This window comes from Tasmannia lanceolata, unplaced genomic scaffold (genome assembly GCF_043159265.1).
Source record: "Tasmannia lanceolata isolate RefF3 unplaced genomic scaffold, GAP_Taslan_0.1 ptg000001l, whole genome shotgun sequence".
Lineage (NCBI taxonomy): Eukaryota > Viridiplantae > Streptophyta > Magnoliopsida > Canellales > Winteraceae > Tasmannia > Tasmannia lanceolata.
This window is the reverse complement of record NW_027518678.1, coordinates 4,966,740-5,038,828: the sequence shown is the minus strand read 5'-3', so window position 1 is coordinate 5,038,828 and position 72,089 is coordinate 4,966,740.

Genomic DNA, 72,089 nt, shown 5'->3' with positions numbered 1-72,089 from the left:
TTAAAACGAAAGAAACAGAGATGAAAAACTCCAAGTATTTTGAGAGTTATGATGGAAATAGTTAGACTCGCGCTTTGGTTTAGCAATTTACTGACATAGTTCCGATTGATTGACCATAACTCACTCAATTTTACTCGTAATTCATTGAAATTACTTCCATTTCGAAGGAATCGAAGTTTAGTTTAAAACGAAAGAAACAGAGATGAAAAACTCCAAGTATTTTTTAGAGTTATGAAGGAAATAGTTAGACTCGCGCTTTGGTTTAGCAATTTACTGACCTACCTCCGATTGATTGACCATAACTCACTCAATTTTACTCGTAATTTATTGAAATTAGTTTCATTTCGAAGAAATCGAAGTGTCGTTTAAAACGAAAGAAACGGAGATGAAAAACTCCAAGTATTTTGAGAGTTATGATGGAAGTGGTTAGACTCGCGCTTTGGTTTAGCAATTTACTGACCTACCTTCGATTGATTGACAATAACTCAGTCAATTCGACTCGTAATTCATTGAAATTAGTTCCATTTCGAAGGAATCGAAGTGTAGTTTAAAACGAAAGAAGCGAAGATGAAAAACTTCAAATATTTTGAGAGTTATGATGGAAATAGTTAGACTCGCGCTGTGGTTTAGCAATATACTGACCTAACTCCGATTGATTGACCATAACTCATTCAATTCAACTCGTAATTCATTGAAATTAGCTCCATTTCGAAGGTATCGAAGTGTAGTTTAAAACGAACGAAACGGAGATGAAAAACTACAAGTATTTTGAGAGTTATGATGGAAGTGGTTAGACTCGCGCTTTGGTTTAGCAATTTACTGACCTACCAGCGATTGATTGACCATAACTCAGTTAATTCGACTCGTAATTCGTTGAAATTAGTTCCATTTCGAAGGAATCGAAGTGTAGTTTAAAACGAAAGAAACAGAGATGAAAAACTCCAAGTATTTTGAGAGTTATGATGGAAATAGTTAGACTCGCGCTTTGGTTTAGCAATTTACTGACCTACTTCCGATTGATTGACCATAACTCACCCAATTTAACTCGTAATTTATTGAAATTAGTTTCATTTCGAAGAAATCGAAGTGTCGTTTAAAACGAAAGAAACGGAGATGAAAAACTCCAAGTATTTTGAGAGTTATGATGGAAATAGTTAGACTCGCGCTTTGGTTTAGTAAAAAAGTGTGACATACCTCCGATTGATTGACCATAACTCACTCAATTTAACTCGTAATTCATTGAAATTAGTTTCATTTCAAAGGAATCGAAGTGTAGTTTCAAACGAAAGAAGCGGAGATGAAAAACTCCAAGTATTTTGAGAGTTATGATGGAAATAGTTAGACTGGCGCTTTGGTTTAGCAATTTACTGACCTACCTCCGATTGATTGACCATAACTCACTCAATTTTACTCGTAATTCATTAAAATTAGTTCCATGTCGAAGAAATCGAAGTTTAGTTTAAAACGAAAGAAACAGAGATGAAAAACTCTAAGTATTTTGAGAGTTATGATGGAAATAGTTAGAATCGCGCTTTGGTTTAGCAATTTACTGACATACCTCCGATTGATTGACAATAACTCACTCAATTTTTCTCGTAATTCATTGAAATTAGTTTCATTTCGAAGGAATCGAAGTAAAGTTTAAAACGAAAGAAACAGAGATGAAAAATTCCAAGTATTTTGAGAGTTATGATGGAAATAGTTAGACTCGCGCTTTGGTTTAGCAATTTACTGACATAGTTCCGATTGATTGACCATAACTCACTCAATTTTACTCGTAATTCATTGAAATTACTTCCATTTCGAAGGAATCGAAGTTTAGTTTAAAACGAAAGAAACAGAGATGAAAAACTCCAAGTATTTTTTAGAGTTATGAAGGAAATAGTTAGACTCGCGCTTTGGTTTAGCAATTTACTGACCTACCTCCGATTGATTGACCATAACTCACTCAATTTTACTCGTAATTTATTGAAATTAGTTTCATTTCGAAGAAATCGAAGTGTCGTTTAAAACGAAAGAAACGGAGATGAAAAACTCCAAGTATTTTGAGAGTTATGATGGAAGTGGTTAGACTCGCGCTTTGGTTTAGCAATTTACTGACCTACCTTCGATTGATTGACAATAACTCAGTCAATTCGACTCGTAATTCATTGAAATTAGTTCCATTTCGAAGGAATCGAAGTGTAGTTTAAAACGAAAGAAGCGAAGATGAAAAACTTCAAATATTTTGAGAGTTATGATGGAAATAGTTAGACTCGCGCTGTGGTTTAGCAATATACTGACCTAACTCCGATTGATTGACCATAACTCATTCAATTCAACTCGTAATTCATTGAAATTAGCTCCATTTCGAAGGTATCGAAGTGTAGTTTAAAACGAACGAAACGGAGATGAAAAACTACAAGTATTTTGAGAGTTATGATGGAAGTGGTTAGACTCGCGCTTTGGTTTAGCAATTTACTGACCTACCAGCGATTGATTGACCATAACTCAGTTAATTCGACTCGTAATTCGTTGAAATTAGTTCCATTTCGAAGGAATCGAAGTGTAGTTTAAAACGAAAGAAACAGAGATGAAAAACTCCAAGTATTTTGAGAGTTATGATGGAAATAGTTAGACTCGCGCTTTGGTTTAGCAATTTACTGACCTACTTCCGATTGATTGACCATAACTCACCCAATTTAACTCGTAATTTATTGAAATTAGTTTCATTTCGAAGAAATCGAAGTGTCGTTTAAAACGAAAGAAACGGAGATGAAAAACTCCAAGTATTTTGAGAGTTATGATGGAAATAGTTAGACTCGCGCTTTGGTTTAGTAAAAAAGTGTGACATACCTCCGATTGATTGACCATAACTCACTCAATTTAACTCGTAATTCATTGAAATTAGTTTCATTTCAAAGGAATCGAAGTGTAGTTTCAAACGAAAGAAGCGGAGATGAAAAACTCCAAGTATTTTGAGAGTTATGATGGAAATAGTTAGACTGGCGCTTTGGTTTAGCAATTTACTGACCTACCTCCGATTGATTGACCATAACTCACTCAATTTTACTCGTAATTCATTAAAATTAGTTCCATGTCGAAGAAATCGAAGTTTAGTTTAAAACGAAAGAAACAGAGATGAAAAACTCTAAGTATTTTGAGAGTTATGATGGAAATAGTTAGAATCGCGCTTTGGTTTAGCAATTTACTGACATACCTCCGATTGATTGACAATAACTCACTCAATTTTTCTCGTAATTCATTGAAATTAGTTTCATTTCGAAGGAATCGAAGTAAAGTTTAAAACGAAAGAAACAGAGATGAAAAATTCCAAGTATTTTGAGAGTTATGATGGAAATAGTTAGACTCGCGCTTTGGTTTAGCAATTTACTGACATACTTACGATTGATTGACCATAACTCACGAAATTTAACTTGTAATTCATTGAAATTAGTTTCATTTCTAAGGAATCGAAGTGTAGTTTAAAACGAAAGAAACGGAGATGAAAATTTACAAGTATTTTGAGAGTTATGATGAAAATAGTTAGACTCGCGCTTTGGTTTAGCAATTTACTGACATACTTCCGATTGATTGACCATAACTCACTCAATTTAACTCGTAATTCATTGAAATTAGTTCCATTTCGAAGGAATCGAAGTGTCGTTTAAAACGAAAGAAACGGAGATGAAAAACTCCAAGTATTTTGAGAGTTATGATAGAAATAGTTAGACTCGCGCTTTGGTTTAGCAATTTAGTGACATACCTCCGATTGATTGAACATAACTCACTCAATTTAACTCGTAATTCATTGAAATTAGTTTCATTTCAAAGGAATCGAAGTGTAGTTTCAAACGAAAGAAGCGGAGATGAAAAACTCCAAGTATTTTGAGAGTTATGATGGAAATAGTTAGACTCGCGCTTTGGTTTAGCAATTTACTGACCTACCTCCGATTGATTGACCATAACTCACTAAATTTTACTCGTAATTCATTGAAATTAGTTCAATTTCGAAGGAATCAAAGTGTAGTTTAAAACGAAAGAAATGGAGATGAAAAACTCCAAGTATTTTGAGAGTTATAATGGAAATAGTTAGACTCGCGCTTTGGTTTAGCAATTTACTGACCTACTTCCGATTGATTGACCATAACTCACTCAATTTTACTCATAATTCATTGAAATTACTTCCATTTCGAAGGAATCGAAGTTTAGTTTAAAACGAAAGAAACAGAGATGAAAAACTCCAAGTATTTTTTAGAGTTATGATGGAAATAGTTAGACTCGCGCTTTGGTTTAGCAATTTACTGACATACCTCCGATTGATTGACCATAACTTACTCAATTTAACTCGTAATTCATTGAAATTAGTTTAATTTCGAAGGAATCAAAGTGTAGTTTAAAACGAAAGAAACGGAGATGAAAAACTCCAAGTATTTTGAGAGTTATGATGGAAATAGTTAGACTCGCGCTTTGGTTTAGCAATTTACTGACCTACGTCTGATTGATTGACCATAACTCACTCAATTTTACTCGTAATTCATTGAAATTAGTTCTATTTCGAAGGAATCGAAGTGTAGTTTAAAGTGAAAGAAACGGAGATGAAAACCACCAAGTATTTTGAGAGTTATGATGGAAATAGTTAGACTCGCGCTTTGGCTTAGCAATTTACTGACATACTTACGATTGATTGACCATAACCCACGAAATTTAACTCGTAATTCATTGAAATTAGTTCCATTTCGAAGAAATCGAAGTATAGTTTAAAACGAAAGAAACGGAGATGAAAAACTCCAAGTATTTTGAGAGTTATGATGGAAGTGGTTAGACTCGCGCTTTGGTTTAGCAATTTACTGACCTACCTTCGATTAATTGACAATTACTCAGTCAATTCGACTCGTAATTCATTGAAATTAGTTCCATTTCGAAGGAATCGAAGTGTAGTTTAAAACGAAAGAAACGGAGATGAAAAACTCCAAGTATTTTGAGAGTTATGATGGAAATAGTTAGACTCGCGCTTTGGTTTAGCAATTTACTGACATACTTACGATTGATTGACCATAACCCACGAAATTTAACTCGTAATTCATTGAAATTAGTTCCATTTCGAAGAAATCGAAGTGTCGTTTAAAACGAAAGAAACGGAGATGAAAAACTCCAAGTATTTTGAGAGTTATGATGGAAGTGGTTAGACTCGCGCTTTGGTTTAGCAATTTACTGACCTACCTTCGATTGATTGACAATAACTCAGTCAATTCGACTCGTAATTCATTGAAATTAGTTCCATTTCGAAGGAATCGAAGTGTAGTTTAAAACGAAAGAAGCGAAGATGAAAAACTTCAAATATTTTGAGAGTTATGATGGAAATAGTTAGACTCGCGCTGTGGTTTAGCAATTTACTGACCTAACTCCGATTGATTGACCATAACTCACTCAATTCAACTCGTAATTCATTGAAATTAGCTCCATTTCGAAGGTATCGAAGTATAGTTTAAAACGAACGAAACGGAGATGAAAAACTACAAGTATTTTGAGAGTTATGATGGAAGTGGTTAGACTCGCGCTTTGGTTTAGCAATTTACTGACCTACCAGCGATTGATTGACCATAACTCAGTTAATTCGACTCGTAATTCATTGAAATTAGTTCCATTTCGAAGGAATCGAAGTGTAGTTTAAAACGAAAGAAACGGAGATGAAAAACTCCAAGTATTTTGAGAGTTATGATGGAAATAGTTAGACTCGCGCTTTGGTTTAGCAATTTACTGACCTACCTCCGATTGATTGACCATAACTCACTAAATTTTACTCGTAATTCATTGAAATTAGTTTAATTTTGAAGGAATCGAAGTGTAGTTTAAAACGAAAGAAACAGAGATGAAAAACTCCAAGTATTTTGAGAGTTATGATGGAAATAGTTAGACTCGCGCTTTGGTTTAGCAATTTACTGACATAGTTCCGATTGATTGACCATAACTCACTCAATTTTACTCGTAATTCATTGAAATTACTTCCATTTCGAAGGAATCGAAGTTTAGTTTAAAACGAAAGAAACAGAGATGAAAAACTCCAAGTATTTTTTAGAGTTATGAAGGAAATAGTTAGACTCGCGCTTTGGTTTAGCAATTTACTGACCTACCTCCGATTGATTGACCATAACTCACTCAATTTTACTCGTAATTTATTGAAATTAGTTTCATTTCGAAGAAATCGAAGTGTCGTTTAAAACGAAAGAAACGGAGATGAAAAACTCCAAGTATTTTGAGAGTTATGATGGAAGTGGTTAGACTCGCGCTTTGGTTTAGCAATTTACTGACCTACCTTCGATTGATTGACAATAACTCAGTCAATTCGACTCGTAATTCATTGAAATTAGTTCCATTTCGAAGGAATCGAAGTGTAGTTTAAAACGAAAGAAGCGAAGATGAAAAACTTCAAATATTTTGAGAGTTATGATGGAAATAGTTAGACTCGCGCTGTGGTTTAGCAATATACTGACCTAACTCCGATTGATTGACCATAACTCATTCAATTCAACTCGTAATTCATTGAAATTAGCTCCATTTCGAAGGTATCGAAGTGTAGTTTAAAACGAACGAAACGGAGATGAAAAACTACAAGTATTTTGAGAGTTATGATGGAAGTGGTTAGACTCGCGCTTTGGTTTAGCAATTTACTGACCTACCAGCGATTGATTGACCATAACTCAGTTAATTCGACTCGTAATTCGTTGAAATTAGTTCCATTTCGAAGGAATCGAAGTGTAGTTTAAAACGAAAGAAACAGAGATGAAAAACTCCAAGTATTTTGAGAGTTATGATGGAAATAGTTAGACTCGCGCTTTGGTTTAGCAATTTACTGACCTACTTCCGATTGATTGACCATAACTCACCCAATTTAACTCGTAATTTATTGAAATTAGTTTCATTTCGAAGAAATCGAAGTGTCGTTTAAAACGAAAGAAACGGAGATGAAAAACTCCAAGTATTTTGAGAGTTATGATGGAAATAGTTAGACTCGCGCTTTGGTTTAGTAAAAAAGTGTGACATACCTCCGATTGATTGACCATAACTCACTCAATTTAACTCGTAATTCATTGAAATTAGTTTCATTTCAAAGGAATCGAAGTGTAGTTTCAAACGAAAGAAGCGGAGATGAAAAACTCCAAGTATTTTGAGAGTTATGATGGAAATAGTTAGACTGGCGCTTTGGTTTAGCAATTTACTGACCTACCTCCGATTGATTGACCATAACTCACTCAATTTTACTCGTAATTCATTAAAATTAGTTCCATGTCGAAGAAATCGAAGTTTAGTTTAAAACGAAAGAAACAGAGATGAAAAACTCTAAGTATTTTGAGAGTTATGATGGAAATAGTTAGAATCGCGCTTTGGTTTAGCAATTTACTGACATACCTCCGATTGATTGACAATAACTCACTCAATTTTTCTCGTAATTCATTGAAATTAGTTTCATTTCGAAGGAATCGAAGTAAAGTTTAAAACGAAAGAAACAGAGATGAAAAATTCCAAGTATTTTGAGAGTTATGATGGAAATAGTTAGACTCGCGCTTTGGTTTAGCAATTTACTGACATACTTACGATTGATTGACCATAACTCACGAAATTTAACTTGTAATTCATTGAAATTAGTTTCATTTCTAAGGAATCGAAGTGTAGTTTAAAACGAAAGAAACGGAGATGAAAATTTACAAGTATTTTGAGAGTTATGATGAAAATAGTTAGACTCGCGCTTTGGTTTAGCAATTTACTGACATACTTCCGATTGATTGACCATAACTCACTCAATTTAACTCGTAATTCATTGAAATTAGTTCCATTTCGAAGGAATCGAAGTGTCGTTTAAAACGAAAGAAACGGAGATGAAAAACTCCAAGTATTTTGAGAGTTATGATAGAAATAGTTAGACTCGCGCTTTGGTTTAGCAATTTAGTGACATACCTCCGATTGATTGAACATAACTCACTCAATTTAACTCGTAATTCATTGAAATTAGTTTCATTTCAAAGGAATCGAAGTGTAGTTTCAAACGAAAGAAGCGGAGATGAAAAACTCCAAGTATTTTGAGAGTTATGATGGAAATAGTTAGACTCGCGCTTTGGTTTAGCAATTTACTGACCTACCTCCGATTGATTGACCATAACTCACTAAATTTTACTCGTAATTCATTGAAATTAGTTCAATTTCGAAGGAATCAAAGTGTAGTTTAAAACGAAAGAAATGGAGATGAAAAACTCCAAGTATTTTGAGAGTTATAATGGAAATAGTTAGACTCGCGCTTTGGTTTAGCAATTTACTGACCTACTTCCGATTGATTGACCATAACTCACTCAATTTTACTCATAATTCATTGAAATTACTTCCATTTCGAAGGAATCGAAGTTTAGTTTAAAACGAAAGAAACAGAGATGAAAAACTCCAAGTATTTTTTAGAGTTATGATGGAAATAGTTAGACTCGCGCTTTGGTTTAGCAATTTACTGACATACCTCCGATTGATTGACCATAACTTACTCAATTTAACTCGTAATTCATTGAAATTAGTTTAATTTCGAAGGAATCAAAGTGTAGTTTAAAACGAAAGAAACGGAGATGAAAAACTCCAAGTATTTTGAGAGTTATGATGGAAATAGTTAGACTCGCGCTTTGGTTTAGCAATTTACTGACCTACGTCTGATTGATTGACCATAACTCACTCAATTTTACTCGTAATTCATTGAAATTAGTTCTATTTCGAAGGAATCGAAGTGTAGTTTAAAGTGAAAGAAACGGAGATGAAAACCACCAAGTATTTTGAGAGTTATGATGGAAATAGTTAGACTCGCGCTTTGGCTTAGCAATTTACTGACATACTTACGATTGATTGACCATAACCCACGAAATTTAACTCGTAATTCATTGAAATTAGTTCCATTTCGAAGAAATCGAAGTATAGTTTAAAACGAAAGAAACGGAGATGAAAAACTCCAAGTATTTTGAGAGTTATGATGGAAGTGGTTAGACTCGCGCTTTGGTTTAGCAATTTACTGACCTACCTTCGATTAATTGACAATTACTCAGTCAATTCGACTCGTAATTCATTGAAATTAGTTCCATTTCGAAGGAATCGAAGTGTAGTTTAAAACGAAAGAAACGGAGATGAAAAACTCCAAGTATTTTGAGAGTTATGATGGAAATAGTTAGACTCGCGCTTTGGTTTAGCAATTTACTGACATACTTACGATTGATTGACCATAACCCACGAAATTTAACTCGTAATTCATTGAAATTAGTTCCATTTCGAAGAAATCGAAGTGTCGTTTAAAACGAAAGAAACGGAGATGAAAAACTCCAAGTATTTTGAGAGTTATGATGGAAGTGGTTAGACTCGCGCTTTGGTTTAGCAATTTACTGACCTACCTTCGATTGATTGACAATAACTCAGTCAATTCGACTCGTAATTCATTGAAATTAGTTCCATTTCGAAGGAATCGAAGTGTAGTTTAAAACGAAAGAAGCGAAGATGAAAAACTTCAAATATTTTGAGAGTTATGATGGAAATAGTTAGACTCGCGCTGTGGTTTAGCAATATACTGACCTAACTCCAATTGATTGACCATAACTCATTCAATTCAACTCGTAATTCATTGAAATTAGCTCCATTTCGAAGGTATCGAAGTGTAGTTTAAAACGAACGAAACGGAGATGAAAAACTACAAGTATTTTGAGAGTTATGATGGAAGTGGTTAGACTCGCGCTTTGGTTTAGCAATTTACTGACCTACCAGCGATTGATTGACCATAACTCAGTTAATTCGACTCGTAATTCATTGAAATTAGTTACATTTCGAAGGAATCGAAGTGTAGTTTAAAACGAAAGAAACAGAGATGAAAAACTCCAAGTATTTTGAGAGTTATGATGGAAATAGTTAGACTCGCGCTTTGGTTTAGCAATTTACTGACCTACCTCCGATTGATTGACCATAACTCACTAAATTTTACTCGTAATTCATTGAAATTAGTTAAATTTTGAAGGAATCGAAGTGTAGTTTAAAACGAAAGAAACAGAGATGAAAAACTCCAAGTATTTTGAGAGTTATGATGGAAATAGTTAGACTCGCGCTTTGGTTTAGCAATTTACTGACATACTTCCGATTGATTGACCATAACTCACTCAATTTAACTCGTAATTCATTGAAATTAGTTCCATTTCGAAGGAATCGAAGTGTTATTTAAAACGAAAGAAACGGAGATGAATATTTCCAAGTATTTTGATAGTTATGATGAAAATTGTTAGACTCGCGCTTTGGTTTAGCAATTTACTGACCTACCTCCGATTGATTGACCATAACTCACCCAATTTAACTCGTAATTTATTGAAATTAGTTTCATTTCGAAGAAATCGAAGTGTCGTTTAAAACGAAAGAAACGGAGATGAAAAACTCCAAGTATTTTGAGAGTTATGATGGAAATAGTTAGACTCGCGCTTTGGTTTAGTAAAAAAGTGTAACATACCTCCGATTGATTGACCATAACTCACTCAATTTAACTCGTAATTCATTGAAATTAGTTTCATTTCAAAGGAATCGAAGTGTAGTTTCAAACGAAAGAAGCGGAGATGAAAAACTCCAAGTATTTTGAGAGTTATGATGGAAATAGTTAGACTCGCGCTTTGGTTTAGCAATTTACTGACCTACCTCCGATTGATTGACCATAACTCACTCAATTTTACTCGTAATTCATTGAAATTAGTTCAATTTCGAAGGAATCAAAGTCTAGTTTAAAACGAAAGAAACGGAGATGAAAAACTCCAAGTATTTTGAGAGTTATGATGAAAATAGTTAGACTCGCGCTTTGGTTTAGCAATTTACTGACCTACTTCCGATTGATTGACCATAGCTCACTCAATTTTACTCGTAATTCATTGAAATTACTTCCATTTCGAAGGAATCGAAGTTTAGTTTAAAACGAAAGAAACAGAGATGAAAAACTCCAAGTATTTTTTAGAGTTATGAAGGAAATAGTTAGACTCGCGCTTTGGTTTAGCAATTTACTGACATACCTCCGATTGATTGACCATAACTTACTCAATTTAACTCGTAATTCATTGAAATTAGTTTAATTTCGAAGGAATCCAAGTGTAGTTTAAAACGAAAGAAACGGAGATGAAAAACTCCAAGTATTTTGAGAGTTATGATGGAAATAGTTAGACTCGCGCTTTGGTTTAGCAATTTACTGACCTACGTCCGATTGATTGACCATAACTCACTCAATTTTACTCGTAATTCATTGAAATTTATTTGTATTTCGAAGGAATCGAAGTGTAGTTTAAAGTGAAAGAAACGGAGATGAAAAACACCAAGTATTTTGAGAGTTATGATGGAAATAGTTAGACTCGCGCTTTGGCTTAGCAATTTACTGACATACTTACGATAGATTGACCATAACCCACGAAATTTAACTCGTAATTCATTGAAATTAGTTCCATTTCGAAGAAATCGAAGTATAGTTTAAAACGAAAGAAACGGAGATGAAAAACTCCAAGTATTTTGAGAGTTATGATAGAAGTAGTTAGACTCGCGCTTTGGTTTAGCAATTTACTGACCTACCTTCGATTAATTGACAATAACTCAGTCAATTCGACTCGTAATTCATTGAAATTAGTTCAATTTCGAAGGAATCGAAGTGTAGTTTAAAACGAAAGAAACGGAGATGAAAAACTCCAAGTATTTTGAGAGTTATGATGGAAATAGTTAGACTCGCGCTTTGATTTAGCAATTTACTGACATACTTACGATTGATTGACCATAACCCACGAAATTTAACTCGTAATTCATTGAAATTAGTTCCATTTCGAAGAAATCGAAGTGTAGTTTAAAACGAAAGAAACGGAGATGAAAAACTCCAAGTATTTTGAGAGTTATGATGGAAGTGGTTAGACTCGCGCTTTGGTTTAGCAATTTACTGACCTACCTTCGATTGATTGACAATAACTCAGTCAATTCGACTCGTAATTCATTGAAATTAGTTCCATTTCGAAGGAATCGAAGTGTAGTTTAAAACGAAAGAAGCGAAGATGAAAAACTTCAAATATTTTGAGAGTTATGATGGAAATAGTTAGACTCGCGCTGTGGTTTAGCAATTTACTGACCTAACTCCGATTGATTGACCATAACTCACTCAATTCAACTCGTAATTCATTGAAATTAGCTCCATTTCGAAGGTATCGAAGTATAGTTTAAAACGAACGAAACGGAGATGAAAAACTACAAGTATTTTGAGAGTTATGATGGAAGTGGTTAGACTCGCGCTTTGGTTTAGCAATTTACTGACCTACCAGCGATTGATTGACCATAACTCAGTTAATTCGACTCGTAATTCATTGAAATTAGTTCCATTTCGAAGGAATCGAAGTGTAGTTTAAAACGAAAGAAACGGAGATGAAAAACTCCAAGTATTTTGAGAGTTATGATGGAAATAGTTAGACTCGCGCTTTGGTTTAGCAATTTACTGACCTACCTCCGATTGATTGACCATAACTCACTAAATTTTACTCGTAATTCATTGAAATTAGTTTAATTTTGAAGGAATCGAAGTGTAGTTTAAAACGAAAGAAACAGAGATGAAAAACTCCAAGTATTTTGAGAGTTATGATGGAAATAGTTAGACTCGCGCTTTGGTTTAGCAATTTACTGACATAGTTCCGATTGATTGACCATAACTCACTCAATTTAACTCGTAATTCATTGAAATTAGTTCCATTTCGAAGGAATCGAAGTGTTGTTTAAAACGAAAGAAACGGAGATGAAAATTTCCAAGTATTTTGATAGTTATGATGAAAATTGTTAGACTCGCGCTTTGGTTTAGCAATTTACTGACCTACTTCCGATTGATTGACCATAACTCACCAAATTTAACTCGTAATTTATTGAAATTAGTTTCATTTCGAAGAAATCGAAGTGTCGTTTAAAACGAAAGAAACGGAGATGAAAAACTCCAAGTATTTTGAGAGTTATGATGGAAGTGGTTAGACTCGCGCTTTGGTTTAGCAATTTACTGACCTACCTTCGATTGATTGACAATAACTCAGTCAATTCGACTCGTAATTCATTGAAATTAGTTCCATTTCGAAGGAATCGAAGTATAGTTTAAAACGAAAGAAGCGAAGATGAAAAACTTCAAATATTTTGAGAGTTATGATGGAAATAGTTAGACTCGCGCTGTGGTTTAGCAATATACTGACCTAACTCCGATTGATTGACCATAACTCATTCAATTCAACTCGTAATTCATTGAAATTAGCTCCATTTCGAAGGTATCGAAGTGTAGTTTAAAACGAACGAAACGGAGATGAAAAACTACAAGTATTTTGAGAGTTATGATGGAAGTGGTTAGACTCGCGCTTTGGTTTAGCAATTTACTGACCTACCAGCGATTGATTGACCATAACTCAGTTAATTCGACTCGTAATTCATTGAAATTAGTTCCATTTCGAAGGAATCGAAGTGTAGTTTAAAACGAAAGAAACAGAGATGAAAAACTCCAAGTATTTTGAGAGTTATGATGGAAATAGTTAGACTCGCGCTTTGGTTTAGCAATTTACTGACCTACCTCCGATTGATTGACCATAACTCACTAAATTTTACTCGTAATTCATTGAAATTAGTTAAATTTTGAAGGAATCGAAGTGTAGTTTAAAACGAAAGAAACAGAGATGAAAAACTCCAAGTATTTTGAGAGTTATGATGGAAATAGTTAGACTCGCGCTTTGGTTTAGCAATTTACTGACATACTTCCGATTGATTGACCATAACTCACTCAATTTAACTCGTAATTCATTGAAATTAGTTCCATTTCGAAGGAATCGAAGTGTTGTTTAAAACGAAAGAAACGGAGATGAATATTTCCAAGTATTTTGATAGTTATGATGAAAATTGTTAGACTCGCGCTTTGGTTTAGCAATTTACTGACCTACCTCCGATTGATTGACCATAACTCACCCAATTTAACTCGTAATTTATTGAAATTAGTTTCATTTCGAAGAAATCGAAGTGTCGTTTAAAACGAAAGAAACGGAGATGAAAAACTCCAAGTATTTTGAGAGTTATGATGGAAATAGTTAGACTCGCGCTTTGGTTTAGTAAAAAAGTGTGACATACCTCCGATTGATTGACCATAACTCACTCAATTTAACTCGTAATTCATTGAAATTAGTTTCATTTCAAAGGAATCGAAGTGTAGTTTCAAACGAAAGAAGCGGAGATGAAAAACTCCAAGTATTTTGAGAGTTATGATGAAAATAGTTAGACTCGCGCTTTGGTTTAGCAATTTACTGACCTACCTCCGATTGATTGACCATAACTCACTCAATTTTACTCGTAATTCATTGAAATTAGTTCAATTTCGAAGGAATCAAAGTGTAGTTTAAAACGAAAGAAACGGAGATGAAAAACTCCAAGTATTTTGAGAGTTATGATGGAAATAGTTAGACTCGCGCTTTGGTTTAGCAATTTACTGACCTACTTCCGATTGATTGACCATAACTCACTCAATTTTACTCGTAATTCATTGAAATTACTTCCATTTCGAAGGAATCGAAGTTTAGTTTAAAACGAAAGAAACAGAGATGAAAAACTCCAAGTATTTTTTAGAGTTATGATGGAAATAGTTAGACTCGCGCTTTGGTTTAGCAATTTACTGACATACCTCCGATTGATTGACCATAACTTACTCAATTTAACTCGTAATTCATTGAAATTAGTTTAATTTCGAAGGAATCCAAGTGTAGTTTAAAACGAAAGAAACGGAGATGAAAAACTCCAAGTATTTTGAGAGTTATGATGGAAATAGTTAGACTCGCGCTTTGGTTTAGCAATTTACTGACCTACGTCCGATTGATTGACCATAACTCACTCAATTTTACTCGTAATTCATTGAAATTAGTTCTATTTCGAAGGAATCGAAGTGTAGTTTAAAGTGAAAGAAACGGAGATGAAAAACACCAAGTATTTTGAGAGTTATGATGGAAATAGTTAGACTCGCGCTTTGGCTTAGCAATTTACTGACATACTTACGATTGATTGACCATAACCCACGAAATTTAACTCGTAATTCATTGAAATTAGTTCCATTTCGAAGAAATCGAAGTATAGTTTAAAACGAAAGAAACGGAGATGAAAAACTCCAAGTATTTTGAGAGTTATGATAGAAGTGGTTAGACTCGCGCTTTGGTTTAGCAATTTACTGACCTACCTTCGATTAATTGACAATAACTCAGTCAATTCGACTCGTAATTCATTGAAATTAGTTCAATTTCGAAGGAATCGAAGTGTAGTTTAAAACGAAAGAAACGGAGATGAAAAACTCCAAGTATTTTGAGAGTTATGATGGAAATAGTTAGACTCGCGCTTTGGTTTAGCAATTTACTGACATACTTACGATTGATTGACCATAACCCACGAAATTTAACTCGTAATTCATTGAAATTAGTTCCATTTCGAAGAAATCGAAGTGTAGTTTAAAACGAAAGAAACGGAGATGAAAAACTCCAAGTATTTTGAGAGTTATGATGGAAGTGGTTAGACTCGCGCTTTGGTTTAGCAATTTACTGACCTACCTTCGATTGATTGACAATAACTCAGTCAATTCGACTCGTAATTCATTGAAATTAGTTCCATTTCGAAGGAATCGAAGTGTAGTTTAAAACGAAAGAAGCGAAGATGAAAAACTTCAAATATTTTGAGAGTTATGATGGAAATAGTTAGACTCGCGCTGTGGTTTAGCAATTTACTGACCTAACTCCGATTGATTGACCATAACTAACTCAATTCAACTCGTAATTCATTGAAATTAGCTCCATTTCGAAGGTATCGAAGTGTAGTTTAAAACGAACGAAACGGAGATGAAAAACTACAAGTATTTTGAGAGTTATGATGGAAGTGGTTAGACTCGCGCTTTGGTTTAGCAATTTACTGACCTACCAGCGATTGATTGACCATAACTCAGTTAATTCGACTCGTAATTCATTGAAATTAGTTCCATTTCGAAGGAATCGAAGTGTAGTTTAAAACGAAAGAAACGGAGATGAAAAACTCCAAGTATTTTGAGAGTTATGATGGAAATAGTTAGACTCGCGCTTTGGTTTAGCAATTTACTGACCTACCTCCGATTGATTGACCATAACTCACTAAATTTTACTCGTAATTCATTGAAATTAGTTCAATTTTGAAGGAATCGAAGTGTAGTTTAAAACGAAAGAAACAGAGATGAAAAACTCCAAGTATTTTGAGAGTTATGATGGAAATAGTTAGACTCGCGCTTTGGTTTAGCAATTTACTGACATAGTTCCGATTGATTGACCATAACTCACTCAATTTAACTCGTAATTCATTGAAATTAGTTCCATTTCAAAGGAATCGAAGTGTTGTTTAAAACGAAAGAAACGGAGATGAAAATTTCCAAGTATTTTGATAGTTATGATGAAAATTGTTAGACTCGCGCTTTGGTTTAGCAATTTACTGACCTACTTCCGATTGATTGACCATAACTCACCCAATTTAACTCGTAATTTATTGAAATTAGTTTCATTTCGAAGAAATCGAAGTGTCGTTTAAAACGAAAGAAACGGAGATGAAAAACTCCAAGTATTTTGAGAGTTATGATGGAAATAGTTAGACTCGCGCTTTGGTTTAGTAAAAAAGTGTGACATACCTCCGATTGATTGACCATAACTCACTCAATTTAACTCGTAATTCATTGAAATTAGTTTCATTTCAAAGGAATCGAAGTGTAGTTTCAAACGAAAGAAGCGGAGATGAAAAACTCCAAGTATTTTGAGAGTTATGATGGAAATAGTTAGACTTGCGCTTTGGTTTAGCAATTTACTGACATACCTCCGATTGATTGACCATAACTCACTCAATTTTACTCGTAATTCATTAAAATTAGTTCCATGTCGAAGAAATCGAAGTTTAGTTTAAAACGAAAGAAACAGAGATGAAAAACTACAAGTATTTTGAGAGTTATGATGGAAATAGTTAGAATCGCGCTTTGGTTTAGCAATTTACTGACATACCTCCGATTGATTGACAATAACTCACTCAATTTTTCTCGTAATTCATTGAAATTAGTTTCATTTCGAAGGAATCGAAGTAAAGTTTAAAACGAAAGAAACAGAGATGAAAAATTCCAAGTATTTTGAGAGTTATGATGGAAATAGTTAGACTCGCGCTTTGGTTTAGCAATTTACTGACATACTTACGATTGATTGACCATAACTCACGAAATTTAACTTGTAATTCATTGAAATTAGTTTCATTTCTAAGGAATCGAAGTGTAGTTTAAAACGAAAGAAACGGAGATGAAAATTTACAAGTATTTTGAGAGTTATGATGAAAATAGTTAGACTCGCGCTTTGGTTTAGCAATTTACTGACATACTTCCGATTGATTGACCATAACTCACTCAATTTAACTCGTAATTCATTGAAATTAGTTCCATTTCGAAGGAATCGAAGTGTTGTTTAAAACGAAAGAAACGGAGATGAATATTTCCAAGTATTTTGATAGTTATGATGAAAATTGTTAGACTCGCGCTTTGGTTTAGCAATTTACTGACCTACCTCCGATTGATTGACCATAACTCACCCAATTTAACTCGTAATTTATTGAAATTAGTTTCATTTCGAAGGAATCGAAGTGTCGTTTAAAACGAAAGAAACGGAGATGAAAAACTCCAAGTATTTTGAGAGTTATGATAGAAATAGTTAGACTCGCGCTTTGGTTTAGCAATTTAGTGACATACCTCCGATTGATTGACCATAACTCACTCAATTTAACTCGTAATTCATTGAAATTAGTTTCATTTCAAAGGAATCGAAGTGTAGTTTCAAACGAAAGAAGCGGAGATGAAAAACTCCAAGTATTTTGAGAGTTATGATGGAAATAGTTAGACTCGCGCTTTGGTTTAGCAATTTACTGACCTACCTCCGATTGATTGACCATAACTCACTAAATTTTACTCGTAATTCATTGAAATTAGTTCAATTTCGAAGGAATCAAAGTGTAGTTTAAAACGAAAGAAATGGAGATGAAAAACTCCAAGTATTTTGAGAGTTATGATGGAAATAGTTAGACTCGCGCTTTGGTTTAGCAATTTACTGACCTACTTCCGATTGATTGACCATAACTCACTCAATTTTACTCGTAATTCATTGAAATTACTTCAATTTCGAAGGAATCGAAGTTTAGTTTAAAACGAAAGAAACAGAGATGAAAAACTCCAAGTATTTTTTAGAGTTATGATGGAAATAGTTAGACTCGCGCTTTGGTTTAGCAATTTACTGACATACCTCCGATTGATTGACCATAACTTACTCAATTTAACTCGTAATTCATTGAAATTAGTTTAATTTCGAAGGAATCAAAGTGTAGTTTAAAACGAAAGAAACGGAGATGAAAAACTCCAAGTATTTTGAGAGTTATGATGGAAATAGTTAGACTCGCGCTTTGGTTTAGCAATTTACTGACCTACGTCCGATTGATTGACCATAACTCACTCAATTTTACTCGTAATTCATTGAAATTAGTTCTATTTCGAAGGAATCGAAGTGTAGTTTAAAGTGAAAGAAACGGAGATGAAAAACACCAAGTATTTTGAGAGTTATGATGGAAATAGTTAGACTCGCGCTTTGGCTTAGCAATTTACTGACATACTTACGATTGATTAACCATAACCCACGAAATTTAACTCGTAATTCATTGAAATTAGTTCCATTTCGAAGAAATCGAAGTATAGTTTAAAACAAAAGAAACGGAGATGAAAAACTCCAAGTATTTTGAGAGTTATGATGGAAGTGGTTAGACTCGCGCTTTGGTTTAGCAATTTACTGACCTACCTTCGATTGATTGACAATAACTCAGTCAATTCGACTCGTAATTCATTGAAATTAGTTCCATTTCGAAGGAATCGAAGTGTAGTTTAAAACGAAAGAAACAAAGATGAAAAACTTCAAGTATTTTGAGAGTTATGATGGAAATAGTTAGACTCGCGCTGTGGTTTAGCAATTTACTGACCTAACTCCGATTGATTGACCATAACTCACTCAATTCAACTCGTAATTAATTGAAATTAGCTCCATTACGAAGGAATCGAAGTGTAGTTTAAAACGAACGAAACGTAGATGAAAAACAACAAGTATTTTGAAAGTTATGATAGAAGTGGTTAGACTCGCGCTTTGGTTTAGTAATTTACTGACCTACCTTCGATTGATTGACAATAACTCAGTCAATTCGACTCGTAATTCATTGAAATTAGTTCAATTTCGAAGGAATCGAAGTGTAGTTTAAAACGAAAGAAACGAAGATGAAAAACTTCAAATATTTTGAGAGTTATGATGGAAATAGTTAGACTCGCGCTGTGGTTTAGCAATTTACTGACCTAACTCCGATTGATTGACCATAACTCACTCAATTCAACTCGTAATTCATTGAAATTAGCTCCATTTCGAAGGAATCGAAGTGTAGTTTAAAACGAACGAAACGGAGATGAAAAACTACAAGTATTTTGAGAGTTATGATGGAAGTGGTTAGACTCGCGCTTTGGTTTAGCAATTTACTGACCTACCTTCGATTGATTGACCATAACTCAGTTAATTCGACTCTTAATTCATTGAAATTAGTTCCATTTCGAAGGAATCGAAGTGTAGTTTAAAACGAAAGAAACGGAGATGAAAAACTCCAAGTATTTTGAGAGTTATGATGGAAATAGTTAGACTCGCGCTTTGGTTTAGCAATTTACTGACCTACCTCCGATTGATTGACCATAACTCACTAAATTTTACTCGTAATTCATTGAAATTAGTTCAATTTTGAAGGAATCGAAGTGTAGTTTAAAACGAAAGAAACGGAGATGAAAAACTCCAAGTATTTTGAGAGTTATGATGGAAATAGTTAGACTCGCGCTTTGGTTTAGCAATTTACTGACATACTTCCGATTGATTGACCATAACGCACTCAATTTAACTCGTAATTCATTAAAATTAGTTTCATTTCGAAGGAATCGAAGTGTCGTTTAAAACGAAAGAAACGGAGATGAAAAACTCCAAGTATTTTGAGAGTTATGATGGAAATAGTTAGACTCGCGCTTTGGTTTAGCAATTTAGTGACATACCTCCGATTGATTGACCATAACTCACTCAATTTAACTCGTAATTCATTGAAATAAGTTTCATTTCAAAGGAATCGAAGTGTAGTTTCAAACGAAAGAAGCGGAGATGAAAAACTTCAAGTATTTTGAGAGTTATGATGGAAATAGTTAGACTCGCGCTTTGGTTTAGCAATTTACTGACCTACCTCCGATTGATTGACCATAACTCATTCAATTTTACTCGTAATTCATTAAAATTAGTTCCATTTCGAAGAAATCAAAGTTTAGTTTAAAACGAAAGAAACAGAGATGAAAAACTCCAAGTATTTTGAGAGTTATGATGGAAATAGTTAGACTCGCGCTTTGGTTTAGCAATTTACTGACATACCTCCGATTGATTGACCATAACTCACTCAATTTTTCTCGTAATTCATTGAAATTAGTTTCATTTCGAAGGAATCGAAGTAAAGTTTAAAACGAAAGAAACGGAGATGAAAAACTCCAAGTATTTTGAGAGTTATGATAGAAATAGTTAGACTCGCGCTTTGGTTTAGCAATTTATTGACATACCTCTGATTGATTGACCATAACTCACTCAATTTAACTCGTAATTCATTGAAATTAGTTTCATTTCAAAATAATCGAAGTGTAGTTTCAAACGAAACAAGCGGAGATGAAAAACTCCAAGTATTTTGAGAGTTATGATGGAAATTGTTAGACTCGCGCTTTGGTTTAGCAATTTACTGACCTACCTCCGATTGATTGACCATAACTCACTCAATTTTACTCGTAATTCATTAAAATTAGTTCCATTTCGAAGAAATCGAAGTTTAGTTTAAAACGAAAGAAACAGAGATGAAAAACTCCAAGTATTTTGAGAGTTATGATGGAGATAGTTAGACTCGCGCTTTGGTTTAGCAATTTACTGACATACCTCCGATTGATTGACCATAACTCACTCAATTTTTCCCGTAATTCATTGAAATTAGTTTCATTTCGAAGGAATCGAAGTAAAGTTTAAAACGAAAGAAACGGAGATGAAAAATTCCAAGTATTTTCAGAGATATGATGGAAATAGTTAGACTCGCGCTTTGGTTTAGCAATTTACTGACATACTTACGATTGATTGACCATAACTCACGAAATTTAACTCGTAATTCATTGAAATTAGTTTCATTTCGAAGGAATCGAAGTGTAGTTTAAAACGAAAGAAACGGAGATGAAAATTTACAAGTATTTTGAGAGTTATGATGAAAATAGTTAGACTCGCGCTTTGGTTTAGAAATTTACTGACATACCTCCGATTGATTGCCCATAACTCACTCAATTCAACCCCTAATTCATTGAAATTAGTTTCATTTCGAAGGAATCGAAGTGTAGTTCAAAACGAAAGTAACGGAGATGATAAACTCCAAGTATTTTGAGAGTTATGATGGAAATAGTTAGACTCGCGCTTTGGTTTAGCAATTTACTGACATACCTCCGATTGATTGACCATAACTCACTCATTTTAACTCGTAATTCATTGAAATTAGTTTCATTTCAAAGGAATCGAAGTGTAGTATCAAACGAAAGAAGCGGAGATGAAAAACTCCAAGTATTTTGAGAGTTATGATGGAAGTGGTTAGACTCGCGCTTTGGTTTAGCAATTTACTGACCTACCTCCGATTGATTGACCATTACTCACTCAATTTAACTCGTAATTGATTGAAATTAGTTCAATTGCGAAGGAATCGAAGTGTAGTTTAAAACGAAAGAAACGGAGATGAAAATTTCCAAGTATTTTGATAGTTATGATGAAAATTGTTAGACTCGCGCTTTGGTTTAGCAATTTACTGACATACTTCCGATTGATTGACAATAACTCACTCAATTTAACTCGTAATTCATTGAAATTAGTTCCATTTCGAAGGAATCGAAGTGTAGTTTAAAATGAAAGAAACGGAGATGAAAAACACCAAGTATTTTTAGAGTTATGATGGAAATAGTTAGACTCGCGCTTTGGTTTAGCAATTTACTGACATACTTACGATTGATTGACCATAACCCACGAAATTCAACTCGTAATTCATTGAAATTAGTTCTATTTCGAAGAAATCGAAGTATAGTTTAAAACGAAAGAAACGGAGATGAAAAACTCCAAGTATTTTGAGAGTTATGATGGAAGTGGTTAGACTCGCGCTTTGGTTTAGCAATTTACTGACCTACCTTCGATTGATTGACAATAACTCAGTCAATTCGACTCGTAATTCATTGAAATTAGTTCCATTTCGAAGGAATCGAAGTGTAGTTTAAAACGAAAGAAACGGAGATGAAAAACTCCAAGTATTTTGAGAGTTATGATGGAAATAGTTAGACTCGCGCTTTGGTTTAGCAATTTACTGACATACTTACGATTGATTGACCAAAACCCACGAAATTTAACTCGTAATTCATTGAAATTAGTTCCATTTCGAAGAAATCGAAGTGTAGTTTAAAACGAAAGAAACGGAGATGAAAAACTCCAAGTATTTTGAGAGTTATGATGGAAGTGGTTAGACTCGCGCTTTGGTTTAGCAATTTACTGACCTACCTTCGATTGATTGACAATAACTCAGTCAATTCGACTCGTAATTCATTGAAATTAGTTCCATTTCGAAGGAATCGAAGTGTAGTTTAAAACGAAAGAAGCGAAGATGAAAAACTTCAAATATTTTGAGAGTTATGATGGAAATAGTTAGACTCGCGCTGTAGTTTAGCAATTTACTGACCTAACTCCGATTGATTGACCATAACTCACTCAATTCAACTCGTAATTAATTGAAATTAGCTCAATTACGAAGGAATCGAAGTGTAGTTTAAAACGAACGAAACATAGATGAAAAACTACAAGTATTTTGAGAGTTATGATAGAAGTGGTTAGACTCGCGCTTTGGTTTAGCAATTTACTGACCTACCTTCGATTGATTGACAATAACTCAGTCAATTCGACTCGTAATTCATTGAAATTAGTTCAATTTCGAAGGAATCGAAGTGTAGTTTAAAACGAAAGAAACGAAGATGAAAAACTTCAAATATTTTGAGAGTTATGATGGAAATAGTTAGACTCGCGCTGTGGTTTAGCAATTTACTGATCTAACTCCGATTTATTGACCATAACTCACTCAATTAAACTCGTAATTCATTGAAATTAGCTCCATTTCGAAGGTATCGAAGTGTAGTTTAAAACGAACGAAACGGAGATGAAAAACTACATGTATTTTGAGAGTTATGATGGAAGTGGTTAAACTCGCGCTTTGGTTTAGCAATTTACTGACCTACCTTCGATTGATTGACCATAACTCAGTTAATTCGACTCTTAATTCATTGAAATTAGTTCCATTTCGAAAGAATCGAAGTGTAGTTTAAAACGAAAGAAACGGAGATGAAAAACTCCAAGTATTTTGAGAGTTATGATGGAAATAGTTAGACTCGCGCTTTGGTTTAGCAATTTACTGACCTACCTCCGATTGATTGACCATAACTCACTAAATTTTACTCTTAATTCATTGAAATTAGTTCAATTTTGAAGGAATCGAAGTGTAGTTTAAAACGAAAGAAAGAGAGATGAAAAACTCCGAGTATTTTGAGAGTTATGATGGAAATAATTAGACTCGCGCTTTGGTTTAGCAATTTACTGACATACTTCCGATTGATTGACCATAACTCACTCAATTTAACTCGTAATTCATTGAAATTAGTTCCATTTCGAAGGAATCGAAGTGTTGTTTAAAACGAAAGAAACGGAGATGAAAATTTCCAAGTATTTTGATAGTTATGATGAAAATTGTTAGACTCGCGCTTTGGTTTAGCAATTTACTGACCTACTTCCGATTGATTGACCATAACTCACCCAATTTAACTCGTAATTTATTGAAATTAGTTTCATTTCGAAGGAATCGAAGTGTCGTTTAAAACGAAAGAAAAACGGAGATGAAAAACTCCAAGTATTTTGAGAGTTATGATGGAAATAGTTAGACTCGCGCTTTGGTTTAGCAATTTACTGACATACCTCCGATTGATTGACCATAACTCACTCAATTCAACTCGTAATTCATTGAAATTAGTTTCATTTCGAAGGAATCGAAGTGTAGTTCAATACGAAAGTAACGGAGATGATAAACTCTAAGTATTTTGAGAGTTATGATGGAAATAGTTAGCTCGCGCTTTGGTTTAGCAATTTACTGACATACCTCCGATTGATTGACCATAACTCACTCAATTTTTCTCGTAATTCATTGAAATTAGTTCAATTTCGAAAGAATCGAAGTGTAGTTTAAAACGAAAGAAACGGAGATGAAAATTTCCAAGTATTTTGATAGTTATGATGAAAATTGTTAGACTCGCGCTTTGGTTTAGCAATTTACTGACATACTTCCGATTGATTGACCATAACTCACTCAATTTAACTCGTAATTCATTGAAATTAGTTTCATTTCGAAGGAATCGAAGTGTCGTTTAAAACGAAAGAAAAACGGAGATGAAAAACTCCAAGTATTTTGAGAGTTATGATGGAAATAGTTAGACTCGCGCTTTGGTTTAGCAATTTAGTGACATACCTCCGATTGATTGACCATAACACACTCAATTTAACTCGTAATTCATTGAAATAAGTTTCATTTCAAAGGAATCGAAGTGTAGTTTCAAACGAAAGAAGCGGAGATGAAAAACTTCAAGTATTTTGAGAGTTATGATGGAAATAGTTAGACTCGCGCTTTGGTTTAGCAATTTACTGACCTACCTCCGATTGATTGACCATAACTCACTCAATTTTACTCGTAATTCATTAAAATTAGTTCCATTTCGAAGAAATCAAAGTTTAGTTTAAAACGAAAGAAACAGAGATGAAAAACTCCAAGTATTTTGTGAGTTATGATGGAAATAGTTAGACTCGCGCTTTGGTTTAGCAATATATTGACATACCTCCGATTGATTGACCATAACTCACTCAATTTTTCTCGTAATTCATTGAAATTAGTTTCATTTCGAAGGAATCGAAGTAAAGTTTAAAACGAAAGAAACAGAGATGAAAAATTCCAAGTATTTTGAGAGTTATGATGGAAATAGTTAGACTCTCGCTTTGGTTTAGCAATTTACTGACATACTTACGATTGATTGACCATAACTCACGAAATTTAACTTGTAATTCATTGAAATTAGTTTCATTTCGAAGGAATCGAAGTGTAGTTTAAAACGAAAGAAACGGAGATGAAAATTTACAAGTATTTTGAGAGTTATGATGAAAATAGTTAGACTCGCGCTTTGGTTTAGCAATTTACTGACATACTTCCGATTGATTGACCATAACTCACTCAATTTAACTCGTAATTCATTGAAATTAGTTCCATTTCGAAGGAATCGAAGTGTTGTTTAAAACGAAAGAAACGGAGATGAAAATTTCCAAGTATTTTGATAGTTATGATGAAAATTATTAGACTCGCGCTTTGGTTTAGCAATTTACTGACCTACCTCCGATTGATTGACCATAACTCACCCAATTTAACTCGTAATTTATTGAAATTAGTTTCATTTCGAAGGAATCGAAGTGTCGTTTAAAACGAAAGAAACGGAGATGAAAAACTCCAAGTATTTTGAGAGTTATGATAGAAATAGTTAGACTCGCGCTTTGGTTTAGCAATTTAGTGACATACCTCCGATTGATTGACCATAACTCACTCAATTTAACTCGTAATTCATTGAAATTAGTTTCATTTCAAAGGAATCGAAGTGTAGTTTCAAACGAAACAAGCGGAGATGAAAAACTCCAAGTATTTTGAGAGTTATGATGGAAATTGTTAGACTCGCGCTTTGGTTTAGCAATTTACTGACCTACCTCCGATTGATTGACCATAACTCACTCAATTTTACTCGTAATTCATTAAAATTAGTTCCATTTCGAAGAAATCGAAGTTTAGTTTAAAACGAAAGAAACAGAGATGAAAAACTCCAAGTATTTTGAGAGTTATGATGGAGATAGTTAGACTCGCGCTTTGGTTTAGCAATTTACTGACATACCTCCGATTGATTGACCATAACTCACTCAATTTTTCTCGTAATTCATTGAAATTAGTTTCATTTCGAAGGAATCGAAGTAAAGTTTAAAACGAAAGAAATTCTAGCGCTAGATCTGTTGAAAATCCAGAATCTGGCCCCAAAGCCCCAAAAAGACTCTTGGGTTTGGTGGAAAAGGCCAGAAAAAGGCTTCTTGAAGTTAAACATTGACGGGGCTGCCAAAGGAAATCCGGGTGAGGCTGGAGGGGGTGGGGTTCTTAGGGATGAGAAGGCTTCAGTGATTTTCGCATTCTCCTCCTACTATGGTTCAACTTCGAACATGGTTGCCGAAGCAAGAGCTTTACTAGATGGGCTCCGTTTATGTTTGGCTTTCAAGGTACGTAACCTCATCATCGAATCTGATAGCAAGGTTCTTGTGGATTTTACCCGCAAGAAAGACTCGTGCCCGTGGTCGATCACCTACTTTTGGAAGGAAATCCTTGCTCATATTGATTATATGCGTCCGGATGTCCTTCATCAGTTCAGAGAAGGCAATTCAGTTGCCGATGCGTTGGCGAACGCTGCTTGTGCTTCCAAAGATTTTTCCTTATTTGGTTTTGGTCAGAAATGCCTTGCAAAGCTCGAGGAGCCGCTCGCTGCGATGCTTTGGGTCTTCCCAATATTCGGGCCGCAAAGCTATAAGGTGGAGTGTGGGTAGGATCTGCTCTTGTTAGATCTAAGTAATTAGGGTCTGTCCCCTTCTCTCTGTTGAGGCATGGTTTATGTCCCCCTTTTTCTTATTCAATATATTAAGAAGGTGCTTTCTATAAAAAAAAAAGTAAAGTTTAAAACGAAAGAAACGGAGATGAAAAATTCCAAGTATTTTGAGAGATATGATGGAAATAGTTAGACTCGCGCTTTGGTTTAGCAATTTACTGACATACTTACGATTGATTGACCATAACTCACGAAATTTAACTCGTAATTCATTGAAATTAGTTTCATTTCGAAGGAATCGAAGTGTAGTTTAAAACGAAAGAAACGGAGATGAAAATTTACAAGTATTTTGAGAGTTATGATGAAAATAGTTAGACTCGCGCTTTGGTTTAGCAATTTACTGACATACCTCCGATTGATTGCCCATAACTCACTCAATTCAAATCGTAATTCATTGAAATTAGTTTCATTTCGAAGGAATCGAAGTGTAGTTCAAAACGAAAGTAACGGAGATAATAAACTCCAAGTATTTTGAGAGTTATGATGGAAATAGTTAGACTCGCGCTTTGGTTTAGCAATTTACTGACATACCTCCGATTGATTAACCATAACTCACTCAATTTAACTCGTAATTCATTGAAATTAGTTTCATTTCAAAGGAATCGAAGTGTAGTATCAAACGAAAGAAGCGGAGATGAAAAACTCCAAGTATTTTGAGAGTTATGATGGAAGTGGTTAGACTCGCGCTTTGGTTTAGCAATTTACTGACCTACCTCCGATTGATTGACCATTACTCACTCAATTTAACTCGTAATTCATTGAAATTAGTTCAATTTCGAAGGAATCGAAGTGTAGTTTAAAACGAAAGAAACGGAGATGAAAATTTCCAAGTATTTTGATAGTTATGATGAAAATTGTTAGACTCGCGCTTTGGTTTAGCAATTTACTGACATACTTCCAATTGATTGACCATAACTCACTCAATTTAACTCGTAATTCATTGAAATTAGTTCCATTTCGAAGGAATCGAAGTGTAGTATAAAATGAAAGAAACGGAGATGAAAAACACCAAGTATTTTGAGAGTTATGATGGAAATAGTTAGACTCGCGCTTTGGTTTAGCAATTTACTGACATACTTACGATTGATTGACCATAACCCACGAAATTTAACTCGTAATTCATTGGAATTAGTTCCATTTCGAAGAAATCGAAGTATAGTTTAAAACGAAAGAAACGGAGATGAAAAACTCCAAGTATTTTGAGAGTTATGATGGAAGTGGTTAGACTCGCGCTTTGGTTTAGCAATTTACTGACCTACCTTCGATTGATTGACAATAACTCAGTCAATTCGACTCGTAATTCATTGAAATTAGTTCCATTTCGAAGGAATCGAAGTGTAGTTTAAAACGAAAGAAACGGAGATGAAAAACTCCAAGTATTTTGAGAGTTATGATGGAAATAGTTAGACTCGCGCTTTGGTTTAGCAATTTACTGACATACTTACGATTGATTGACCATAACCCACGAAATTTAACTCGTAATTCATTGAAATTAGTTCCATTTCGAAGAAATCGAAGTGTAGTTTAAAACAAAAGAAACGGAGATGAAAAACTCCAAGTATTTTGAGAGTTATGATGGAAGTGGTTAGACTCGCGCTTTGGTTTAGCAATTTACTGACCTACCTTCGATTGATTGACAATAACTCAGTCAATTCGACTCGTAATTCATTGAAATTAGTTCCATTTCGAAGGAATCGAAGTGTAGTTTAAAACGAAAGAAACAAAGATGAAAAACTTCAAGTATTTTGAGAGTTATGATGGAAATAGTTAGACTCGCGCTGTGGTTTAGCAATTTACTGACCTAACTCCGATTGATTGACCATAACTCACTCAATTCAACTCGTAATTAATTGAAATTAGCTCCATTACGAAGGAATCGAAGTGTAGTTTAAAACGAACGAAACGTAGATGAAAAACTACAAGTATTTTGAGAGTTATGATAGAAGTGGTTAGACTCGCGCTTTGGTTTAATAATTTACTGACCTACCTTCGATTTATTGACAATAACTCAGTCAATTCGACTCGTAATTCATTGAAATTAGTTCAATTTCGAAGGAATCGAAGTGTAGTTTAAAACGAAAGAAACGAAGATGAAAAACTTCAAATATTTTGAGAGTTATGATGGAAATAGTTAGACTCGCACTGTGGTTTAGCAATTTACTGACCTAACTCCGATTGATTGACCATAACTCACTCAATTCAACTCGTAATTCATTGAAATTAGCTCCATTTCGAAGGAATCGAAGTGTAGTTTAAAACGAACGAAACGGAGATGAAAAACTACAAGTATTTTGAGAGTTATGATGGAAGTGGTTAGACTCGCGCTTTTGTTTAGCAATTTACTGACCTACCTTCGATTGATTGACCATAACTCAGTTAATTCGACTCTTAATTCATTGAAATTAGTTCCATTTCGAAGGAATCGAAGTGTAGTTTAAAATGAAAGAAACGGAGATGAAAAACTCCAAGTATTTTGAGAGTTATGATGGAAATAGTTAGACTCGCGCTTTGGTTTAGCAATTTACGGACCTACCTCCGATTGATTGACCATAACTCACTAAATTTTACTCGTAATTCATTGAAATTACTTCAATTTTGAAGGAATCGAAGTATAGTTTAAAACGAAAGAAACAGAGATAAAAAACTCCAAGTATTTTGAGAGTTATGATGGAAATAGTTAGACTCGCGCTTTGGTTTAGCAATTTACTGACATACTTCCGATTGATTGACCATAACTCACTCAATTTAACTCGTAATTCATTGAAATTAGTTACATTTCGAAGGAATCGAAGTGTTGTTTAAAACGAAAGAAACGGAGATGAAAATTTCTAAGTATTTTGATAGTTATGATGAAAATTGTTAGACTCGCGCTTTGGTTTAGCAATTTACTGACCTACTTCCAATTGATTGACCTTAACTCACCAAATTTAACTCGTAATTTATTGAAATTAGTTTCATTTCGAAGGAATCGAAGTGTCGTTTAAAACGAAAGAAACGGAGATGAAAAACTCCAAGTATTTTGAGAGTTATGATGGAAATAGTTAGACTCGCGCTTTGGTTTAGCAATTTAGTGACATACCTCCGATTGATTGACCATAACTCACTCAATTTAACTCGTAATTCATTGAAATAAGTTTCATTTCAAAGGAATCGAAGTGTAGTTTGAAACGAAAGAAGCGGAGATGAAAAACTTCAAGTATTTTGAGAGTTATGATGGAAATAGTTAGACTCGCGCTTTGGTTTAGCAATTTACTGACCTACCTTCGATTGATTGACCATAACTCACTCAATTTTACTCGTAATTCATTAAAATTAGTTCAATTTCGAAGGAATCGAAGTGTAGTTTAAAACGAAAGAAACGGAGATGAAAATTTCCAAGTATTTTGATAGTTATGATGAAAATTGTTAGACTCGCGCTTTGGTTTAGCAATTAACTGACATACTTCCGATTGATTGAACATAACTCACTCAATTTAACTCGTAATTCATTGAAATTAGTTCCATTTCGAAGGAATCGAAGTGTAGTTTTAAATGAAAGAAACGGAGATGAAAAACACCAAGTATTTTGAGAGTTATGATGGAAATAGTTAGACTCGCGCTTTGGTTTAGCAATTTACTGACATACTTACGATTGATTGACCATAACCCACGAAATTTAACTCGTAATTCATTGAAATTAGTTCCATTTCGAAGAAATCGAAGTATAGTTTAAAACGAAAGAAACGGAGATGAAAAACTCCAAGTATTTTGAGAGTTATGATGGAAGTGGTTAGACTCGCGCTTTGGTTTAGCAATTTACTGACCTACCTTCGATTGATTGACAATAACTCAGTCAATTCGACTCGTAATTCATTGAAATTAGTTCCATTTCGAAGGAATCGAAGTGTAGTTTAAAACGAAAGAAACGGAGATGAAAAACTCCAAGTATTTTGAGAGTTATGATGGAAATAGTTAGACTCGCGCTTTGGTTTAGCAATTTACTGACATACTTACGATTGATTGACCATAACCCACGAAATTTAACTCGTAATTCATTGAAATTAGTTCCATTTCGAAGAAATCGAAGTGTAGTTTAAAACAAAAGAAACGGAGATGAAAAACTCCAAGTATTTTGAGAGTTATGATGGAAGTGGTTAGACTCGCGCTTTGGTTTAGCAATTTACTGACCTACCTTCGATTGATTGACAATAACTCAGTCAATTCGACTCGTAATTCATTGAAATTAGTTCCATTTCGAAGGAATCGAAGTGTAGTTTAAAACGAAAGAAACAAAGATGAAAAACTTCAAGTATTTTGAGAGTTATGATGGAAATAGTTAGACTCGCGCTGTGGTTTAGCAATTTACTGACCTAACTCCGATTGATTGACCATAACTCACTCAATTCAACTCGTAATTAATTGAAATTAGCTCCATTACGAAGGAATCGAAGTGTAGTTTAAAACGAACGAAACGTAGATGAAAAACTACAAGTATTTTGAGAGTTATGATAGAAGTGGTTAGACTCGCGCTTTGGTTTAATAATTTACTGACCTACCTTCGATTTATTGACAATAACTCAGTCAATTCGACTCGTAATTCATTGAAATTAGTTCAATTTCGAAGGAATCGAAGTGTAGTTTAAAACGAAAGAAACGAAGATGAAAAACTTCAAATATTTTGAGAGTTATGATGGAAATAGTTAGACTCGCACTGTGGTTTAGCAATTTACTGACCTAACTCCGATTGATTGACCATAACTCACTCAATTCAACTCGTAATTCATTGAAATTAGCTCCATTTCGAAGGAATCGAAGTGTAGTTTAAAACGAACGAAACGGAGATGAAAAACTACAAGTATTTTGAGAGTTATGATGGAAGTGGTTAGACTCGCGCTTTTGTTTAGCAATTTACTGACCTACCTTCGATTGATTGACCATAACTCAGTTAATTCGACTCTTAATTCATTGAAATTAGTTCCATTTCGAAGGAATCGAAGTGTAGTTTAAAATGAAAGAAACGGAGATGAAAAACTCCAAGTATTTTGAGAGTTATGATGGAAATAGTTAGACTCGCGCTTTGGTTTAGCAATTTACGGACCTACCTCCGATTGATTGACCATAACTCACTAAATTTTACTCGTAATTCATTGAAATTACTTCAATTTTGAAGGAATCGAAGTGTAGTTTAAAACGAAAGAAACAGAGATAAAAAACTCCAAGTATTTTGAGAGTTATGATGGAAATAGTTAGACTCGCGCTTTGGTTTAGCAATTTACTGACATACTTCCGATTGATTGACCATAACTCACTCAATTTAACTCGTAATTCATTGAAATTAGTTACATTTCGAAGGAATCGAAGTGTTGTTTAAAACGAAAGAAACGGAGATGAAAATTTCTAAGTATTTTGATAGTTATGATGAAAATTGTTAGACTCGCGCTTTGGTTTAGCAATTTACTGACCTACTTCCAATTGATTGACCTTAACTCACCAAATTTAACTCGTAATTTATTGAAATTAGTTTCATTTCGAAGGAATCGAAGTGTCGTTTAAAACGAAAGAAACGGAGATGAAAAACTCCAAGTATTTTGAGAGTTATGATGGAAATAGTTAGACTCGCGCTTTGGTTTAGCAATTTAGTGACATACCTCCGATTGATTGACCATAACTCACTCAATTTAACTCGTAATTCATTGAAATAAGTTTCATTTCAAAGGAATCGAAGTGTAGTTTGAAACGAAAGAAGCGGAGATGAAAAACTTCAAGTATTTTGAGAGTTATGATGGAAATAGTTAGACTCGCGCTTTGGTTTAGCAATTTACTGACCTACCTTCGATTGATTGACCATAACTCACTCAATTTTACTCGTAATTCATTAAAATTAGTTCAATTTCGAAGGAATCGAAGTGTAGTTTAAAACGAAAGAAACGGAGATGAAAAATTCCAAGTATTTTGAGAGATATGATGGAAATAGTTAGACTCGCGCTTTGGTTTAGCAATTTACTGACATACTTACGATTGATTGACCATAACTCACGAAATTTAACTCGTAATTCATTGAAATTAGTTTCATTTCGAAGGAATCGAAGTGTAGTTTAAAACGAAAGAAACGGAGATGAAAATTTACAAGTATTTTGAGAGTTATGATGAAAATAGTTAGACTCGCGCTTTGGTTTAGCAATTTACTGACATACCTCCGATTGATTGCCCATAACTCACTCAATTCAAATCGTAATTCATTGAAATTAGTTTCATTTCGAAGGAATCGAAGTGTAGTTCAAAACGAAAGTAACGGAGATAATAAACTCCAAGTATTTTGAGAGTTATGATGGAAATAGTTAGACTCGCGCTTTGGTTTAGCAATTTACTGACATACCTCCGATTGATTAACCATAACTCACTCAATTTAACTCGTAATTCATTGAAATTAGTTTCATTTCAAAGGAATCGAAGTGTAGTATCAAACGAAAGAAGCGGAGATGAAAAACTCCAAGTATTTTGAGAGTTATGATGGAAGTGGTTAGACTCGCGCTTTGGTTTAGCAATTTACTGACCTACCTCCGATTGATTGACCATTACTCACTCAATTTAACTCGTAATTCATTGAAATTAGTTCAATTTCGAAGGAATCGAAGTGTAGTTTAAAACGAAAGAAACGGAGATGAAAATTTCCAAGTATTTTGATAGTTATGATGAAAATTGTTAGACTCGCGCTTTGGTTTAGCAATTTACTGACATACTTCCAATTGATTGACCATAACTCACTCAATTTAACTCGTAATTCATTGAAATTAGTTCCATTTCGAAGGAATCGAAGTGTAGTATAAAATGAAAGAAACGGAGATGAAAAACACCAAGTATTTTGAGAGTTATGATGGAAATAGTTAGACTCGCGCTTTGGTTTAGCAATTTACTGACATACTTACGATTGATTGACCATAACCCACGAAATTTAACTCGTAATTCATTGGAATTAGTTCCATTTCGAAGAAATCGAAGTATAGTTTAAAACGAAAGAAACGGAGATGAAAAACTCCAAGTATTTTGAGAGTTATGATGGAAGTGGTTAGACTCGCGCTTTGGTTTAGCAATTTACTGACCTACCTTCGATTGATTGACAATAACTCAGTCAATTCGACTCGTAATTCATTGAAATTAGTTCCATTTCGAAGGAATCGAAGTGTAGTTTAAAACGAAAGAAACGGAGATGAAAAACTCCAAGTATTTTGAGAGTTATGATGGAAATAGTTAGACTCGCGCTTTGGTTTAGCAATTTACTGACATACTTACGATTGATTGACCATAACCCACGAAATTTAACTCGTAATTCATTGAAATTAGTTCCATTTCGAAGAAATCGAAGTGTAGTATAAAACAAAAGAAACGGAGATGAAAAACTCCAAGTATTTTGAGAGTTATGATGGAAGTGGTTAGACTCGCGCTTTGGTTTAGCAATTTACTGACCTACCTTCGATTGATTGACAATAACTCAGTCAATTCGACTCGTAATTCATTGAAATTAGTTCCATTTCGAAGGAATCGAAGTGTAGTTTAAAACGAAAGAAACAAAGATGAAAAACTTCAAGTATTTTGAGAGTTATGATGGAAATAGTTAGACTCGCGCTGTGGTTTAGCAATTTACTGACCTAACTCCGATTGATTGACCATAACTCACTCAATTCAACTCGTAATTAATTGAAATTAGCTCCATTACGAAGGAATCGAAGTGTAGTTTAAAACGAACGAAACGTAGATGAAAAACTACAAGTATTTTGAGAGTTATGATAGAAGTGGTTAGACTCGCGCTTTGGTTTAATAATTTACTGACCTACCTTCGATTTATTGACAATAACTCAGTCAATTCGACTCGTAATTCATTGAAATTAGTTCAATTTCGAAGGAATCGAAGTGTAGTTTAAAACGAAAGAAACGAAGATGAAAAACTTCAAATATTTTGAGAGTTATGATGGAAATAGTTAGACTCGCACTGTGGTTTAGCAATTTACTGACCTAACTCCGATTGATTGACCATAACTCACTCAATTCAACTCGTAATTCATTGAAATTAGCTCCATTTCGAAGGAATCGAAGTGTAGTTTAAAACGAACGAAACGGAGATGAAAAACTACAAGTATTTTGAGAGTTATGATGGAAGTGGTTAGACTCGCGCTTTTGTTTAGCAATTTACTGACCTACCTTCGATTGATTGACCATAACTCAGTTAATTCGACTCTTAATTCATTGAAATTAGTTCCATTTCGAAGGAATCGAAGTGTAGTTTAAAATGAAAGAAACGGAGATGAAAAACTCCAAGTATTTTGAGAGTTATGATGGAAATAGTTAGACTCGCGCTTTGGTTTAGCAATTTACGGACCTACCTCCGATTGATTGACCATAACTCACTAAATTTTACTCGTAATTCATTGAAATTACTTCAATTTTGAAGGAATCGAAGTATAGTTTAAAACGAAAGAAACAGAGATAAAAAACTCCAAGTATTTTGAGAGTTATGATGGAAATAGTTAGACTCGCGCTTTGGTTTAGCAATTTACTGACATACTTCCGATTGATTGACCATAACTCACTCAATTTAACTCGTAATTCATTGAAATTAGTTACATTTCGAAGGAATCGAAGTGTTGTTTAAAACGAAAGAAACGGAGATGAAAATTTCTAAGTATTTTGATAGTTATGATGAAAATTGTTAGACTCGCGCTTTGGTTTAGCAATTTACTGACCTACTTCCAATTGATTGACCTTAACTCACCAAATTTAACTCGTAATTTATTGAAATTAGTTTCATTTCGAAGGAATCGAAGTGTCGTTTAAAACGAAAGAAACGGAGATGAAAAACTCCAAGTATTTTGAGAGTTATGATGGAAATAGTTAGACTCGCGCTTTGGTTTAGCAATTTAGTGACATACCTCCGATTGATTGACCATAACTCACTCAATTTAACTCGTAATTCATTGAAATAAGTTTCATTTCAAAGGAATCGAAGTGTAGTTTGAAACGAAAGAAGCGGAGATGAAAAACTTCAAGTATTTTGAGAGTTATGATGGAAATAGTTAGACTCGCGCTTTGGTTTAGCAATTTACTGACCTACCTTCGATTGATTGACCATAACTCACTCAATTTTACTCGTAATTCATTAAAATTAGTTCAATTTCGAAGGAATCGAAGTGTAGTTTAAAACGAAAGAAACGGAGATGAAAATTTCCAAGTATTTTGATAGTTATGATGAAAATTGTTAGACTCGCGCTTTGGTTTAGCAATTAACTGACATACTTCCGATTGATTGAACATAACTCACTCAATTTAACTCGTAATTCATTGAAATTAGTTCCATTTCGAAGGAATCGAAGTGTAGTTTTAAATGAAAGAAACGGAGATGAAAAACACCAAGTATTTTGAGAGTTATGATGGAAATAGTTAGACTCGCGCTTTGGTTTAGCAATTTACTGACATACTTACGATTGATTGACCATAACCCACGAAATTTAACTCGTAATTCATTGAAATTAGTTCCATTTCGAAGAAATCGAAGTATAGTTTAAAACGAAAGAAACGGAGATGAAAAACTCCAAGTATTTTGAGAGTTATGATGGAAGTGGTTAGACTCGCGCTTTGGTTTAGCAATTTACTGACCTACCTTCGATTGATTGACAATAACTCAGTCAATTCGACTCGTAATTCATTGAAATTAGTTCCATTTCGAAGGAATCGAAGTGTAGTTTAAAACGAAAGAAACAAAGATGAAAAACTTCAAGTATTTTGAGAGTTATGATGGAAATAGTTAGACTCGCGCTGTGGTTTAGCAATTTACTGACCTAACTCCGATTGATTGACCATAACTCACTCAATTCAACTCGTAATTAATTGAAATTAACTCCATTACGAAGGAATCGAAGTGTAGTTTAAAACGAACGAAACGTAGATGAAAAACTACAAGTATTTTGAGAGTTATGATAGAAGTGGTTAGACTCGCGCTTTGGTTTAGTAATTTACTGACCTACCTTCGATTTATTGACAATAACTCAGTCAATTCGACTCGTAATTCATTGAAATTAGTTCAATTTTGAAGGAATCGAAGTGTAGTTTAAAACGAAAGAAACGAAGATGAAAAACTTCAAATATTTTGAGAGTTATGATGGAAATAGTTAGACTCGCACTGTGGTTTAGCAATTTACTGACCTAACTCCGATTGATTGACCATAACTCACTCAATTCAACTCGTAATTCATTGAAATTAGCTCCATTTCGAAGGAATCGAAGTGTAGTTTAAAACGAACGAAACGGAGATGAAAAACTACAAGTATTTTGAGAGTTATGATGGAAGTGGTTAGACTCGCGCTTTTGTTTAGCAATTTACTGACCTACCTTCGATTGATTGACCATAACTCAGTTAATTCGACTCTTAATTCATTGAAATTAGTTCCATTTCGAAGGAATCGAAGTGTAGTTTAAAATGAAAGAAACGGAGATGAAAAACTCCAAGTATTTTGAGAGTTATGATGGAAATAGTTAGACTCGCGCTTTGGTTTAGCAATTTACGGACCTACCTCCGATTGATTGACCATAACTCACTAAATTTTACTCGTAATTCATTGAAATTACTTCAATTTTGAAGGAATCGAAGTGTAGTTTAAAACGAAAGAAACAGAGATAAAAAACTCCAAGTATTTTGAGAGTTAGGATGGAAATAGTTAGACTCGCGCTTTGGTTTAGCAATTTACTGACATACTTCCGATTGATTGACCATAACTCACTCAATTTAACTCGTAATTCATTGAAATTAGTTACATTTCGAAGGAATCGAAGTGTTGTTTAAAACGAAAGAAACGGAGATGAAAATTTCTAAGTATTTTGATAGTTATGATGAAAATTGTTAGACTCGCGCTTTGGTTTAGCAATTTACTGACCTACTTCCAATTGATTGACCTTAACTCACCAAATTTAACTCGTAATTTATTGAAATTAGTTTCATTTCGAAGGAATCGAAGTGTCGTTTAAAACGAAAGAAACGGAGATGAAAAACTCCAAGTATTTTGAGAGTTATGATGGAAATAGTTAGACTCGCGCTTTGGTTTAGCAATTTAGTGACATACCTCCGATTGATTGACCATAACTCACTCAATTTAACTCGTAATTCATTGAAATAAGTTTCATTTCAAAGGAATCGAAGTGTAGTTTGAAACGAAAGAAGCGGAGATGAAAAACTTCAAGTATTTTGAGAGTTATGATGGAAATAGTTAGACTCGCGCTTTGGTTTAGCAATTTACTGACCTACCTTCGATTGATTGACCATAACTCACTCAATTTTACTCGTAATTCATTAAAATTAGTTCAATTTCGAAGGAATCGAAGTGTAGTTTAAAACGAAAGAAACGGAGATGAAAATTTCCAAGTATTTTGATAGTTATGATGAAAATTGTTAGACTCGCGCTTTGGTTTAGCAATTAACTGACATACTTCCGATTGATTGAACATAACTCACTCAATTTAACTCGTAATTCATTGAAATTAGTTCCATTTCGAAGGAATCGAAGTGTAGTTTTAAATGAAAGAAACGGAGATGAAAAACACCAAGTATTTTGAGAGTTATGATGGAAATAGTTAGACTCGCGCTTTGGTTTAGCAATTTACTGACATACTTACGATTGATTGACCATAACCCACGAAATTTAACTCGTAATTCATTGAAATTAGTTCCATTTCGAAGAAATCGAAGTATAGTTTAAAACGAAAGAAACGGAGATGAAAAACTCCAAGTATTTTGAGAGTTATGATGGAAGTGGTTAGACTCGCGCTTTGGTTTAGCAATTTACTGACCTACCTTCGATTGATTGACAATAACTCAGTCAATTCGACTCGTAATTCATTGAAATTAGTTCCATTTCGAAGGAATCGAAGTGTAGTTTAAAATGAAAGAAACGGAGATGAAAAACTCTAAGTATTTTGAGAGTTATGATGGAAATAGTTAGACTCGCGCTTTGGTTTAGCAATTTACTGACCTACCTCCGATTGATTGATCATAACTCACTAAATTTTACTCGTAATTCATTGAAATTACTTCAATTTTGAAGGAATCGAAGTGTAGTTTAAAACGAAAGAAACAGAGATAAAAACTCCAAGTATTTTGAGAGTTATGATGGAAATAGTTAGACTCGCGCTTTGGTTTAGCAATTTACTGACATACTTCCGATTGATTGACCATAACTCACTCAATTTAACTCGTAATTCATTGAAATTAGTTACATTTCGAAGGAATCGAAGTAGTGTTTAAAACGAAAGAAACGGAGATGAAAATTTCTAAGTATTTTGATAGTTATGATGAAAATTGTTAGACTCGCGCTTTGGTTTAGCAATTTACTGACCTACTTCCGATTGATTGACCTTAACTCACCCAATTTAACTCGTAATTTATTGAAATTAGTTTCATTTCGAAGGAATCGAAGTGTCGTTTAAAACGAAAGAAACGGAGATGAAAAACTCCAAGTATTTTGAGAGTTATGATGGAAATAGTTAGACTCGCGCTTTGGTTTAGCAATTTAGTGACATACCTCCAATTGATTGACCATAACTCACTCAATTTAACTCGTAATTCATTGAAATAAGTTTCATTTCAAAGGAATCGAAGTGTAGTTTCAAACGAAAGAAGCGGAGATGAAAACCTTCAAGTATTTTGAGAGTTATGATGGAAATAGTTAGACTCGCGCTTTGGTTTAGCAATTTACTGACCTACCTCCGATTGATTGACCATAACTCACTCAATTTTACTCGTAATTCATTAAAATTAGTTCAATTTCGAAGGAATCGAAGTGTAGTTTAAAACGAAAGAAACGGAGATGAAAATTTCCAAGTATTTTGATAGTTATGATGAAAATTGTTAGACTCGCGCTTTGGTTTAGCAATTTACTGACATACTTCCGATTGATTGACCATAACTCACTCAATTTAACTCGTAATTCATTGAAATTAGTTCCATTTCGAAGGAATCGAAGTGTAGTTTTAAATGAAAGAAACGGAGATGAAAAACACCAAGTATTTTGAGAGTTATGATGGAAATAGTTAGACTCGCGCTTTGGTTTAGCAATTTACTGACCTACCTCCGATTGATTGACCATAACTCACTCAATTTAACTCGTAATTCATTGAAATTAGTTCCATTTCGAAGGAATCGAAGTGTAGTTTTAAATGAAAGAAACGGAGATGAAAAACACCAAGTATTTTGAGAGTTATGATGGAAATAGTTAGACTCGCGCTTTGGTTTAGCAATTTACTGACATACTTACGATTGATTGACCATAACCCACGAAATTTAACTCGTAATTCATTGAAATTAGTTCCATTTCGAAGAAATCGAAGTATAGTTTAAAACGAAAGAAACGGAGATGAAAAACTCCAAGTATTTTGAGAGTTATGATGGAAGTGGTTAGACTCGCGCTTTGGTTTAGCAATTTACTGACCTACCTTCGATTCATTGACAATAACTCAGTCAATTCGACTCGTAATTCATTGAAATTAGTTCCATTTCGAAGGAATCGAAGTATAGTTTAAAACGAAAGAAACGGAGATGAAAAACTCCAAGTATTTTGAGAGTTATGATGGAAATAGTTAGACTCGCGCTTTGGTTTAGCAATTTACTGACATACTTACGATTGATTGACCATAACCCACGAAATTTAACTCGTAATTCATTGAAATTAGATCCATTTCGAAGGAATCGAAGTGTAGTTTAAAACGAAAGAAACGGAGATGAAAAACTCCAAGTATTTTGAGAGTTATGATGGAAATAGTTAGACTCGCGCTTTGGTTTAGCAATTTACTGACATACTTCCGATAGATTGACCATAACTCACTCAATTTAACTCGTAATTCATTGAAATTAGTTTCATTTCGAAGGAATCGAAGTGTAGTTTAAAACGAAAGAAACGGAGATGAAAATTTACAAGTATTTTGAGAGTTATGATGGAAATAGTTAGACTCGCGCTTTGGTTTAGCAATTTACTGACCTACCTCCGATTGATTGACCATAACTCACTCAATTTAACTCGTAATTCATTGAAATTAGTTCCATTTCGAAGGAATCGAAGTGTAGTTTTAAATGAAAGAAACGGAGATGAAAAACACCAAGTATTTTGAGAGTTATGATGGAAATAGTTAGACTCGCGCTTTGGTTTAGCAATTTACTGACATACTTACGATTGATTGACCATAACCCACGAAATTTAACTCGTAATTCATTGAAATTAGTTCCATTTCGAAGAAATCGAAGTATAGTTTAAAACGAAAGAAACGGAGATGAAAAACTCCAAGTATTTTGAGAGTTATGATGGAAGTGGTTAGACTCGCGCTTTGGTTTAGCAATTTACTGACCTACCTTCGATTCATTGACAATAACTCAGTCAATTCGACTCGTAATTCATTGAAATTAGTTCCATTTCGAAGGAATCGAAGTATAGTTTAAAACGAAAGAAACGGAGATGAAAAACTCCAAGTATTTTGAGAGTTATGATGGAAATAGTTAGACTCGCGCTTTGGTTTAGCAATTTACTGACATACTTACGATTGATTGACCATAACCCACGAAATTTAACTCGTAATTCATTGAAATTAGTTCCATTTCGAAGAAATCGAAGTGTAGTTTAAAACAAAAGAAACGGAGATGAAAAACTCCAAGTATTTTGAGAGTTATGATGGAAATAGTTAGACTCGCGCTTTGGTTTAGCAATTTACTGACATACTTACGATTGATTGACAATAACTCAGTCAATTCGACTCGTAATTCATTGAAATTAGTTCCATTTCGAAGGAATCGAAGTGTAGTTTAAAACGAAAGAAACGGAGATGAAAAACTCCAAGTATTTTGAGAGTTATGATGGAAATAGTTAGACTCGCGCTTTGGTTTAGCAATTTATTGACCTACCTTCGATTGATTGACAATAACTCAGTCAATTCGACTCGTAATTCATTGAAATTAGTTCCATTTCGAAGGAATCGAAGTTTAGTTTAAAACGAAAGAAACGGAGATGAAAAACTCCAAGTATTTTGAGAGTTATGATGGAAATAGTTAGACTCGCGCTTTGGTTTAGCAATTTACTGACATACTTACGATTGATTGACCATAACCCACGAAATTTAACTCGTAATTCATTGGAATTAGTTCCATTTCGAAGAAATCGAAGTATAGTTTAAAACGAAAGAAACGGAGATGAAAAACTCCAAGTATTTTGAGAGTTATGATGGAAGTGGTTAGACTCGCGCTTTGGTTTAGCAATTTACTGACCTACCTTCGATTGATTTACAATAACTCAGTCAATTCGACTCGTAATTCATTGAAATTAGTTCCATTTCGAAGGAATCGAAGTGTAGTTTAAAACGAAAGAAACGGAGATGAAAAACTCCAAGTATTTTGAGAGTTATGATGGAAATAGTTAGACTCGCGCTTTGGTTTAGCAATTTACTGACATACTTACGATTGATTGACCATAACCCACGAAATTTAACTCGTAATTCATTGAAATTAGTTCCATTTCGAAGAAATCGAAGTGTAGTTTAAAACAAAAGAAACGGAGATGAAAAACTCCAAGTATTTTGAGAGTTATGATGGAAGTGGTTAGACTCGCGCTTTGGTTTAGCAATTTACTGACCTACCTTCGATTGATTGACAATAACTCAGTCAATTCGACTCGTAATTCATTGAAATTAGTTCCATTTCGAAGGAATCGAAGTGTAGTTTAAAACGAAAGAAACAAAGATGAAAAACTTCAAGTATTTTGAGAGTTATGATGGAAATAGTTAGACTTGCGCTGTGGTTTAGCAATTTACTGACCTAACTCCGATTGATTGACCATAACTCACTCAATTCAACTCGTAATTAATTGAAATTAGCTCCATTACGAAGGAATCGAAGTGTAGTTTAAAACGAACGAAACGTAGATGAAAAACTACAAGTATTTTGAGAGTTATGATAGAAGTGGTTAGACTCGCGCTTTGGTTTAGTAATTTACTGACCTACCTTCGATTCATTGACAATAACTCAGTCAATTCGACTCGTAATTCATTGAAATTAGTTCAATTTCGAAGGAATCGAAGTGTAGTTTAAAACGAAAGAAACGAAGATGAAAAACTTCAAATATTTTGAGAGTTATGATGGAAATAGTTAGACTCGCGCTGTGGTTTAGCAATTTACTGACCTAACTCCGATTGATTGACCATAACTCACTAAATTCAACTCGTAATTCATTGAAATTAGCTCCATTTCGAAGGAATCGAAGTGTAGTTTAAAACGAACGAAACGGAGATGAAAAACTACAAGTATTTTGAGAGTTATGATGGAAGTGGTTAGACTCGCGCTTTTGTTTAGCAATTTACTGACCTACCTTCGATTGATTGACCATAACTCAGTTAATTCGACTCTTAATTCATTGAAATTAGTTCCATTTCGAAGGAATCGAAGTGTAGTTTAAAATGAAAGAAACGGAGATGAAAAACTCCAAGTATTTTGATAGTTATGATGAAAATTGTTAGACTCGCGCTTTGGTTTAGCAATTTACTGACATACTTCCGATTGATTGACCATAACTCACTCAATTTAACTCGTAATTCATTGAAATTAGTTTCATTTCGAAGGAATCGAAGTGTCGTTTAAAACGAAAGAAAAACGGAGATGAAAAACTCCAAGTATTTTGAGAGTTATGATGGAAATAGTTAGACTCGCGCTTTGGTTTAGCAATTTACTGACATACTTACGATTGATTGACAATAACTCAGTCAATTCGACTCGTAATTCATTGAAATTAGTTCAATTTCGAAGGAATCGAAGTGTAGTTTAAAACGAAAGAAACGAAGATGAAAAACTTCAAATATTTTGAGAGTTATGATGGAAATAGTTAGACTCGCGCTGTGGTTTAGCAATTTACTGACCTAACTCCGATTGATTGACCATAACTCACTCAATTCGACTCGTAATTCATTGAAATTAGTTCCATTTCGAAGGAATCGAAGTGTAGTTTAAAACGAAAGAAACGGAGATGAAAAACTCCAAGTATTTTGAGAGTTATGATGGAAATAGTTAGACTCGCGCTTTGGTTTAGCAATTTACTGACATACTTACGATTGATTGACAATAACTCAGTCAATTCGACTCGTAATTCATTGAAATTAGTTCCATTTCGAAGGAATCGAAGTGTAGTTTAAAACGAAAGAAACGGAGATGAAAAACTCCAAGTATTTTGAGAGTTATAATGGAAATAGTTAGACTCGCGCTTTGGTTTAGCAATTTATTGACCTACCTTCGATTGATTGACAATAACTCAGTCAATTCGACTCGTAATTCATTGAAATTAGTTCCATTTCGAAGGAATCGAAGTGTAGTTTAAAACGAAAGAAACGGAGATGAAAAACTCCAAGTATTTTGAGAGTTATGATGGAAATAGTTAGACTCGCGCTTTGGTTTAGCAATTTACTGACATACTTACGATTGATTGACCATAACCCACGAAATTTAACTCGTAATTCATTGGAATTAGTTCCATTTCGAAGAAATCGAAGTATAGTTTAAAACGAAAGAAACGGAGATGAAAAACTCCAAGTATTTTGAGAGTTATGATGGAAGTGGTTAGACTCGCGCTTTGGTTTAGCAATTTACTGACCTACCTTCGATTGATTGACAATAACTCAGTCAATTCGACTCGTAATTCATTGAAATTAGTTCCATTTCGAAGGAATCGAAGTGTAGTTTAAAACGAAAGAAACGGAGATGAAAAACTCCAAGTATTTTGAGAGTTATGATGGAAATAGTTAGACTCGCGCTTTGGTTTAGCAATTTACTGACATACTTACGATTGATTGACAATAACTCAGTCAATTCGACTCGTAATTCATTGAAATTAGTTCAATTTCGAAGGAATCGAAGTGTAGTTTAAAACGAAAGAAACGAAGATGAAAAACTTCAAATATTTTGAGAGTTATGATGGAAATAGTTAGACTCGCGCTGTGGTTTAGCAATTTACTGACCTAACTCCGATTGATTGACCATAACTCACTCAATTCGACTCGTAATTCATTGAAATTAGTTCCATTTCGAAGGAATCGAAGTGTAGTTTAAAACGAAAGAAACGGAGATGAAAAACTCCAAGTATTTTGAGAGTTATGATGGAAATATTTAGACTCGCGCTTTGGTTTAGCAATTTACTGACATACTTACGATTGATTGACAATAACTCAGTCAATTCGACTCGTAATTCATTGAAATTAGTTCCATTTCGAAGGAATCGAAGTGTAGTTTAAAACGAAAGAAACGGAGATGAAAAACTCCAAGTATTTTGAGAGTTATGATGGAAATAGTTAGACTCGCGCTTTGGTTTAGCAATTTATTGACCTACCTTCGATTGATTGACAATAACTCAGTCAATTCGACTCGTAATTCATTGAAATTAGTTCCATTTCGAAGGAATCGAAGTGTAGTTTAAAACGAAAGAAACGGAGATGAAAAACTCCAAGTATTTTGAGAGTTATGATGGAAATAGTTAGACTCGCGCTTTGGTTTAGCAATTTACTGACATACTTACGATTGATTGACCATAACCCACGAAATTTAACTCGTAATTCATTGGAATTAGTTCCATTTCGAAGAAATCGAAGTATAGTTTAAAACGAAAGAAACGGAGATGAAAAACTCCAAGTATTTTGAGAGTTATGATGGAAGTGGTTAGACTCGCGCTTTGGTTTAGCAATTTACTGACCTACCTTCGATTGATTTACAATAACTCAGTCAATTCGACTCGTAATTCATTGAAATTAGTTCCATTTCGAAGGAATCGAAGTGTAGTTTAAAACGAAAGAAACGGAGATGAAAAACTCCAAGTATTTTGAGAGTTATGATGGAAATAGTTAGACTCGCGCTTTGGTTTAGCAATTTACTGACATACTTACGATTGATTGACCATAACCCACGAAATTTAACTCGTAATTCATTGAAATTAGTTCCATTTCGAAGAAATCGAAGTGTAGTTTAAAACAAAAGAAACGGAGATGAAAAACTCCAAGTATTTTGAGAGTTATGATGGAAGTGGTTAGACTCGCGCTTTGGTTTAGCAATTTACTGACCTACCTTCGATTGATTGACAATAACTCAGTCAATTCGACTCGTAATTCATTGAAATTAGTTCCATTTCGAAGGAATCGAAGTGTAGTTTAAAACGAAAGAAACAAAGATGAAAAACTTCAAGTATTTTGAGAGTTATGATGGAAATAGTTAGACTCGCGCTATGGTTTAGCAATTTACTGACCTAACTCCGATTGATTGACCATAACTCACTCAATTCAACTCGTAATTAATTGAAATTAGCTCCATTACGAAGGAATCGAAGTGTAGTTTAAAACGAACGAAACGTAGATGAAAAACTACAAGTATTTTGAGAGTTATGATAGAAGTGGTTAGACTCGCGCTTTGGTTTAGTAATTTACTGACCTACCTTCGATTCATTGACAATAACTCAGTCAATTCGACTCGTAATTCATTGAAATTAGTTCAATTTCGAAGGAATCGAAGTGTAGTTTAAAACGAAAGAAACGAAGATGAAAAACTTCAAATATTTTGAGAGTTATGATGGAAATAGTTAGACTCGCGCTGTGGTTTAGCAATTTACTGACCTAACTCCGATTGATTGACCATAACTCACTAAATTCAACTCGTAATTCATTGAAATTAGCTCCATTTCGAAGGAATCGAAGTGTAGTTTAAAACGAACGAAACGGAGATGAAAAACTACAAGTATTTTGAGAGTTATGATGGAAGTGGTTAGACTCGCGCTTTTGTTTAGCAATTTACTGACCTACCTTCGATTGATTGACCATAACTCAGTTAATTCGACTCTTAATTCATTGAAATTAGTTCCATTTCGAAGGAATCGAAGTGTAGTTTAAAATGAAAGAAACGGAGATGAAAAACTCCAAGTATTTTGAGAGTTATGATGGAAATAGTTAGACTCGCGCTTTGGTTTAGCAATTTACTGACCTACCTCCGATTGATTGACCATAACTCACTAAATTTTACTCGTAATTCATTGAAATTACTTCAATTTTGAAGGAATCGAAGTGTAGTTTAAAACGAAAGAAACAGAGATAAAAAACTCCAAGTATTTTGAGAGTTATGATGGAAATAGTTAGACTCGCGCTTTGGTTTAGCAATTTACTGACATACTTCCGATTGATTGACCATAACTAACTCAATTTAACTCGTAATTCATTGAAATTAGTTACATTTCGAAGGAATCGAAGTGTAGTTTAAAACGAAAGAAACGGAGATGAAAAAATTCAAGTATTTTGAGATTTATGACGAAAATAGTTAGACTCGCGCTTTGGTTTAGCAATTTACTGACATACTTCCGATTGATTGACCATAACTCACTCAATTTAACTCGTAATTCATTGAAATTAGTTTCATTTCGAAGGAATCGAAGTGTCGTTTAAAACGAAAGAAAAACGGAGATGAAAAACTCCAAGTATTTTGAGAGTTATGATGGAAATAGTTAGACTCGCGCTTTGGTTTAGCAATTTAGTGACATACCTCCGATTGATTGACCATAACACACTCAATTTAACTCGTAATTCATTGAAATAAGTTTCATTTCAAAGGAATCGAAGTGTAGTTTCAAACGAAAGAAGCGGAGATGAAAAACTTCAAGTATTTTGAGAGTTATGATGGAAATAGTTAGACTCGCGCTTTGGTTTAGCAATTTACTGACCTACCTCCGATTGATTGACCATAACTCACTCAATTTTACTCGTAATTCATTAAAATTAGTTCCATTTCGAAGAAATCAAAGTTTAGTTTAAAACGAAAGAAACAGAGATGAAAAACTCCAAGTATTTTGAGAGTTATGATGGAAATAGTTAGACACGCGCTTTGGTTTAGCAATTTACTGACATACCTCCGATTGATTGACTATAACTCACTCAATTTTTCTCGTAATTCATTTAAATTAGTTTCATTTCGAAGGAATCGAAGTAAAGTATTAAACGAAAGAAACAGATATGAAAAATTCCAAGTATTTTGAGAGTTATGATGGAAATAGTTAGACTCGCGCTTTGGTTTAGCAATTTACTGACATACTTACGATTGATTGACCATAACTCACGAAATTTAACTTGTAATTCATTGAAATTAGTTTCATTTCGAAGGAATTGAAGTGTAGTTTAAAACGAAAGAAACGGAGATGAAAATTTACAACTATTTTGAGAGTTATGATGAAAATAGTTAGACTCGCGCTTTGGTTTAGCAATTTACTGACATACTTCCGATTGATTGACCATAACTCACTCAATTTAACTCGTAATTCATTGAAATTAGTTCCATTTCGAAGGAATCGAAGTGTTGTTTAAAACGAAAGAAACGGAGATGAAAATTTCCAAGTATTTTGATAGTTATGATGAAAATTATTAGACTCGCGCTTTGGTTTAGCAATTTACTGACCTACCTCCGATTGATTGACCATAACTCACCCAATTTAACTCGTAATTTATTGAAATTAGTTTCATTTCGAAGGAATCGAAGTGTCGTTTAAAACGAAAGAAACGGAGATGAAAAACTCCAAGTATTTTGAGAGTTATGATAGAAATAGTTAGACTCGCGCTTTGGTTTAGCAATTTAGTGACATACCTCCGATTGATTGACCATAACTCACTCAATTTAACTCGTAATTCATTGAAATTAGTTTAATTTCAAAGGAATCGAAGTGTAGTTTCAAACGAAAGAAGCGGAGATGAAAAACTCCAAGTATTTTGAGAGTTATGATGGAAATTGTTAGACTCGCGCTTTGGTTTAGCAATTTACTGACCTACCTCCGATTGATTGACCATAACTCACTCAATTTTACTCGTAATTCATTAAAATTAGTTCCATTTCGAAGAAATCGAAGTTTAGTTTAAAACGAAAGAAACAGAGATGAAAAACTCCAAGTATTTTGAGAGTTATGATGGAGATAGTTAGACTCGCGCTTTGGTTTAGCAATTTACTGACATACCTCCGATTGATTGACCATAACTCACTCAATTTTTCTCGTAATTCATTGAAATTAGTTTCATTTCGAAGGAATCGAAGTAAAGTTTAAAACGAAAGAAATTCTAGCGCTAGATCTGTTGAAAATCCAGAATCTGGCCCCAAAGCCCCAAAAAGACTCTTGGGTTTGGTGGAAAAGGCCAGAAAAAGGCTTCTTGAAGTTAAACATTGACGGGGCTGCCAAAGGAAATCCGGGTGAGGCTGGAGGGGGTGGGGTTCTTAGGGATGAGAAGGCTTCAGTGATTTTCGCATTCTCCTCCTACTATGGTTCAACTTCGAACATGGTTGCCGAAGCAAGAGCTTTACTAGATGGGCTCCGTTTATGTTTGGCTTTCAAGGTACGTAACCTCATCATCGAATCTGATAGCAAGGTTCTTGTGGATTTTACCCGCAAGAAAGACTCGTGCCCGTGGTCGATCACCTACTTTTGGAAGGAAATCCTTGCTCATATTGATTATATGCGTCCGGATGTCCTTCATCAGTTCAGAGAAGGCAATTCAGTTGCCGATGCGTTGGCGAACGCTGCTTGTGCTTCCAAAGATTTTTCCTTATTTGGCTCTTGGTCAGAAATGCCTTGCAAAGCTCGAGGAGCCGCTCGCTGCGATGCTTTGGGTCTTCCCAATATTCGGGCCGCAAAGCTATAAGGTGGAGTGTGGGTAGGATCTGCTCTTGTTAGATCTAAGTAATTAGGGTCTGTCCCCTTCTCTCTGTTGAGGCATGGTTTATGTCCCCCTTTTTCTTATTCAATATATTAAGAAGGTGCTTTCTGGGAAAAAAAAAGTAAAGTTTAAAACGAAAGAAACGGAGATGAAAAATTCCAAGTATTTTGAGAGATATGATGGAAATAGTTAGACTCGCGCTTTGGTTTAGCAATTTACTGACATACTTACGATTGATTGACCATAACTCACGAAATTTAACTCGTAATTCATTGAAATTAGTTTCATTTCGAAGGAATCGAAGTGTAGTTTAAAACGAAAGAAACGGAGATGAAAATTTACAAGTATTTTGAGAGTTATGATGAAAATAGTTAGACTCGCGCTTTGGTTTAGCAATTTACTGACATACCTCCGATTGATTGCCCATAACTCACTCAATTCAAATCGTAAATCATTTAAATTAGTTTCATTTCGAAGGAATCGAAGTGTAGTTCAAAACGAAAGTAACGGAGATGATAAACTCCAAGTATTTTGAGAGTTATGATGGAAATAGTTAGACTCGCGCTTTGGTTTAGCAATTTACTGACATACCTCCGATTGATTAACCATAACTCACTCAATTTAACTCGTAATTCATTGAAATTAGTTTCATTTCAAAGGAATCCAAGTGTAGTATCAAACGAAAGAAGCGGAGATGAAAAACTCCAAGTATTTTGAGAGTTATGATGGAAGTGGTTAGACTCGCGCTTTGGTTTAGCAATTTACTGACCTACCTCCGATTGATTGACCATTACTCACTCAATTTAACTCGTAATTCATTGAAATTAGTTCAATTTCGAAGGAATCGAAGTGTAGTTTAAAACGAAAGAAACGGAGATGAAAATTTCCAAGTATTTTGATAGTTATGATGAAAATTGTTAGACTCGCGCTTTGGTTTAGCAATTTACTGACATACTTCCGATTGATTGACCATAACTCACTCAATTTAACTCGTAATTCATTGAAATTAGTTTCATTTCGAAGGAATCGAAGTGTCGTTTAAAACGAAAGAAAAACGGAGATGAAAAACTCCAAGTATTTTGAGAGTTATGATGGAAATAGTTAGACTCGCGCTTTGGTTTAGCAATTTAGTGACATACCTCCGATTGATTGACCATAACACACTCAATTTAACTCGTAATTCATTGAAATTAGTTCCATTTCGAAGGAATCGAAGTGTAGTTTTAAATGAAAGAAACGGAGATGAAAAACACCAAGTATTTTGAGAGTTATGATGGAAATAGTTAGACTCGCGCTTTGGTTTAGCAATTTACTGACATACTTACGATTGATTGACCATAACCCACGAAATTTAACTCGTAATTCATTGAAATTAGTTCCATTTCGAAGAAATCGAAGTATAGTTTAAAACGAAAGAAACGGAGATGAAAAACTCCAAGTATTTTGAGAGTTATGATGGAAGTGGTTAGACTCGCGCTTTGGTTTAGCAATTTACTGACCTACCTTCGATTGATTGACAATAACTCAGTCAATTCGACTCGTAATTCATTGAAATTAGTTCCATTTCGAAGGAATCGAAGTGTAGTTTAAAACGAAAGAAACGGAGATGAAAAACTCCAAGTATTTTGAGAGTTATGATGGAAATAGTTAGACTCGCGCTTTGGTTTAGCAATTTACTGACATACTTACGATTGATTGACCATAACCCACGAAATTTAACTCGTAATTCATTGAAATTAGTTCCATTTCGAAGGAATCGAAGTGTAGTTTAAAACAAAAGAAACGGAGATGAAAAACTTCAAGTATTTTGAGAGTTATGATGGAAATAGTTAGACTCGCGCTGTGGTTTAGCAATTTACTGACCTAACTCCGATTGATTGACCATAACTCACTCAATTCAACTCGTAATTAATTGAAATTAGCTCCATTACGAAGGAATCGAAGTGTAGTTTAAAACGAACGAAACGTAGATGAAAAACTACAAGTATTTTGAGAGTTATGATAGAAGTGGTTAGACTCGCGCTTTGGTTTAGTAATTTACTGACCTACCTTCGATTGATTGACAATAACTCAGTCAATTCGACTCGTAATTCATTGAAATTAGTTCAATTTCGAAGGAATCGAAGTGTAGTTTAAAACGAAAGAAACGAAGATGAAAAACTTCAAATATTTTGAGAGTTATGATGGAAATAGTTAGACTCGCGCTGTGGTTTAGCAATTTACTGACCTAACTCCGATTGATTGACCATAACTCACTCAATTCAACTCGTAATTCATTGAAATTAGCTCCATTTCGAAGGAATCGAAGTGTAGTTTAAAACGAACGAAACGGAGATGAAAAACTACAAGTATTTTGAGAGTTATGATGGAAGTGGTTAGACTCGCGCTTTTGTTTAGCAATTTACTGACCTACCTTCGATTGATTGACCATAACTCAGTTAATTCGACTCTTAATTCATTGAAATTAGTTCCATTTCGAAGGAATCGAAGTGTAGTTTAAAATGAAAGAAACGGAGATGAAAAACTCCAACTATTTTGAGAGTTATGATGGAAATAGTTAGAATCGCGCTTTGGTTTAGCAGTTTACTGACCTACCTCCGATTGATTGACCATAACTCACTAAATTTTACTCGTAATTCATTGAAATTACTTCAATTTTGAAGAAATCGAAGTATAGTTTAAAACGAAAGAAACGGAGATGAAAAACTCCAAGTATTTTGAGAGTTATGATGGAAGTGGTTAGACTCGCGCTTTGGTTTAGCAATTTACTGACCTACCTTCGATTGATTGACAATAACTCAGTCAATTCGACTCGTAATTCATTGAAATTAGTTCCATTTCGAAGGAATCGAAGTGTAGTTTAAAACGAAAGAAACGGAGATGAAAAACTCCAAGTATTTTGAGAGTTATGATGGAAATAGTTAGACTCGCGCTTTGGTTTAGCAATTTACTGACATACTTACGATTGATTGACAATAACTCAGTCAATTCGACTCGTAATTCATTGAAATTAGTTCCATTTCGAAGGAATCGAAGTGTAGTTTAAAACGAAAGAAACGGAGATGAAAAACTCCAAGTATTTTGAGAGTTATGATGGAAATAGTTAGACTCGCGCTTTGGTTTAGCAATTTATTGACCTACCTTCGATTGATTGACAATAACTCAGTCAATTCGACTCGTAATTCATTGAAATTAGTTCCATTTCGAAGGAATCGAAGTGTAGTTTAAAACGAAAGAAACGGAGATGAAAAACTCCAAGTATTTTGAGAGTTATGATGGAAATAGTTAGACTCGCGCTTTGGTTTAGCAATTTACTGACATACTTACGATTGATTGACAATAACTCAGTCAATTCGACTCGTAATTCATTGAAATTAGTTCCATTTCGAAGGAATCGAAGTGTAGTTTAAAACGAAAGAAACGGAGATGAAAAACTCCAAGTATTTTGAGAGTTATGATGGAAATAGTTAGACTCGCGCTTTGGTTTAGCAATTTACTGACCTACCTTCGATTGATTGACAATAACTCAGTCAATTCGACTCGTAATTCATTGAAATTAGTTTCATTTCGAAGGAATCGAAGTGTAGTTTAAAACGAAAGAAACGGAGATGAAAAACTCCAAGTATTTTGAGAGTTATGATGGAAATAGTTAGACTCGCGCTTTGGTTTAGCAATTTACTGACATACTTACGATTGATTGACAATAACTCAGTCAATTCGACTCGTAATTCATTGAAATTAGTTCCATTTCGAAGGAATCGAAGTGTAGTTTAAAACGAAAGAAACGGAGATGAAAAACTCCAAGTATTTTGAGAGTTATGATGGAAATAGTTAGACTCGCGCTTTGGTTTAGCAATTTACTGACATACTTACGATTGATTGACAATAACTCAGTCAATTCGACTCGTAATTCATTGAAATTAGTTCAATTTCGAAGGAATCGAAGTGTAGTTTAAAACGAAAGAAACGAAGATGAAAAACTTCAAATATTTTGAGAGTTATGATGGAAATAGTTAGACTCGCGCTGTGGTTTAGCAATTTACTGACCTAACTCCGATTGATTGACCATAACTCACTCAATTCGACTCGTAATTCATTGAAATTAGTTCCATTTCGAAGGAATCGAAGTGTAGTTTAAAACGAAAGAAACGGAGATGAAAAACTCCAAGTATTTTGAGAGTTATGATGGAAATAGTTAGACTCGCGCTTTGGTTTAGCAATTTACTGACATACTTACGATTGATTGACAATAACTCAGTCAATTCGACTCGTAATTCATTGAAATTAGTTCCATTTCGAAGGAATCGAAGTGTAGTTTAAAACGAAAGAAACGGAGATGAAAAACTCCAAGTATTTTGAGAGTTATGATGGAAATAGTTAGACTCGCGCTTTGGTTTAGCAATTTATTGACCTACCTTCGATTGATTGACAATAACTCAGTCAATTCGACTCGTAATTCATTGAAATTAGTTCCATTTCGAAGGAATCGAAGTGTAGTTTAAAACGAAAGAAACGGAGATGAAAAACTCCAAGTATTTTGAGAGTTATGATGGAAATAGTTAGACTCGCGCTTTGGTTTAGCAATTTACTGACATACTTACGATTGATTGACCATAACCCACGAAATTTAACTCGTAATTCATTGGAATTAGTTCCATTTCGAAGAAATCGAAGTATAGTTTAAAACGAAAGAAACGGAGATGAAAAACTCCAAGTATTTTGAGAGTTATGATGGAAGTGGTTAGACTCGCGCTTTGGTTTAGCAATTTACTGACCTACCTTCGATTGATTTACAATAACTCAGTCAATTCGACTCGTAATTCATTGAAATTAGTTCCATTTCGAAGGAATCGAAGTGTAGTTTAAAACGAAAGAAACGGAGATGAAAAACTCCAAGTATTTTGAGAGTTATGATGGAAATAGTTAGACTCGCGCTTTGGTTTAGCAATTTACTGACATACTTACGATTGATTGACCATAACCCACGAAATTTAACTCGTAATTCATTGAAATTAGTTCCATTTCGAAGAAATCGAAGTGTAGTTTAAAACAAAAGAAACGGAGATGAAAAACTCCAAGTATTTTGAGAGTTATGATGGAAGTGGTTAGACTCGCGCTTTGGTTTAGCAATTTACTGACCTACCTTCGATTGATTGACAATAACTCAGTCAATTCGACTCGTAATTCATTGAAATTAGTTCCATTTCGAAGGAATCGAAGTGTAGTTTAAAACGAAAGAAACAAAGATGAAAAACTTCAAGTATTTTGAGAGTTATGATGGAAATAGTTAGACTCGCGCTGTGGTTTAGCAATTTACTGACCTAACTCCGATTGATTGACCATAACTCACTCAATTCAACTCGTAATTAATTGAAATTAGCTCCATTACGAAGGAATCGAAGTGTAGTTTAAAACGAACGAAACGTAGATGAAAAACTACAAGTATTTTGAGAGTTATGATAGAAGTGGTTAGACTCGCGCTTTGGTTTAGTAATTTACTGACCTACCTTCGATTCATTGACAATAACTCAGTCAATTCGACTCGTAATTCATTGAAATTAGTTCAATTTCGAAGGAATCGAAGTGTAGTTTAAAACGAAAGAAACGAAGATGAAAAACTTCAAATATTTTGAGAGTTATGATGGAAATAGTTAGACTCGCGCTGTGGTTTAGCAATTTACTGACCTAACTCCGATTGATTGACCATAACTCACTAAATTCAACTCGTAATTCATTGAAATTAGCTCCATTTCGAAGGAATCGAAGTGTAGTTTAAAACGAACGAAACGGAGATGAAAAACTACAAGTATTTTGAGAGTTATGATGGAAGTGGTTAGACTCGCGCTTTTGTTTAGCAATTTACTGACCTACCTTCGATTGATTGACCATAACTCAGTTAATTCGACTCTTAATTCATTGAAATTAGTTCCATTTCGAAGGAATCGAAGTGTAGTTTAAAATGAAAGAAACGGAGATGAAAAACTCCAAGTATTTTGAGAGTTATGATGGAAATAGTTAGACTCGCGCTTTGGTTTAGCAATTTACTGACCTACCTCCGATTGATTGACCATAACTCACTAAATTTTACTCGTAATTCATTGAAATTACTTCAATTTTGAAGGAATCGAAGTGTAGTTTAAAACGAAAGAAACAGAGATAAAAAACTCCAAGTATTTTTAGAGTTATGATGGAAATAGTTAGACTCGCGCTTTGGTTTAGCAATTTACTGACATACTTCCGATTGATTGACCATAACTAACTCAATTTAACTCGTAATTCATTGAAATTAGTTACATTTCGAAGGAATCGAAGTGTAGTTTAAAACGAAAGAAACGGAGATGAAAAAATTCAAGTATTTTGAGATTTATGACGAAAATAGTTAGACTCGCGCTTTGGTTTAGCAATTTACTGACATACTTCCGATTGATTGACCATAACTCACTCAATTTAACTCGTAATTCATTGAAATTAGTTTCATTTCGAAGGAATCGAAGTGTCGTTTAAAACGAAAGAAAAACGGAGATGAAAAACTCCAAGTATTTTGAGAGTTATGATGGAAATAGTTAGACTCGCGCTTTGGTTTAGCAATTTAGTGACATACCTCCGATTGATTGACCATAACACACTCAATTTAACTCGTAATTCATTGAAATAAGTTTCATTTCAAAGGAATCGAAGTGTAGTTTCAAACGAAAGAAGCGGAGATGAAAAACTTCAAGTATTTTGAGAGTTATGATGGAAATAGTTAGACTCGCGCTTTGGTTTAGCAATTTACTGACCTACCTCCGATTGATTGACCATAACTCACTCAATTTTACTCGTAATTCATTAAAATTAGTTCCATTTCGAAGAAATCAAAGTTTAGTTTAAAACGAAAGAAACAGAGATGAAAAACTCCAAGTATTTTGAGAGTTATGATGGAAATAGTTAGACACGCGCTTTGGTTTAGCAATTTACTGACATACCTCCGATTGATTGACTATAACTCACTCAATTTTTCTCGTAATTCATTTAAATTAGTTTCATTTCGAAGGAATCGAAGTAAAGTTTAAAACGAAAGAAACAGAGATGAAAAATTCCAAGTATTTTGAGAGTTATGATGGAAATAGTTAGACTCGCGCTTTGGTTTAGCAATTTACTGACATACTTACGATTGATTGACCATAACTCACGAAATTTAACTTGTAATTCATTGAAATTAGTTTCATTTCGAAGGAATTGAAGTGTAGTTTAAAACGAAAGAAACGGAGATGAAAATTTACAACTATTTTGAGAGTTATGATGAAAATAGTTAGACTCGCGCTTTGGTTTAGCAATTTACTGACATACTTCCGATTGATTGACCATAACTCACTCAATTTAACTCGTAATTCATTGAAATTAGTTCCATTTCGAAGGAATCGAAGTGTTGTTTAAAACGAAAGAAACGGAGATGAAAATTTCCAAGTATTTTGATAGTTATGATGAAAATTATTAGACTCGCGCTTTGGTTTAGCAATTTACTGACCTACCTCCGATTGATTGACCATAACTCACCCAATTTAACTCGTAATTTATTGAAATTAGTTTCATTTCGAAGGAATCGAAGTGTCGTTTAAAACGAAAGAAACGGAGATGAAAAACTCCAAGTATTTTGAGAGTTATGATAGAAATAGTTAGACTCGCGCTTTGGTTTAGCAATTTAGTGACATACCTCCGATTGATTGACCATAACTCACTCAATTTAACTCGTAATTCATTGAAATTAGTTTAATTTCAAAGGAATCGAAGTGTAGTTTCAAACGAAACAAGCGGAGATGAAAAACTCCAAGTATTTTGAGAGTTATGATGGAAATTGTTAGACTCGCGCTTTGGTTTAGCAATTTACTGACCTACCTCCGATTGATTGACCATAACTCACTCAATTTTACTCGTAATTCATTAAAATTAGTTCCATTTCGAAGAAATCGAAGTTTAGTTTAAAACGAAAGAAACAGAGATGAAAAACTCCAAGTATTTTGAGAGTTATGATGGAGATAGTTAGACTCGCGCTTTGGTTTAGCAATTTACTGACATACTTACGATTGATTGACAATAACTCAGTCAATTCGACTCGTAATTCATTGAAATTAGTTCCATTTCGAAGGAATCGAAGTGTAGTTTAAAACGAAAGAAACGGAGATGAAAAACTCCAAGTATTTTGAGAGTTATGATGGAAATAGTTAGACTCGCGCTTTGGTTTAGCAATTTACTGACATACTTACGATTGATTGACAATAACTCAGTCAATTCGACTCGTAATTCATTGAAATTAGTTCAATTTCGAAGGAATCGAAGTGTAGTTTAAAACGAAAGAAACGAAGATGAAAAACTTCAAATATTTTGAGAGTTATGATGGAAATAGTTAGACTCGCGCTGTGGTTTAGCAATTTACTGACCTAACTCCGATTGATTGACCATAACTCACTCAATTCGACTCGTAATTCATTGAAATTAGTTCCATTTCGAAGGAATCGAAGTGTAGTTTAAAACGAAAGAAACGGAGATGAAAAACTCCAAGTATTTTGAGAGTTATGATGGAAATAGTTAGACTCGCGCTTTGGTTTAGCAATTTACTGACATACTTACGATTGATTGACAATAACTCAGTCAATTCGACTCGTAATTCATTGAAATTAGTTCCATTTCGAAGGAATCGAAGTGTAGTTTAAAACGAAAGAAACGGAGATGAAAAACTCCAAGTATTTTGAGAGTTATGATGGAAATAGTTAGACTCGCGCTTTGGTTTAGCAATTTATTGACCTACCTTCGATTGATTGACAATAACTCAGTCAATTCGACTCGTAATTCATTGAAATTAGTTCCATTTCGAAGGAATCGAAGTGTAGTTTAAAACGAAAGAAACGGAGATGAAAAACTCCAAGTATTTTGAGAGTTATGATGGAAATAGTTAGACTCGCGCTTTGGTTTAGCAATTTACTGACATACTTACGATTGATTGACCATAACCCACGAAATTTAACTCGTAATTCATTGGAATTAGTTCCATTTCGAAGAAATCGAAGTATAGTTTAAAACGAAAGAAACGGAGATGAAAAACTCCAAGTATTTTGAGAGTTATGATGGAAGTGGTTAGACTCGCGCTTTGGTTTAGCAATTTACTGACCTACCTTCGATTGATTTACAATAACTCAGTCAATTCGACTCGTAATTCATTGAAATTAGTTCCATTTCGAAGGAATCGAAGTGTAGTTTAAAACGAAAGAAACGGAGATGAAAAACTCCAAGTATTTTGAGAGTTATGATGGAAATAGTTAGACTCGCGCTTTGGTTTAGCAATTTACTGACATACTTACGATTGATTGACCATAACCCACGAAATTTAACTCGTAATTCATTGAAATTAGTTCCATTTCGAAGAAATCGAAGTGTAGTTTAAAACAAAAGAAACGGAGATGAAAAACTCCAAGTATTTTGAGAGTTATGATGGAAGTGGTTAGACTCGCGCTTTGGTTTAGCAATTTACTGACCTACCTTCGATTGATTGACAATAACTCAGTCAATTCGACTCGTAATTCATTGAAATTAGTTCCATTTCGAAGGAATCGAAGTGTAGTTTAAAACGAAAGAAACAAAGATGAAAAACTTCAAGTATTTTGAGAGTTATGATGGAAATAGTTAGACTCGCGCTGTGGTTTAGCAATTTACTGACCTAACTCCGATTGATTGACCATAACTCACTCAATTCAACTCGTAATTAATTGAAATTAGCTCCATTACGAAGGAATCGAAGTGTAGTTTAAAACGAACGAAACGTAGATGAAAAACTACAAGTATTTTGAGAGTTATGATAGAAGTGGTTAGACTCGCGCTTTGGTTTAGTAATTTACTGACCTACCTTCGATTGATTGACCATAACTCAGTTAATTCGACTCTTAATTCATTGAAATTAGTTCCATTTCGAAGGAATCGAAGTGTAGTTTAAAATGAAAGAAACGGAGATGAAAAACTCCAAGTATTTTGAGAGTTATGATGGAAATAGTTAGACTCGCGCTTTGGTTTAGCAATTTACTGACCTACCTCCGATTGATTGACCATAACTCACTAAATTTTACTCGTAATTCATTGAAATTACTTCAATTTTGAAGGAATCGAAGTGTAGTTTAAAACGAAAGAAACAGAGATAAAAAACTCCAAGTATTTTGAGAGTTATGATGGAAATAGTTAGACTCGCGCTTTGGTTTAGCAATTTACTGACATACTTCCGATTGATTGACCATAACTAACTCAATTTAACTCGTAATTCATTGAAATTAGTTACATTTCGAAGGAATCGAAGTGTAGTTTAAAACGAAAGAAACGGAGATGAAAAAATTCAAGTATTTTGAGATTTATGACGAAAATAGTTAGACTCGCGCTTTGGTTTAGCAATTTACTGACATACTTCCGATTGATTGACCATAACTCACTCAATTTAACTCGTAATTCATTGAAATTAGTTTCATTTCGAAGGAATCGAAGTGTCGTTTAAAACGAAAGAAAAACGGAGATGAAAAACTCCAAGTATTTTGAGAGTTATGATGGAAATAGTTAGACTCGCGCTTTGGTTTAGCAATTTAGTGACATACCTCCGATTGATTGACCATAACACACTCAATTTAACTCGTAATTCATTGAAATAAGTTTCATTTCAAAGGAATCGAAGTGTAGTTTCAAACGAAAGAAGCGGAGATGAAAAACTTCAAGTATTTTGAGAGTTATGATGGAAATAGTTAGACTCGCGCTTTGGTTTAGCAATTTACTGACCTACCTCCGATTGATTGACCATAACTCACTCAATTTTACTCGTAATTCATTAAAATTAGTTCCATTTCGAAGAAATCAAAGTTTAGTTTAAAACGAAAGAAACAGAGATGAAAAACTCCAAGTATTTTGAGAGTTATGATGGAAATAGTTAGACACGCGCTTTGGTTTAGCAATTTACTGACATACCTCCGATTGATTGACTATAACTCACTCAATTTTTCTCGTAATTCATTTAAATTAGTTTCATTTCGAAGGAATCGAAGTAAAGTTTAAAACGAAAGAAACAGAGATGAAAAATTCCAAGTATTTTGAGAGTTATGATGGAAATAGTTAGACTCGCGCTTTGGTTTAGCAATTTACTGACATACTTACGATTGATTGACCATAACTCACGAAATTTAACTTGTAATTCATTGAAATTAGTTTCATTTCGAAGGAATTGAAGTGTAGTTTAAAACGAAAGAAACGGAGATGAAAATTTACAACTATTTTGAGAGTTATGATGAAAATAGTTAGACTCGCGCTTTGGTTTAGCAATTTACTGACATACTTCCGATTGATTGACCATAACTCACTCAATTTAACTCGTAATTCATTGAAATTAGTTCCATTTCGAAGGAATCGAAGTGTTGTTTAAAACGAAAGAAACGGAGATGAAAATTTCCAAGTATTTTGATAGTTATGATGAAAATTATTAGACTCGCGCTTTGGTTTAGCAATTTACTGACCTACCTCCGATTGATTGACCATAACTCACCCAATTTAACTCGTAATTTATTGAAATTAGTTTCATTTCGAAGGAATCGAAGTGTCGTTTAAAACGAAAGAAACGGAGATGAAAAACTCCAAGTATTTTGAGAGTTATGATAGAAATAGTTAGACTCGCGCTTTGGTTTAGCAATTTACTGACCTACCTCCGATTGATTGACCATAACTCACTCAATTTTACTCGTAATTCATTAAAATTAGTTCCATTTCGAAGAAATCGAAGTTTAGTTTAAAACGAAAGAAACAGAGATGAAAAACTCCAAGTATTTTGAGAGTTATGATGGAGATAGTTAGACTCGCGCTTTGGTTTAGCAATTTACTGACATACCTCCGATTGATTGACCATAACTCACTCAATTTTTCTCGTAATTCATTGAAATTAGTTTCATTTCGAAGGAATCGAAGTAAAGTTTAAAACGAAAGAAATTCTAGCGCTAGATCTGTTGAAAATCCAGAATCTGGCCCCAAAGCCCCAAAAAGACTCTTGGGTTTGGTGGAAAAGGCCAGAAAAAGGCTTCTTGAAGTTAAACATTGACGGGGCTGCCAAAGGAAATCCGGGTGAGGCTGGAGGGGGTGGGGTTCTTAGGGATGAGAAGGCTTCAGTGATTTTCGCATTCTCCTCCTACTATGGTTCAACTTCGAACATGGTTGCCGAAGCAAGAGCTTTACTAGATGGGCTCCGTTTATGTTTGGCTTTCAAGGTACGTAACCTCATCATCGAATCTGATAGCAAGGTTCTTGTGGATTTTACCCGCAAGAAAGACTCGTGCCCGTGGTCGATCACCTACTTTTGGAAGGAAATCCTTGCTCATATTGATTATATGCGTCCGGATGTCCTTCATCAGTTCAGAGAAGGCAATTCAGTTGCCGATGCGTTGGCGAACGCTGCTTGTGCTTCCAAAGATTTTTCCTTATTTGGCTCTTGGTCAGAAATGCCTTGCAAAGCTCGAGGAGCCGCTCGCTGCGATGCTTTGGGTCTTCCCAATATTCGGGCCGCAAAGCTATAAGGTGGAGTGTGGGTAGGATCTGCTCTTGTTAGATCTAAGTAATTAGGGTCTGTCCCCTTCTCTCTGTTGAGGCATGGTTTATGTCCCCCTTTTTCTTATTCAATATATTAAGAAGGTGCTTTCTGGGAAAAAAAAAGTAAAGTTTAAAACGAAAGAAACGGAGATGAAAAATTCCAAGTATTTTGAGAGATATGATGGAAATAGTTAGACTCGCGCTTTGGTTTAGCAATTTACTGACATACTTACGATTGATTGACCATAACTCACGAAATTTAACTCGTAATTCATTGAAATTAGTTTCATTTCGAAGGAATCGAAGTGTAGTTTAAAACGAAAGAAACGGAGATGAAAATTTACAAGTATTTTGAGAGTTATGATGAAAATAGTTAGACTCGCGCTTTGGTTTAGCAATTTACTGACATACCTCCGATTGATTGCCCATAACTCACTCAATTCAAATCGTAATTCATTGAAATTAGTTTCATTTCGAAGGAATCGAAGTGTAGTTCAAAACGAAAGTAACGGAGATGATAAACTCCAAGTATTTTGAGAGTTATGATGGAAATAGTTAGACTCGCGCTTTGGTTTAGCAATTTACTGACATACCTCCGATTGATTAACCATAACTCACTCAATTTAACTCGTAATTCATTGAAATTAGTTTCATTTCAAAGGAATCCAAGTGTAGTATCAAACGAAAGAAGCGGAGATGAAAAACTCCAAGTATTTTGAGAGTTATGATGGAAGTGGTTAGACTCGCGCTTTGGTTTAGCAATTTACTGACCTACCTCCGATTGATTGACCATTACTCACTCAATTTAACTCGTAATTCATTGAAATTAGTTCAATTTCGAAGGAATCGAAGTGTAGTTTAAAACGAAAGAAACGGAGATGAAAATTTCCAAGTATTTTGATAGTTATGATGAAAATTGTTAGACTCGCGCTTTGGTTTAGCAATTTACTGACATACTTCCGATTGATTGACCATAACTCACTCAATTTAACTCGTAATTCATTGAAATTAGTTTCATTTCGAAGGAATCGAAGTGTCGTTTAAAACGAAAGAAAAACGGAGATGAAAAACTCCAAGTATTTTGAGAGTTATGATGGAAATAGTTAGACTCGCGCTTTGGTTTAGCAATTTAGTGACATACCTCCGATTGATTGACCATAACACACTCAATTTAACTCGTAATTCATTGAAATTAGTTCCATTTCGAAGGAATCGAAGTGTAGTTTTAAATGAAAGAAACGGAGATGAAAAACACCAATTATTTTGAGAGTTATGATGGAAATAGTTAGACTCGCGCTTTGGTTTAGCAATTTACTGACATACTTACGATTGATTGACCATAACCCACGAAATTTAACTCGTAATTCATTGAAATTAGTTCCATTTCGAAGAAATCGAAGTATAGTTTAAAACGAAAGAAACGGAGATGAAAAACTCCAAGTATTTTGAGAGTTATGATGGAAGTGGTTAGACTCGCGCTTTGGTTTAGCAATTTACTGACCTACCTTCGATTGATTGACAATAACTCAGTCAATTCGACTCGTAATTCATTGAAATTAGTTCCATTTCGAAGGAATCGAAGTGTAGTTTAAAACGAAAGAAACGGAGATGAAAAACTCCAAGTATTTTGAGAGTTATGATGGAAATAGTTAGACTCGCGCTTTGGTTTAGCAATTTACTGACATACTTACGATTGATTGACCATAACCCACGAAATTTAACTCGTAATTCATTGAAATTAGTTCCATTTCGAAGGAATCGAAGTGTAGTTTAAAACAAAAGAAACGGAGATGAAAAACTTCAAGTATTTTGAGAGTTATGATGGAAATAGTTAGACTCGCGCTGTGGTTTAGCAATTTACTGACCTAACTCCGATTGATTGACCATAACTCACTCAATTCAACTCGTAATTAATTGAAATTAGCTCCATTACGAAGGAATCGAAGTGTAGTTTAAAACGAACGAAACGTAGATGAAAAACTACAAGTATTTTGAGAGTTATGATAGAAGTGGTTAGACTCGCGCTTTGGTTTAGTAATTTACTGACCTACCTTCGATTGATTGACAATAACTCAGTCAATTCGACTCGTAATTCATTGAAATTAGTTCAATTTCGAAGGAATCGAAGTGTAGTTTAAAACGAAAGAAACGAAGATGAAAAACTTCAAATATTTTGAGAGTTATGATGGAAATAGTTAGACTCGCGCTGTGGTTTAGCAATTTACTGACCTAACTCCGATTGATTGACCATAACTCACTCAATTCAACTCGTAATTCATTGAAATTAGCTCCATTTCGAAGGAATCGAAGTGTAGTTTAAAACGAACGAAACGGAGATGAAAAACTACAAGTATTTTGAGAGTTATGATGGAAGTGGTTAGACTCGCGCTTTTGTTTAGCAATTTACTGACCTACCTTCGATTGATTGACCATAACTCAGTTAATTCGACTCTTAATTCATTGAAATTAGTTCCATTTCGAAGGAATCGAAGTGTAGTTTAAAATGAAAGAAACGGAGATGAAAAACTCCAAGTATTTTGAGAGTTATGATGGAAATAGTTAGAATCGCGCTTTGGTTTAGCAGTTTACTGACCTACCTCCGATTGATTGACCATAACTCACTAAATTTTACTCGTAATTCATTGAAATTACTTCAATTTTGAAGAAATCGAAGTATAGTTTAAAACGAAAGAAACGGAGATGAAAAACTCCAAGTATTTTGAGAGTTATGATGGAAGTGGTTAGACTCGCGCTTTGGTTTAGCAATTTACTGACCTACCTTCGATTGATTGACAATAACTCAGTCAATTCGACTCGTAATTCATTGAAATTAGTTCCATTTCGAAGGAATCGAAGTGTAGTTTAAAACGAAAGAAACGGAGATGAAAAACTCCAAGTATTTTGAGAGTTATGATGGAAATAGTTAGACTCGCGCTTTGGTTTAGCAATTTACTGACATACTTACGATTGATTGACAATAACTCAGTCAATTCGACTCGTAATTCATTGAAATTAGTTCCATTTCGAAGGAATCGAAGTGTAGTTTAAAACGAAAGAAACGGAGATGAAAAACTCCAAGTATTTTGAGAGTTATGATGGAAATAGTTAGACTCGCGCTTTGGTTTAGCAATTTATTGACCTACCTTCGATTGATTGACAATAACTCAGTCAATTCGACTCGTAATTCATTGAAATTAGTTCAATTTTGAAGGAATCGAAGTGTAGTTTAAAACGAAAGAAACGAAGATGAAAAACTTCAAATATTTTGAGAGTTATGATGGAAATAGTTAGACTCGCGCTGTGGTTTAGCAATTTACTGACCTAACTCCGATTGATTGACCATAACTCACTAAATTCAACTCGTAATTCATTGAAATTAGCTCCATTTCGAAGGAATCGAAGTGTAGTTTAAAACGAACGAAACGGAGATGAAAAACTACAAGTATTTTGAGAGTTATGATGGAAGTGGTTAGACTCGCGCTTTTGTTTAGCAATTTACTGACCTACCTTCGATTGATTGACCATAACTCAGTTAATTCGACTCTTAATTCATTGAAATTAGTTCCATTTCGAAGGAATCGAAGTGTAGTTTAAAATGAAAGAAACGGAGATGAAAAACTCCAAGTATTTTGAGAGTTATGATGGAAATAGTTAGACTCGCGCTTTGGTTTAGCAATTTACTGACCTACCTCCGATTGATTGACCATAACTCACTAAATTTTACTCGTAATTCATTGAAATTACTTCAATTTTGAAGGAATCGAAGTGTAGTTTAAAACGAAAGAAACAGAGATAAAAAACTCCAAGTATTTTGAGAGTTATGATGGAAATAGTTAGACTCGCGCTTTGGTTTAGCAATTTACTGACATACTTCCGATTGATTGACCATAACTAACTCAATTTAACTCGTAATTCATTGAAATTAGTTACATTTCGAAGGAATCGAAGTGTAGTTTAAAACGAAAGAAACGGAGATGAAAAAATTCAAGTATTTTGAGATTTATGACGAAAATAGTTAGACTCGCGCTTTGGTTTAGCAATTTACTGACATACTTCCGATTGATTGACCATAACTCACTCAATTTAACTCGTAATTCATTGAAATTAGTTTCATTTCGAAGGAATCGAAGTGTCGTTTAAAACGAAAGAAAAACGGAGATGAAAAACTCCAAGTATTTTGAGAGTTATGATGGAAATAGTTAGACTCGCGCTTTGGTTTAGCAATTTAGTGACATACCTCCGATTGATTGACCATAACACACTCAATTTAACTCGTAATTCATTGAAATAAGTTTCATTTCAAAGGAATCGAAGTGTAGTTTCAAACGAAAGAAGCGGAGATGAAAAACTTCAAGTATTTTGAGAGTTATGATGGAAATAGTTAGACTCGCGCTTTGGTTTAGCAATTTACTGACCTACCTCCGATTGATTGACCATAACTCACTCAATTTTACTCGTAATTCATTAAAATTAGTTCCATTTCGAAGAAATCAAAGTTTAGTTTAAAACGAAAGAAACAGAGATGAAAAACTCCAAGTATTTTGAGAGTTATGATGGAAATAGTTAGACACGCGCTTTGGTTTAGCAATTTACTGACATACCTCCGATTGATTGACTATAACTCACTCAATTTTTCTCGTAATTCATTTAAATTAGTTTCATTTCGAAGGAATCGAAGTAAAGTTTAAAACGAAAGAAACAGAGATGAAAAATTCCAAGTATTTTGAGAGTTATGATGGAAATAGTTAGACTCGCGCTTTGGTTTAGCAATTTACTGACATACTTACGATTGATTGACCATAACTCACGAAATTTAACTTGTAATTCATTGAAATTAGTTTCATTTCGAAGGAATTGAAGTGTAGTTTAAAACGAAAGAAACGGAGATGAAAATTTACAACTATTTTGAGAGTTATGATGAAAATAGTTAGACTCGCGCTTTGGTTTAGCAATTTACTGACATACTTCCGATTGATTGACCATAACTCACTCAATTTAACTCGTAATTCATTGAAATTAGTTCCATTTCGAAGGAATCGAAGTGTTGTTTAAAACGAAAGAAACGGAGATGAAAATTTCCAAGTATTTTGATAGTTATGATGAAAATTATTAGACTCGCGCTTTGGTTTAGCAATTTACTGACCTACCTCCGATTGATTGACCATAACTCACCCAATTTAACTCGTAATTTATTGAAATTAGTTTCATTTCGAAGGAATCGAAGTGTCGTTTAAAACGAAAGAAACGGAGATGAAAAACTCCAAGTATTTTGAGAGTTATGATAGAAATAGTTAGACTCGCGCTTTGGTTTAGCAATTTACTGACCTACCTCCGATTGATTGACCATAACTCACTCAATTTTACTCGTAATTCATTAAAATTAGTTCCATTTCGAAGAAATCGAAGTTTAGTTTAAAACGAAAGAAACAGAGATGAAAAACTCCAAGTATTTTGAGAGTTATGATGGAGATAGTTAGACTCGCGCTTTGGTTTAGCAATTTACTGACATACCTCCGATTGATTGACCATAACTCACTCAATTTTTCTCGTAATTCATTGAAATTAGTTTCATTTCGAAGGAATCGAAGTAAAGTTTAAAACGAAAGAAATTCTAGCGCTAGATCTGTTGAAAATCCAGAATCTGGCCCCAAAGCCCCAAAAAGACTCTTGGGTTTGGTGGAAAAGGCCAGAAAAAGGCTTCTTGAAGTTAAACATTGACGGGGCTGCCAAAGGAAATCCGGGTGAGGCTGGAGGGGGTGGGGTTCTTAGGGATGAGAAGGCTTCAGTGATTTTCGCATTCTCCTCCTACTATGGTTCAACTTCGAACATGGTTGCCGAAGCAAGAGCTTTACTAGATGGGCTCCGTTTATGTTTGGCTTTCAAGGTACGTAACCTCATCATCGAATCTGATAGCAAGGTTCTTGTGGATTTTACCCGCAAGAAAGACTCGTGCCCGTGGTCGATCACCTACTTTTGGAAGGAAATCCTTGCTCATATTGATTATATGCGTCCGGATGTCCTTCATCAGTTCAGAGAAGGCAATTCAGTTGCCGATGCGTTGGCGAACGCTGCTTGTGCTTCCAAAGATTTTTCCTTATTTGGCTCTTGGTCAGAAATGCCTTGCAAAGCTCGAGGAGCCGCTCGCTGCGATGCTTTGGGTCTTCCCAATATTCGGGCCGCAAAGCTATAAGGTGGAGTGTGGGTAGGATCTGCTCTTGTTAGATCTAAGTAATTAGGGTCTGTCCCCTTCTCTCTGTTGAGGCATGGTTTATGTCCCCCTTTTTCTTATTCAATATATTAAGAAGGTGCTTTCTGGGAAAAAAAAAGTAAAGTTTAAAACGAAAGAAACGGAGATGAAAAATTCCAAGTATTTTGAGAGATATGATGGAAATAGTTAGACTCGCGCTTTGGTTTAGCAATTTACTGACATACTTACGATTGATTGACCATAACTCACGAAATTTAACTCGTAATTCATTGAAATTAGTTTCATTTCGAAGGAATCGAAGTGTAGTTTAAAACGAAAGAAACGGAGATGAAAATTTACAAGTATTTTGAGAGTTATGATGAAAATAGTTAGACTCGCGCTTTGGTTTAGCAATTTACTGACATACCTCCGATTGATTGCCCATAACTCACTCAATTCAAATCGTAATTCATTGAAATTAGTTTCATTTCGAAGGAATCGAAGTGTAGTTCAAAACGAAAGTAACGGAGATGATAAACTCCAAGTATTTTGAGAGTTATGATGGAAATAGTTAGACTCGCGCTTTGGTTTAGCAATTTACTGACATACCTCCGATTGATTAACCATAACTCACTCAATTTAACTCGTAATTCATTGAAATTAGTTTCATTTCAAAGGAATCCAAGTGTAGTATCAAACGAAAGAAGCGGAGATGAAAAACTCCAAGTATTTTGAGAGTTATGATGGAAGTGGTTAGACTCGCGCTTTGGTTTAGCAATTTACTGACCTACCTCCGATTGATTGACCATTACTCACTCAATTTAACTCGTAATTCATTGAAATTAGTTCAATTTCGAAGGAATCGAAGTGTAGTTTAAAACGAAAGAAACGGAGATGAAAATTTCCAAGTATTTTGATAGTTATGATGAAAATTGTTAGACTCGCGCTTTGGTTTAGCAATTTACTGACATACTTCCGATTGATTGACCATAACTCACTCAATTTAACTCGTAATTCATTGAAATTAGTTTCATTTCGAAGGAATCGAAGTGTCGTTTAAAACGAAAGAAAAACGGAGATGAAAAACTCCAAGTATTTTGAGAGTTATGATGGAAATAGTTAGACTCGCGCTTTGGTTTAGCAATTTAGTGACATACCTCCGATTGATTGACCATAACACACTCAATTTAACTCGTAATTCATTGAAATTAGTTCCATTTCGAAGGAATCGAAGTGTAGTTTTAAATGAAAGAAACGGAGATGAAAAACACCAAGTATTTTGAGAGTTATGATGGAAATAGTTAGACTCGCGCTTTGGTTTAGCAATTTACTGACATACTTACGATTGATTGACCATAACCCACGAAATTTAACTCGTAATTCATTGAAATTAGTTCCATTTCGAAGAAATCGAAGTATAGTTTAAAACGAAAGAAACGGAGATGAAAAACTCCAAGTATTTTGAGAGTTATGATGGAAGTGGTTAGACTCGCGCTTTGGTTTAGCAATTTACTGACCTACCTTCGATTGATTGACAATAACTCAGTCAATTCGACTCGTAATTCATTGAAATTAGTTCCATTTCGAAGGAATCGAAGTGTAGTTTAAAACGAAAGAAACGGAGATGAAAAACTCCAAGTATTTTGAGAGTTATGATGGAAATAGTTAGACTCGCGCTTTGGTTTAGCAATTTACTGACATACTTACGATTGATTGACCATAACCCACGAAATTTAACTCGTAATTCATTGAAATTAGTTCCATTTCGAAGGAATCGAAGTGTAGTTTAAAACAAAAGAAACGGAGATGAAAAACTTCAAGTATTTTGAGAGTTATGATGGAAATAGTTAGACTCGCGCTGTGGTTTAGCAATTTACTGACCTAACTCCGATTGATTGACCATAACTCACTCAATTCAACTCGTAATTAATTGAAATTAGCTCCATTACGAAGGAATCGAAGTGTAGTTTAAAACGAACGAAACGTAGATGAAAAACTACAAGTATTTTGAGAGTTATGATAGAAGTGGTTAGACTCGCGCTTTGGTTTAGTAATTTACTGACCTACCTTCGATTGATTGACAATAACTCAGTCAATTCGACTCGTAATTCATTGAAATTAGTTCAATTTCGAAGGAATCGAAGTGTAGTTTAAAACGAAAGAAACGAAGATGAAAAACTTCAAATATTTTGAGAGTTATGATGGAAATAGTTAGACTCGCGCTGTGGTTTAGCAATTTACTGACCTAACTCCGATTGATTGACCATAACTCACTCAATTCAACTCGTAATTCATTGAAATTAGCTCCATTTCGAAGGAATCAAAGTGTAGTTTAAAACGAACGAAACGGAGATGAAAAACTACAAGTATTTTGAGAGTTATGATGGAAGTGGTTAGACTCGCGCTTTTGTTTAGCAATTTACTGACCTACCTTCGATTGATTGACCATAACTCAGTTAATTCGACTCTTAATTCATTGAAATTAGTTCCATTTCGAAGGAATCGAAGTGTAGTTTAAAATGAAAGAAACGGAGATGAAAAACTCCAAGTATTTTGAGAGTTATGATGGAAATAGTTAGAATCGCGCTTTGGTTTAGCAGTTTACTGACCTACCTCCGATTGATTGACCATAACTCACTAAATTTTACTCGTAATTCATTGAAATTACTTCAATTTTGAAGAAATCGAAGTATAGTTTAAAACGAAAGAAACGGAGATGAAAAACTCCAAGTATTTTGAGAGTTATGATGGAAGTGGTTAGACTCGCGCTTTGGTTTAGCAATTTACTGACCTACCTTCGATTGATTGACAATAACTCAGTCAATTCGACTCGTAATTCATTGAAATTAGTTCCATTTCGAAGGAATCGAAGTGTAGTTTAAAACGAAAGAAACGGAGATGAAAAACTCCAAGTATTTTGAGAGTTATGATGGAAATAGTTAGACTCGCGCTTTGGTTTAGCAATTTACTGACATACTTACGATTGATTGACAATAACTCAGTCAATTCGACTCGTAATTCATTGAAATTAGTTCCATTTCGAAGGAATCGAAGTGTAGTTTAAAACGAAAGAAACGGAGATGAAAAACTCCAAGTATTTTGAGAGTTATGATGGAAATAGTTAGACTCGCGCTTTGGTTTAGCAATTTATTGACCTACCTTCGATTGATTGACAATAACTCAGTCAATTCGACTCGTAATTCATTGAAATTAGTTCCATTTCGAAGGAATCGAAGTGTAGTTTAAAACGAAAGAAACGGAGATGAAAAACTCCAAGTATTTTGAGAGTTATGATGGAAATAGTTAGACTCGCGCTTTGGTTTAGCAATTTACTGACATACTTACGATTGATTGACAATAACTCAGTCAATTCGACTCGTAATTCATTGAAATTAGTTCCATTTCGAAGGAATCGAAGTGTAGTTTAAAACGAAAGAAACGGAGATGAAAAACTCCAAGTATTTTGAGAGTTATGATGGAAATAGTTAGACTCGCGCTTTGGTTTAGCAATTTACTGACCTACCTTCGATTGATTGACAATAACTCAGTCAATTCGACTCGTAATTCATTGAAATTAGTTCCATTTCGAAGGAATCGAAGTGTAGTTTAAAACGAAAGAAACGGAGATGAAAAACTCCAAGTATTTTGAGAGTTATGATGGAAATAGTTAGACTCGCGCTTTGGTTTAGCAATTTACTGACATACTTACGATTGATTGACAAT